The sequence below is a fragment of the Phaseolus vulgaris genome, chromosome 9, assembly GCF_051622355.1.
Source record: "Phaseolus vulgaris cultivar YP4 chromosome 9, ASM5162235v1, whole genome shotgun sequence".
Lineage (NCBI taxonomy): Eukaryota > Viridiplantae > Streptophyta > Magnoliopsida > Fabales > Fabaceae > Phaseolus > Phaseolus vulgaris.
Window position 1 is genome coordinate 12,230,566 of NC_143506.1, and position 55,781 is coordinate 12,286,346.

A 55,781-nucleotide genomic window follows, 5' to 3' on the forward strand; every position below is an offset into this window, starting at 1 on the left:
TTTAATCTAATTTCAATTTTAACTATTAAATTAAAAAAAATCAAAGATAAATATGAGAGTTGTCCCTGCAATGACTTGATGATTCTTGAAGGTTTTTTTATAGGATTAAATACTTTTAATAATGTGTCGTTCACTTTCTAATTTTTTTTTCTCCTTTTCTTTTTGCTAAATCTTTTAGGATGTGATGGATATGTACTGGAAAATCATACAACTATTGACACAACATTTTGTTGTGTATGATATTGACGTAAGCTAACAGTAAAAAGTTAAAGTAGATGCTTAATATTATTATTATCTCTATACAATAATAGGAAGAACATAAATAAGAAATAACTTAGCATCTTTCTGTTTGTAACGTATGGGTCCTACCTTTATTTTGTGTCGGTGAAATGAAAATGCTGTAGCAGACTACTGTAGCAACTCTGACCTGGAGCAGGGCGATGAAAAAAACAACCTAATATCACATTAAAGACTGTCTACATTCAACTTATATTCCTTATTATTATCATCATTGGGTTAAAAAAAATAAAAAACTATATTGTAGTTTAGTACAGTGACCAATAAAATATCTATAAAATTATATTGGTAAATTGGTTTGGTTTTAAACTATGAACCAATAATGGAAGGTGTCTACAGTGCAGTGGAACATTATTTTATGTTGATAACCCAGCAACGAATGAAACTCCGGTAGACGGCAACCACGACGAGCCCGATATGAATTGGCCCACAGTGAATCTAGAAGCTTCACCGGTGGAATTGATGGCCCGATACCCGGCCCAATTCACCCGTTGAGCCAGGGCCGCACCCGGCCCAGAATTCATGTATTCACCATAGTACAGCGTGTCTAAAGCAAACGACGACGTGTTCCATTCCAGCCACCCACGTGGGTGCACGTGATCCCCTATGTAGGATAGCATGTAGACGGTTCTAGCGAAAAGTTTCCAGGGACGACCCAGATAAGTGGGGTAGCCACCCTTGGATGCTTCTAGATCCGGTGTGGCAAGGATCCGACAGTTGTGGATCGAAATCCCCGTGTTCTGATTCGGGTCTTTGCGATTTTGGGCCGTGATTGTGTTCTTCTGTAGGGGCATGGGCTTGCGGGCCCAGAGACTGCAGTTCTGGAACACCACTGCAGCGTTGCCGAATATGAAGTCCACGGTTCCGTAAATGTCGCATTCGCGGTAAAATTGACGGTTGGAATGGACATACATTGTATCCTGGTATCCGATGACGTTGCAGCGGTACACCACCGCGTGATCCGCTCCAACACGGAGGGCCACCGCTTGGTGGTTCTGCGGTCCGGCGTAGTTCTCGAATGTCATGTCTCTGGCGATGAAACCAGAACCACTAGCAGCTGCACCATAGGATCAACATTTTACTATTATTATTAATAAAAATAAGGTGAAGACTTTAAGTTAGTGGTTGTATTGAATTAATATTGGTTGCGAACCAGTGGTCATGTCTTTAATCTTTTTGAATATTCTGTCCATGTTGGACACAATGCAACTTTGTTTATCAATTTTGCAAGCATTGCATGACCCACTAACAATAACTAGATTTCGCTACTTTAATCTTGTGCCTTTCGTTTGAGGATAAGATTATATTTAAGAATAATACATGCTATGAGGTCAAGATGAGCTAAGCCAGAAGATCCCATTTGTTATTTTAATTTCTTTTTCTCGTTACTTATGTCAGTATTACAAAACAAAGAAACAAAAAAAAAACGGTGTAAGTTTAATGCAATATTTTAAAAAGAAAAAAATAAATGTCAGTTTCAGAACTACTTATGGAAATGCAACGGAAACATGTCTTTCACTCTAGTGATTTGGAAAGTTGAAAGTTTATCTAAAGATAGGAATTGGACAAATGCATATATAGCGCATTATATAATGAGCAATATACCATGCAAGCAACCAAGCACTAATGGTGTGCTGACGTTGATCAAACTTCAAATACTATTTTGTTGCTTTATTTCAAAATCCGGAATGCTCATTCTGGACACGCCAAACTAATGATAATGTAAGTTTTGGATGTACTGTGTTACTGAGACTCAAAAAACACAAAAGAACAACAAAACTATACTATATTAGATCATAGAGACACATTTAGGGAAAAAAAGACATTTTAGATTAAGGAAAGGGAAATTTCCAGGTTTGAAAGTTCAAACCTCGACTAAAACTGTAATTCAACAGCAAATCGGCTGAAGAGCTTCTTTTCTCAGAATGTGAAAGAAATAAAGGTATCTTTTTTGTTTAGGCAGAAATTATGAGGGAAGTATGAGGAAAAACAGTGCACTTTCCGAATCGGGGTATATATGTAACTTCATTCTCTCAAACATTGACTTTGGATATCCAAACAAGTAAAAGAAAACAATATAATTTGGTGGTAGAGATTTAAAGCTCACTCGCGAGTAGACAGACTATTAAACAGGAAGGAATCTTTAACATGGCAACGACGACTAGCAGGGCTCGTGCAACTTGTACTGGTTTACCTTACATTCTCCATCTTTTTTTAACCTTTTCCTTTTCTCTATACTTTTTTACATTATAAACAAATATTGTTAATTTATACTTTTGCTATCTTTAAATAATTGATTAAATACCTGTATTCATACAATTTATAACTCTTTTATTTTTTATTTGAAATTTGAAAAATCATAAAATATAATAAATAATAATTAACTTGAGCATGGAAGAGGTCAAAGAGAAAGAATTTACCGAAAGATGCCGTGTGAAATGTGGTGAGGTTGTCCATATAATTTTTTCCCCCTGTGATCACGGTCTTGCCTTTACCATCCCCTATGAACATCAGATTTGTTTTCTTCCTTCCCACCTTTAAATTCTCCTCTTCGTAACTGAAATGAAATTTGTATCACCAAACTTGCTTTATTTATATATACATATTCTGCTAAAACCAATATCACATCACGTACATCACTAACAACTTAATATTTTTTTACTTAAAAGAAAAAAACTATTTAATCAGTTTTAATCTCCTCTCCTTAATCAAAACTATATTTTTAACGCACTTTTACCGTTAGCATGTCGAGATCAATTAATGAGGATGGTGGCATCGAGACATTAGTAAATACTACGTTGTCCTACACCACATGCAACTCATTATGATGACAAATATTACATATTTACACCAAACAATGTTGTCAGCACACTTTTTTCGTTAGTGAAAGAGAGGGAAGAAAATGAAGGAAAACAATTAATAAAAGGTGCGACGAAGTAAATGAAAAATAAAAACATTATATAGTATTATTGTTAAAATTGTGTTCACGTGACTACAGTGCCGGGTCCAAGCATGATGATTCAATACCAACAAGTCCACCACGCAATCACCCCACAATCCACAGTGCACGGTCCACACACTTTTTAACACTCACTTAGTACAAAACACGAAAACAACAATCATAAAAAACGTGGTAGTTAACTAGTTACGTGGTTAAAAAAAAATTAGGAGAGTGGAAAAAAAAAGAGTACGTATATTTTTTGTGTTTGGTATTAGGTATATTTACCTTCCTGCCCTGACGTAGATAATGAAGCGGCGTGAACTATATTCCGGGACCTTCTTAATGGCCTCGGCGATTGTCTTAACGGTTCCGTTACCGTCCTTGGAAACAACAATATCGGCTTGTATCGCCGACACGGGCAAGCTCAGCAATCTCCTATCTCGCCGATTCAACCATCTCGGGAAATTATCGGCTCGCATTGCCATCAGCCGTCTCCTGTTCTGAATGGGAACGCCAGCGAAGTCATCGCCGTCGGCCGCGGCTGAGAAAATGGCGAGGCAATTGCTGACGAGCTCCGACAAGTCCTTGAGGTTGTTGCTCATCTGATCCTTAACGGGACCGTCGGCGTCGGCGAAGCCCTCCGCGCAGGTGTCCTGGTTGGTGAGCGCGGCGCTGAGCCACGTGACCACGTCCTCGTTGGCGGAGCCAACGGCACCGAGGGAGACAGTGCTGAGGGAGCGCGCAAGCGCGTCGACGGAATCGTCGAGGAGCTCGAGGCAGTCGAGGTAGGCGGAGCGGACGCGGGGATCCATGGTGGCGGAGGAAATAGCGGCGGAAGTGTAGAGCGCCTTGGAGAAGTGCTGCAGCGTGACGTTGAAGGAAATGTGGACCAGGTCCTTCTCGGATGCCGCCTGGGATCCCGGATAGTCTAGCAGCGAATTGACGCACACAGTCTGAAATCGTGTTTTGCTGCACGTGCTTGAAATGGCTTGCGTAGGCTTGCCACGAAGCCTGGAGGTTTCCGGTCTTGTAGTGATACGAGAGAGGAGCGTAACGGCCGTAACTACCGATGCAGCGATTAATATGACTCCAAAGATGGAGAACAATGCAATGTTCTTCCTCCCGGAAGATCTTGGATTGATGGCGAGAGTGGGAGTGGGTGAGGAGGCACCTGGATGAGGGGGTCCCAGTCTTCCATAGTCCATTGTGATGTGTTTTTGTTTTTGAGAATGAGAGGGAAAAGAGAGGTAGATGGTGGTGAAGGGTGCGTGAGGAATGGTCCTTTATATAAATGGCGGTGGTGAGTAAGTACTAGTGAGAAAGTGAGTGTGTGTTTTTGTGGTGGTGTGTGAAGAGGGTTGGTTGGTGTGAAGTCGATGTCTGAGGGAATTAGCTGGCCGCTACTATGCCCACTCAACAATGTATAACCCTGCCTTCTACTTTCTATTCCTCCCTCTCTTTCTATTATTGCTTTCATAATTATTAACCTCAATTTCATAACTATGACATAAGGATCCACAGATTTCCATTACCTCGCTTCAAACTTTTGACCAGGGATTAAACTACATCACCGTTTGGGGATATACATGATGTAAGTAGAGGGAATAGAAACAACTGAAAGAGACATCATTTTCTAACCACACTCTTTTAAATCTTCCTCTCTACTCTTTTTCTAAGATTCAAACTCCCTATATCTTTCTGCTTATTTACTTCGATATTCAATCTCAACTTAATTCAATTGCTTCATGCCATGCTTCAAAATCAACATCGAAACTAGCCACGATGTTATCAATCTCTACATGTTAATCACAAGAAGAAATCTTGTTTATCAAGGGGGGTAAATTTATAGGACAAATAATCCTCTTAAAAAAGATAATAATTTACAAGACACTATGTTCTCACTTTACCTTAACTCACGCTACAAAAATAAATAATACTTTGGTACTCCTTTAAAAAAATTATATCTACTTTACCACATAATTTAATAATATCATAATGTATATTAAAATTTTAAATTAAAAATAAAATAAACATTCATTATTAAAAAATTATTAAATAAAAATTATTTTTAAAAACAAAAATAATTAGTTGTTATATTGATTAAATTGTATATTATTTTAAGAAATAAAAAAATATTAGTATTTAAATTAATTTTTGTTATTGATAAAATATATTAGTTATTAAATTTTAACTATCAATTATTTAATAATAAATGATCGAGACTAATTTAGATATAAATATATAATTTAATTAATATAATAATTTTTTATGTTTTTCTTGATTTTTATTTAATAATTTTTTATTAATTATTAAAATACTATTATTTTAAATTGTTGAATGAGTGTTTTTTTAATGACTGGCAAATATCATCACTCCACAAAAAATACCTTAACTCACCCTAAAAAAGACCCTAGCTTGGAATAACTTTAAATTTGTTTTCTTTCGTACGAAAATAGAGGAAAAACCATTCATAATTTATTAAAAGATATTTCAAAAATTAAATAAATTTAAAACAGTGATAATTTTATAAACAAAAATAGAAACAGACAAGCTCCAGATTTTTAAGTTCAATTTTAGATGAAGAGATATAAATTCCATTTAGAATTGATGACATACATTAATTAATTAACAGTAAACCTTTATCGAATACGATTTGATACAATAAAAGATGATGGTTCAAGACACTTTAATAATGTAATTAATAGAACTTCTTAATTTAAAGGAATTAATAGTATTGATTAAAGAAAGTAATTGAAAGATTTAGTATAAATTTCATTACATAGACGATTTTGTTGGTGAAGTATTTTATTATTAAGAAAGGTTTTACTTACTTATATATTATCAATAAATTTATTATAATAAAATTTGATATTATAATAAAAAGTAAATTTAAACATAACTCAACTTTATAAATTAATTTATAAAATAAAATTTACACTCATATATATAAATACAATAAAATATCATTAAATAAAATCAAATTTAAATTACTTATATATAATAAAATAATATTTACATCCACTTATACATAAAATAATATTAAATAGAATATTATTATACCTCGTCGGAATCTCTAATAACGTTTATATTGTAATATATGGGTGACTCAGTCGAATAAATCAATCATGGTCAGTCCCTGCATCCTTATATAGTGCATCATGACTCATGTGATCATCTTAACTGTTTCTTAACAATCTAATCCCTTCCTTTTCAACCTAATCTTTTTTTCGCCACTTTTCTACATAATTTAATAAGCTCTTTCTGCTTTCACCAAATATTTAATTTAATATTATCATAATTACTTTCTGTTTATAAATATTTATATTAAAAATTATTTAAAAGGATTGGAGTGTGGGTGACATATTGCACACGGTGGGGAGTTACTTTTGAGTTAGGGAAAATAGAATATCCATAGACAACTTTATCTCTTCGCGTTAAAATCCATGAATCAAAATTTGTTTTGCATGCCCAATTCTAATGGAACAAGTTGTATTTCACAAAATTAATTATAATAAAATAAATCAAATTTTGTAACTTAGTAATTATTTTTTTTATGAAATAATTTATTGAATTAAAAAATATTCTATACAATTAATTGTTGCATGTAGAAGTTTATACGACCGAAAAATGTCATGAAAAGTATAGGGTGAAATTGACGAAACTATGGATTTAACCAGCATAAACTATGGGTTTAAAATATTTTATACTATCAATTAATAATATCTTATCAAGATATTTATTATAAAATCTAATAATTTTATCAAACCTTAATATCACTAGTTTTCTTATTTTTTTTCTAGTTACTACCACTACTTTGCCTCCACTAGCTCTTGTAAAAATCTAGTAAATTATTTCTCTATCTAATCTGAAAAGTTAACATTGCAAATGTTGTCGTCTTCCTACACATTGTTTATAGAATATTACTTCTTTTAAAAAAAATGGGTCTTTGGAGTGGTAACAAAGAACATAAAGATTCAATATTTTTGCACATGATACCACACCACAAAGTAGTACATTGCTGTTTAATACTTTGTACTTAGGTATTATATAACTTTTTACTTTTTTAAGAGAAAGTTATTTTTAAGGAAAAGTTATTATTATGATAAAGTTATTATTATGTAAGACAAAGTTATCAACATAGAAAGTTATTTCTACTTTCTGACTATGTATTCTTACATCATGGTGACATCGGTAAAAATAACTAACATAATAATACAAAACCCCGTTCCATTCATACTTGTTTTTAAAAATGTGAACTCAGAGTGTACATGTATGATAAGGAGGACTCTAAATAATATAATAATATCTATAATTGATGGTATAATTGTTGATGTGTCGGTAATTTTTTGTTTTTTTTTTAAGTCTTCTTCTCCAAATGTTGATTTTCGGTATGAGGTGGCCTGAAAAAGGTACTCCAATGTTCAAGTAAGTACTCTGTATAAAGAGTGTATTTTGTAAAGCTGATTAAAGCGTACCTTCCACTTTTGCAAAGAGTTTTATTTATAGTGTTGACTATTACGAAGTGGACTTTAAGCCTAACTCAACCCCATAAAACCAGCTCATGAAGTTGAGGTTTGCACCCACTTATATACAAAGAAAGGCTCTAATCTCTAGTCGATGTGGGATCTCCAACTCACCCCCCTTACGCCGAGAGTGATAGATAGAAGCTCGTGCGTGGGACTATATATTTTGGGTGGTCTGATAGCAGGTGGCCTGATAAGCCCAACAATTACTGCATATTACGAAGTGGACTTTAAGCCTAACTCAACCCCATAAAACCGGCAAAAAAAAAATGGAGATCCCACATCGACTAGAGATAAGGACATTTCATAATATATAAGTGGGTGCAAACCTCAACCCTATGAGCCGGTTTTATGGGGTTGAGTTAGGCTTAAAGTCCACTTCGTAACATGGTATCAGAGCCATTTTCGAGCCTATCCTAGCGAGTATTTGTGTTGGGCCTATCGTGCCACCCGCTATCGGGCCGCTATCGGACCACCCAAAATATATAGTCCCACGCATTTATGGGGTTGAGTTAGGCTTAAAGTCCACTCTGTAACATTGACTATGGGCCATTGTCATGATGGGTCGGATATTAATTATTGATTGATATATTGAAATATGTGGAGAATATTTGTAACATTTTTTAGTTAATCAGTATTTAGCTTATTTGTAGAAAATATTTCCTACATATTTCAGAATATGAATGTGATTAAGTGCCTGAGTGACCGACCACCCGAGTCAAAAAAAATCTTAATAACGATAACAACAGTTACTGTAGTGTTGAATGAGTTAATCTATATCCCGAAATATACGAGAATATCTTTGACAAACCAGCTAAAATAAAATTAACTGAAAGATGCACATCCCTAGTAAAAAGGGATCACGATGCACATCAAATAATAACTGATGGACGAGCCCATAAACCAATACTATAAATAAAGTCCTTTGTGAAGGAGTAAGGTTCGTTTTTCCCATTTATTAGAACACATTCTTAAATTAGAATACTTACTTGAGCGTCAAAGTACCTTTTGCAGGTAATCCTCGATCGACCGAGCATCAACATTTGAGGAAGGAGACTTGAAACAATTAGGATATCACTGACACATCAGCAATTGTACGTCCAGTCACAGGTACTGCGTAGGCTCGTTTGTGAGACAAAGAATATTATATGAGTAATTTATATACTTTATGCATAACTAGGATATGCTTGTTTTCTTTTTCATAAATAATTTTAGGAAATAAAAATAATGAAATAATTTTTTTCATAAAATAAATTTGGTTTGTTCATAAAATAATAATTTATAGAAGTTTATTTATAATTTTTTAAAAATATGTCAATTAACATGTACATTAATTTTAACGTATAATCCTTTTTCTTATTTTTTTCACTGTTAAAAGTACTCATAAAAATAATGCAGGAAAAACACTATATTTTATTATAACATATTAATACCATTTATTTTTCCATAATTGGTGCAGGTAATTTTAAGAGTGAATAAAAAAGATCACTGAAACACTATAACGAAGAAAAACAAAGTTGTTCAACAACAACAAATATCGTTTATAAAAAGTATTCCAAAAAAATGTATGCATTTTATTTATATTTTTATTTTATGTGAGATTTTTTTATATTAATACGTATTAGTCTTTTTCTTTATTTTCTACTATTAGAAATGAAATAAAAATCAGATTAACAACCAAGCACTCTGTTAATTATTACATAAATATAGATAGTTTAAAATTATTTGAACTGAGTTTTCTCCACATTTTATATTTTTTAAAACTTTAACAGCTAAGATGCTTTGAACTTTCCTTTTATTTCAATTCATTTACTTGATTACCAACCTAGTAGTTAGAAGAAAAAGACAGAATAATGAAAAATTGATCCGAAAACTAAACCTAGTTTATATACAGAAATTGTCTGATAGTTTTTTTTATGTTTTTTAAAAATTTATACATAAATTGAACTTATAATTGTTTTAAAAAATATTTATAAATAGAGACAAACTAGAATGAGTGAGATTGAAGTATTTGATCTATACAGTAGAACCGTGACTCCTATGTTTTTTGCAATGAAGGAAAGTGAACATTTAATGTATGAAACATTTAAAATACTATAATGTTCACTCTAAGTATTTTATGAACATTATTGAATTCAAATGTAGTGAAGAAATAATTGCATATTGTGATTTTAAAGAAGATATGATTAGAGTGATAATAGCATTAATGGATAAGATACTGACTATTGATGTTATAGGTTGTTTGGTTAGGAGTCTCCATTAATAGCCGTGTCACTTTTTGCTTTTCAATTGTTTCTTGCTTGCTTCAAAGGTTTTTCAGATGTTCCTTCATAACTCAGCTTTGCACTTTCTAATTAAAGTAGTAATTCTGGAATGGTGCCTTCTTTTTCTTCTTATCTCTCACTTTTCTTACTAAGGGCCCAATTTTCACTATATATATTGTCTATCATCTTTCTTATCAAAATTATTGCACTTTCTTTCTTTAAATTTATATTAATTTTATGTTTTTTAAATAATTAAAAAAACTTATATTATTTTTTAAGTTTGCCGATAAAAAAAACATAACTATTAAGATTAATAATTATATATGTGTTATTATCCGTTTTAAAATTTAAAATTTTATAATGATTTTTTTAAAGAAGATTAAGAGAGTTATAGATGAAAATATATTTAAATGATACCTCATATGAACTAGGAAACATACTTAAACAGACCCACCACTCAAAGATGAAGAGAATTCTCTGAAATATTTTTTTACTTTCAGAAACAATGTTAATATTTCGACATCTGTTTGTTAAGATAATATCTTTAGAGTCAAAAACGAACTCTGGTTCCTTAGTCCTTAATTGAGAGATTTTTTGATAATTCCAATAGTCTCCCATTATTTAAAAATCAATATCAAAGATAATTTAAATACAAAATTTTCCTTAACCTTTTAATATACTTTTTAAAAATAAAATTATGAAAAAACTCATAACTTCAACTACCGATAATTTATTCTGATACGCTCGCTCGAATAATTTTACATTATTTAAGATTCAAAACAAAATACAATTTAAATATACTGGACTATATAGTGTGATTCTAAACAAAATTAAGTTTCCTCATTCTTACTAATAAGAAACGAAGTTATCCAAAATTTTCAGAGAATTTATTGCGTTTTGTTTTGTTATAGCTGATTAATGAATGTATGAACCGGGTCTCTTATTTAAGAGACAGCGAATTAATTTGTTTCATATAAGCTGCCTTTTTTGACATATAAGTAGTAATCCAGCTAATCCAACTTAAACCAACTTGAAATGATCTTTAACTCAATTATTTCGAATTTAAAGTTTAAACATGTAACCGTGTTAAATATTTATATATATTTTTTTATCTTTAGATAAATTTTAAATGCTAATTCGATTTAAAAAAATTCTCCGTAACTAAAGTAATGGTATGTTATCTCTACCATCTTCATTGTTTATCCAGAAGATAATTAAATAAAACAAAAAAAAGTCAATATTTTAATGGCATTTGTTTATAAATTTTAAATTATTTGCTAAAAAATATTATTGATGTTACTTTTCCAAATTGTTTAATACATATTTGGTGAGTTTTGTTCTTATCGATGATGAATTGTCATTCTTCTAATGTGTCTAATGTGTATGGGATATGACAAGAATTTTCAAGTTATAGGAGATGCACGTGTAGAAAATTCTCTTATGCTCAAGTGAGTAAGAATACAGATGATCTTGTGTACAAGTCAATGAATAATAGGATAAATGTATTTCATGAGAGAAATGAGGTATTTATAGACTCATGGGCTTAAGTAGAAACCCAATAAAGTGGCTACTTTGTAGTAACCTTTTAGGTCATCTTCTTACTTATGTGTGTCTTATTATTAAGTTGACTTGTCAATTACTTGGTCGTTAAGACTAAGCATAAGTAACGTGTGTAGTTATTGTCGAACTATAAGGTGGACTATTATAACTGCTTTATCAATCTACTAATATGTGATATTTTATAAATCCCTATTATTTAGGTACTGGGTAGCACATAAACCCCCCAAGCTTGGAAGCTGAGTATTCAGTTTTCGAGTTTGATTGTAGATTTATTTTCAAATTAACATGAAAGCATAAGCCCATCCATCATTGGAAGAGCTTCGTTCATCTTTGGGAGACCTTAACTTGTATATTTTTAGAAGTTCTAAACATATAAATGTAAATAAGAATAAAGAAAGTGACAATAAAAAAATAATAATAAATAGCAACGATGAGGTATTAATGAGGGGTTTTTGTTCTCTGTTGTAGCGATTATGAGAGAATCCCTTTTAGGTTAAAATGTACCTTTTAACAGGTCATCGTGAATGATGTCATCTCTATGAGATGCGACAAATTGATATTGAAAAAGTCATTTTCGCGCCTAAGGGTTTATAAAAAGCTTTGGCTTTTCTTCTTCCTCCACATCCTTCGTCTTTGCCTTTTCTTCAAAGTTTCGAACTCTCTGCTCTCTTTCTTCCTTATTTCGAGCTTTCTTCGTGTTCATCCCTCTTCGTCTTCTGTGATCATGTGTTTCATCCTTCATCTTCCATTAGTCCAATTCATCACTGAGGTAAGTATTTTATGGCTTCCTCTTTTTCTTCTACAAACTCGATTTTCGATGACAATCATGGTCATCCTCTAAGGAGGGGGATGTTAGCCCCATTTGGGGGTGATCCCTCCTCCAGCCATACTCCTTCGTTTTCTGTAGAAAACGATGTTGTGGAGTTGTTGGAGGTTGAAAACGTCTTCACACAGGGTGTTTCCACTATTGCTATTGTTTCGTAGGATGGTTCACGATCGATGGCACAAAATTTAAAGAAAAGGCTTCTTTGGATAAACGCTCTTGGCAACCCCTTTCTTCAAAAGTTTGCAAGATCAAAACTTTTTCCCATGACGTCTACATGCATATAACAAATAGGTTAATTATCAATTAAAAAATTAAGTTAAGAACTTAAACAAACATTTTATACCTATAAAATAGGTCTCAGGGTCCTCGACAAAGGGAACATTAAGGAGGTTCCTACAGTTAATATGTCTCGACAACCCCTTGATCAACTCTACATTCTTTCTTTCCTTGGGGGAGAGAAAATGCTCGACCCTCGATTTGAACTTATCGGATCATTGCCAATATAGATGGAATTGAGGACATTGGTTGGAATAGAAAAAAAATTTCATCTTCGGGTCTTTGACATTCCCTAATTTGAAAAAATCTATCTTTGAAGTTATTAAAAGAAGACGAATAGATAGTGAAAAGGGAGCCAAAATGCACGTCGTTAAGAGAAACCCAACCAACCTCGGTCTCGTGTTTTAATTGATAAAAGTACATGAAGACATTGATGGTTGGCTCAATATGGAGTTGATGACACAATATCTGGAAAGCTTTTAGAAAAGCCCAGCTATTCGAATGAAGTTGGCTTGGAGCCACATTCATCGTGGTTAGCATGCGACATTCAAAAGGAGAGAGAGGGAAAGTGATATCGAACTCTTTGTAAAAATATTCATATACATAGGTGAAGTCTAAGCCATCTTGAGGTGGTTTCATATACACTCAGTCACAACTCGAACAATGTCTGGACAACACAAAGTCGACCAGTGATTCTAAGCATATTTGGAAAGAGGAGAGAAGGTCATCCACCTGTCTCTTTGAAGAATAAAGAGACACATACTCGAGATTAGAAATAGGAAGGTACTTACCCTTCCTACTGTTTTTACCAATGGTGACGACAAAAGCCTCCATGATGGCTGAAGAAGAAGTCTTTTTCTTTAAATATTATGCCATCAGTCGTGAACCGCCGTGTGGAACAATAGCAACCACAAAAACACCCGTGTGGAGGCATTTTCAACCTCCAACAACTCCACAACATCTTTTTCTACAGAAAACAAAGGATTATGGCTAGAGGAGGGATCACCCCCAACGGGGCTAACATCCCCACTCCTTTGAGGGTGACCATGATCGTCATCAAAAATCAAGTTTGTAGAATAAAAAGAGGAAGCCATAAAGTACTTACCTTAGTGATAAACTTGATTAATGGAAGAAGAAGGGTGAAACACACAAGTGTAAAACACGAAAAGGGATGAACACAAAGAAAGCTCGAAATAAGGAAGAAAGAGAATAGAGAGTTTGAAAGTTTGAAAAAAAGGTAAAGACGAAGGATGTCGAGGAAAAAAAAAGCCAAAACCTCTTATAAACTCTTAGATCCAAAAATGTGTGAGAATAAATCGTGATTTCATATTTAAAATAACAATAATTATTTTAAATCTTTTATAATAAAAATTAGTATATTTTAAAATAAGCATATTATATTTAGTCGATAAAATATTAATAATGTCTATCAATTAAAATAAATATTAAAAAATGTAATTAATTCAAAAATGGTTTTTTATATATATTTAGTTTATCATAATTTTAATCGTTAGTTTTAATTAATGATTATTAAAGTATAAAATTCTGCCAAAAAAAGAAGTGTTTGTTGAGGTAGTTAGTCCGTTAATGCCTAATGATGAAGCAATTGTGATGAAATAAATAATGTATGAAATAAGTAAGTGGAACTTCACCAACAATAGATTTATAATTTAAATGAAAACAGGAAAAACACAAAACGCGTGAGGAGCCGACGACAAAGGCTGCATGGGCCACAGGAAAAGAAGGTAAAATATTTTAATAAATGGCCAAAACAAGCGGTTTCAACTTTACTTCTAATAGAAAAGGGAGTGTGTTAAACCATTATATAAAAAATTAGGAACAAAAACTCAACAGTTTTTTTTTTACTAGAGATCAAATTTAAATTGTAATTTTTTATGAATAAAAATATTTTAACCCCTTCAATTGAACCTCAAATAAATGATGTATGAAAGATAGTTTTATGAAATTGATGATCTTAGAAGGTAGTTTTAGTAATAATGTGTTTTCTTGTTAAACTGAAAGTGGAAGAGTTGTGCAGCTTTTATATAAAATCTTTAGTTATAGATATGGATGATAGATTTTTTTTTATCGGTAATAAAAAATAAATAAATTGGAAACATTTCAAAGGTGATTCAACCCTTATACACGATATCCAAACATCGATTCCAGTTTAAAGTCTCTGAAACTAGCTAAAATTAACAAAATAGACCTTGTCCATAAAACTTTAAGAGACTGACCTCATACACACCAAACGAACGATACTAATAGAAAATTTGAGGAAGAGGAAGCCCAGTATGGATGATAGATAACTAGAAGAAAAACGAAGCGTGATAGCAGAAGATATGAAGAAAAATCATAAAGCCTTTTTAACTTAACAGAATGGATAAATAGATGTTGTACTTTATAGTAAACAGTTTGAAGTTTAGGTGGTATTGTTCGGTGTCTGGTCCTTGCTTGTGGAAGTTGTCGTCGTACTTATTCATACTTCACACCAAGGACACCGCTTTATACGATACCCTCTTCTGTACTTATGTCCTTTCATATTTCTGTCGGTGTTTCACAAATCTCTTAATTCTATCAAAACTCTTTTTTAACCCAAACCTTAAATAACATCTTATTCTTTAACTTTAAACATATTTAAAGAAAATAATAAAAAGATACCAAATGTATCCCTATTTATTATTTTCAAAAATTAAAATATAGTAGAAATAAGAAGAAAGTTATGCAGCTGCGTAATTTCTTTCTGTTCAATTTTATTTCGGATCTCATATGGTCTCAACGTACTGTATATCAAGATAGTTTTTAAGGAATTAAATATCTTTTTAATGTAATAAAATTACTATATTTTTTTATTTTGCTTTTAATATTTTATATATAAAAAATTAAATTATTTATTTTGATCTTTGTAAAATAATAAATTTTGATTTTGATTCCTGTAAATTATTTTATATTTTACTAAAATCAGTGATTTTTATTACATAATTCATGTAAAGATAAATAAATAATGTTTATTTTAGAAATTTATAATTTTTTACATGTCACATTATACATACATTATACCCTTCATTTTTTTTTATAAAAGCTTTCGTATTAGATATTATTATGCAACTTGGGATATCAACTATGCTGACACTTCAAGTAACAATCATCATTTACCATTACATGAAAAAAAATATTACTACAAAAAATAAAAATTACAAAAATATGGGAGGATTAGACCAAAACTCATATGTTAACAAAAACGATATATATGGAGATTATATATATTCATAAAGAATTCTAATGAAATGATTATCTATTATACCAATGAAATGATTCTCTATGAATAAATTATAAATTAGTTAATTTATCAGCATATGAGTAACCTTAAACATGATTTTTTTCATAGTAATTAATATAAGTATTCTATTCATTATGAAACATCCAGGAACATTAGGCCTAACAATAAACGCAACACAAACCAATACACAATCACGTTCAAGTCAGACATTAGTAAGACTATTTTTTGAGTTCGTTTTAGCATGTATAACTATTTTATTCTTAACACTTTTTATTAATGAATGTTTAAATAAGTTACTTATTATAATTTTTACTATAACCAAACAGTTTTCAATGCACGGTAAAAGTAGAAAGAAGAGTACAATTGAAAAAAGATGTTATTTTAAACTTTTAAAAATGAAAATAAAATACAGTTTTTATTAAAATATCAAGTAAACGTTACTTTAGTTTATACATTAACATTCTTTTCAACATTAAAAGTAAAATGTTAAGGTTTTAAGAGATAAAATCAATATCATTGCCAAACTAAAATCACAATTCATCAATTATACCGTAACTGAAAATATATTTAAGATATTTTAAAAATGTATGTAACAAAATCACGATTTGAGTCTCTAAAATTATAATTGTTTTACCGAAGTGTTTAAATATACTACTTATAAGTTATTCAGGCTCTAAATATATAATCTTACTATTACTTAAGCTAGATACTTTTAATAATTTGAATTAATGATATTAAAATTTGCATATAAAGATTAAAATGGCCGAGTAAAATGATAGACCTCGTTCTCAAATATTTAGAAATAAGTAATCTTTGTTGTTGTTAATGTAACACTATGTGTAACTATAAGCACCAACATATAATATTGTCAGATAGAATTTTATAAAATTGAGAGTCACTAAAAAAAATAGTATTATCTACGAATTTTTATCCACGAATCTGAGTCCGTAGGTAAATTCAGCATTATCTACGAATATTACCTACGAACAACATTACCTACGGACATTACCCACAGATTCTGAATCCATAGGTAAATTCAACATTATCTACCAACTATTACCTACGGATCTTATTACCTACCAACTTTTACCCACAAATCTCTATTACCTACCACCTATTATTATAATAATTATATACATAATATTAAAAATATTAATATAATATGAAGAATTATAAAATCATAATTCATAATATTTAATAATGTTAATAATATTTAATAATGTCAATAATATTTAATAATGTCAATAATATTTAATAATGTTAATAATATTTAATTATATTAATAATATTTAATAATATTTAATAATGTTAATAATATTAATTATATTTTATAATATTAATAATATTTTATAATATTAATAATATTTAATATTAATAATATTAAGAATATTTGATAATATTAAGAATATTTGATAATATTAAGAATATTTAATAATATTAAGAATATTTAACAATATTAAGAATATTTAACTATATTAATAATAATAATGATATTAAATATATGAAGAATGTTATTAATTTTTATTTTATTAATTATATTAATATTGATAATTATACTCATAAGTATAATAATAATCATAACATGATAACAAAATTTGACTGGTGTAATGGGTAGAGCTCCTTAGTGAGCAGTTGGAGAATGAGATAGTTTTATTTGAATGTTTTGTTTTGTTGTAAAAACTTTTGATGTATATATTAAATCCCTATGAAGAGGGATATTTCTTTTGAGATACACATATGAGAAAGTAGTATATGTTATTTGTAATTAGATATTGCTTGTTTTACTTTTATTACATTATATATGGCTAAAATTAAGGATGTTACAATTTACGAGTGACAAGAGTTTCTTTTCTTTTTCGTTGTTGTTTGGGTTTCTAATCAAAGTTCTCATCTTTGATCATTTTCGAAGAACAAGGTCATTATTTTAGCATATCTTTTGATCTCTTGGTGCATCCATATCATATCTCTTCACATTCTTAGTATTTCATCCCAATAAAAGTCCAGAAAACGTAAATAAATTTTTTCCAATGAAACGCAAATATACAACGGAGCAAGGCGGCAACAACGACGAGGAAGACACAATAGAAAGCAAACAAAAACCTTCTCAATGAAATAGTAACCTTAGCAATGACATAAAACAAAACATAAGAGAAACGAAAAACATACAAACATAAGAGAAACGGAAAACATAGAAAAATCAATGGTGAAGAAGAAGAGAGGAAAACAATGCTTACCAATAGCACGGCGACAATGCAAAGAAGAAAGGAAGAAAAGAAGAAGCACAGTTAATGGAGGAAGCACGGAAGAGAAACGAAGCGCAAGAGAAATGAGAGTATGAAAACGTAAGTGACGCGCTTCTGAATTAGGTAAACAAGAATGTAAGAAGGCGGCTATTTGTAATAACCGCATTCTTAAATCAATTACAACCGCATTCTTAAATCAAACGCTTTAATTTAAAAATGTAGCTATTACAAATAGTCGCCTTTTTAAATCAAGTTAATTTAAATAAAATGTCACCGCGTTTTGAAAAGCAACGTCTAGCCGTAAAAGCACATTAAATTAATGAATCGTTGTTTTAAACTTGTACTAGTGAATATTTTAGATTATATATTAATTACTTTAAAAAAATACTAATTTAGAATATAATATATTTTATATTCTGATAATTTACAAGAGATATAACTAATCTGCGAGACATATAATTCATAATTATACTTTTGCATGAACACTAGTACATTAACACATGGATTCATTTTGGACAAGTTACAAGTTAATCTCTTCCATTTGTTGGGAATCCGATGTGTTGGGAATCCGATCTTGTGATCAACTTGGTGACTTATTGATCACTAAGTCCCTGGAACATACTCCTTTTCAAACTATTATCTAAACTTGCAATAATGAGGCTATGTTATCCAACTTGAGGAGGGTGTTAAGAGTTTAAGTTTAACTTTTTTTGGTTTTTGTATTTTAGAGTTTTGTCAGTTAGCAGTTTGTTCATTAGGAGTTTGTCTGTTATGTTACTCTCGTTTTGTTAGCTTTTGTTTTTGTTGACGGAGACTTCCTATATACAAGTCTTTTGCTTTTCGTGAATAGATGAATCATGTTTTGTTATCTTTCCCTTTCCTTTTTTCCGTGCTTCTTTATTTTCTATGATCATAAATACACATTTTTAATCACCGCTTTCAAGATCTCTATCAAGATCACTTCACCATAAAAATACCATAAACAATAATATCAGAAAAATTTAGTATATATATGAACAATCAACACACATATAAAAATATTATAACATTACTTTCAATAAATAAAAAATTAAAACACTAGATTTGTGATATTTTCTCTTCATATCTCGTTTTTTTATCCAAGGTAAAACTTTGAATTGATACTTGACTCCATGGATAAAGCATATTTTTTTATTTTATTTTAAAAAAAACTGTTTTTTTTTATCAGCAATAAAAATAAATAAATAAATAGGAATCACTTCAGGGTGGTCCAACCCTTATACAGAAATACCTGACACCAATCTCCTATTAGAACGCCTACCAAAATAGCAAAGGATAACCATACCAACACTAACCAACATTAATGAATCAACCTCATACAAGTCAGAGGATTTAAAACCCAACTAGAATAAGGGAAATAAGCAAAACGAGACTTTGCATAAATCCAAGACCATACATTTACTTGCACCGAAGCGAACACTTCAAACACATCTGCCACACCTCTATTGAAGATGACCGAGTTCCTATGTTTCCAGATTTCGCTCACTATGCCAACCCAAATTGTACCCCAAACTTCGTTAACCGAAACAGAAGCCTGACTCATCCTGAATTGTGAAAATTTTGACTTAGGGTCCTTGTGAATTACATACGACACACCAAGCCACTTAAAGCACAGACACCAGACACGCCAAGCAAACCTGCAAACAAAAAACAAGTGACAAGACGACTCTTCCTCCTCCCCACACAAACAACACAAGAGATTTTCTACCGCCACTCCACGCCTTACCAAGTTAACCCTAGAGGCAATCCTATTCTCCAACAACCTCCAAGCAGTGAACAAAGCAGTAGGCAAGGCTTTGCACCTCCACAACTTACTATACACAGGAGAATACTTTCCTCCTCTAACCCCCTTACCTGAACATAGGCAGAGTTGACTGAGAAAGTTTGACTCTCCCCATCTTCCAGACCCAACTGTCCGCCTCCTCAAAAACCAACTTCACCTCTTGCAGACTCTGAAACAGTTGTTCCACCAAAGATTTCTCCCAGTCGAAAAAGGATCTACGCCAGTCCAAATTCCACACCCATTCACCATTAAGCTGTTTGTCAAACGAATTCAAGAATGAACGTATATTAATCTATTGAACGTTAGGTATTGGCTTAATTTTTTCCGTGTTTTTCTTTTCATTTTCTTCTCTCAACCAAACAAAACTAAGTGACTTTACATGAACTTACAAGTTATAACGTGATTTCATCAAATAAGCCTTCAATAATGTTTCACTAAAATTGAAAAGTTATTATTTACGAATTAGAATTCGATTCGATCGCTTTCATACGTAGGGATCAACACAACGCAACCATTTGAATACATGAATAGGTCTGAAACGCGTTGAAATCTTGTGAAGCAGATCCAGCAAAATTCTTAATTTTTGAAAACGAAAGAAAACGATTTTCAATTGTTTGAAAAAATAGTTCAACAAAGTCCTGTCAAATTAATTGATGAAAAATAGTTTAACCATACATTTATTTAAAAAAAAATACACCAAAGAATATTAAAGAGCAGAGTTTGATTATTGAAGAAAGAAATTAAAAAATGGGATACTCTCTTAAGAAATTAGTTTTATTCACATAAACTTAAATTTACAAATATATTATGATGGAAACACCCCAGATTGATTTGCCTAATAGGCAAGAATAAAAATGAAATGATAGGGTTTGATAGAATCTAAAAACTATTATTGTAACATAAAACTTCATATACAACATTGCATCAACCAAAAATCTATATTAATCAATGGAAAATAAATAAGAATTGGTGTATAATATAACACGTTCGTATTAAATTATAACAACCATAAATGGATAAGAGAATTTATATTTGGAGATCCACCTAAGATATGAAATCTATCTATTGTATTAATTGAGTCACCAACATAAAACAAAGCATATAATCTTTTTTGTCTACGGATAGATTTTCTATAAGCTGGGTCATATGAAATTATTTAATTAGTGATAGTTTTATGATCACCAACACCAAATGGAGGTTCAACTAACAAACAAACATAAAGTAAAATATCATATATTTTATTTTCATAATCGATATTAATAATCTAAAAGTTATTTCAATAATTAAAGAATACTTACCCACTAAATTCCAACAATATTATACTTAAATGTTACTTTAATTATTGGAGAGAACAAAATATTGATTATATCCAAAACAAATTATAAATTATTAGTACGTACAGAAAATTAAATCTAATAAAAGCAAACATCATACATGTCAATAATTTACATTTCATAAAAAATAAAAGATGGGTATGGCTCACATTTCAAAAACATGTTTATACATTACGAGAAAATCATGAAATAGAAACCAATTTTTAGATACCAAAATAATTACTTGCAATAGTAACTAAATTAGAGACCATTTTAGAAATTAAATAAAGAATTAGTTTCTAAATTAGTTTCTATCATTGTTAAATAGTTTCTAAATTGGTATCTAATTAGCAACCAAGGTTTTAACTACCAATTATTTAGTTTCTAAATTTGGTTTCTAAAACATTGGTTGCTAATTAGATACCAATTTAGAAACTATTTAACAATAATAGAAACTAATTTAGAAACGAAAATATTTTGTAGTTTCTAAAATGGTTTCTAATTTAATTACTATTACAATTAATTATTTTGGTCTCTAAAATTGGGTTTCTATTTTATGATTTTTTTTAGTGATATGATTATACGTATATGCGTTTAGTTTTTGTAAAGAAAAAATATATTATGGAGAAATTGTGCTTTAAGTTCTTTTAACTAATTTCATGTTCTTATATTTTTTAAATCAAAATGTTAATTTATTAAAAATCACAAGTAATTTGTGTATAATAATTTAAATAAATAGTGTGTTATAAAAGATTAAAAAAAATTTATAATAGTCATATAAGTGTATGGTATTATATCTACCTTTTCTTTCCTAATAGTCACTTAAAGTTTTTTTACTCAAATAAAAGACAATATATATTTTTTAATACAATTTTAAGTGAGTTATCTATTATATATTTTTTATTTTTCTTATTTCAATACATATATCTATGTTTCATTACATGTGTTTTTTTTTTATGTAATCATAATTATTTTTTCTCTCCCTCTAAACAACTATAAACCAGGATATAAAAAAAAAAAATTATCTTGAAATTTAAATAATGATAGATAAAAAAATAACATTTTTTTGTTAAAAAACCAACCACTAAAAATGAAGAAGTTATAATTAAAATGAGTTGTTGAATACAGTATATATTATATATCCTTTTCATGGAATAGGGTATAAGTTTCCTTTTTGAATTATGGGAACATGCACATGCAGATAGCTACCAAATTTAATAGTTTTGTTGCATGAATTTGATGCTTCCCACATTTATAGAGTATTGGTCTTTATCAAGATTCACAGTTCACTTATAAGAACGTTTTTGGAACTTCACATGGATCCCAGGTGTAATACAACTTTCTTTAAATTGATTGTGTATTTCAGTGTCAACCTAAGTTTTATTTTTACAAAATCTCACGCTTTATTCATTAATTGCATTAATTATGTTTTTGAAAATTTTATCCGATTGCATGGAAAATTGGTTGGTTAGTATGTGCCAATTAATTATGCAACAGTATGCCATATCAAATTCATATTATGTCACTTTTATTTTATAAGATAAATGGATTTCGATCGTGTAAAGAAAAATAGATGGTCCATTGTCAAAAGAGGGGAATTGATATTTTAAAATTTTGGTATATGATTAATATATCTTAGAAAATTATTAAGAAAACAAAAATACAAGAATAAAGTGATATAACAAATTTAAAAATAAAATAAAGAGTTAAGGACTAATATTAATATTTTTATAGTGGTTTAATTGTATTTTGCCTCAATCGTTATAGTTTTAGTGAAATTGTTATATTCAATACAAGAAAATCATGAAATAGAAATTAATTTTTAGATACCAAAATAATTAGTTGTAATAGTAACTAAATTAGATAACATTTTAGAAATTAAATAAAAAATTGGTTTCTAGTTTTTATTATTGTTAAATAGTTTCTAAATTAGTATCTGATTAGCAACCAAGGTTTTTGCTACCAAATTTAGAAACTAAATAATTGGTAATTAAACCTTTGGTGGCTAAATAGATGTCAATTTAGAAAAATATTTAAAAATAATATAAACTAATTTAGAAACCATTTTTTTTAGTTTATAAAATAGTCTCTAATTTAGTTATTATTGTAACTAATTATTTTGGTTTCTAAAAATTGGTTTCTATTTCATGATTTTCTTGTAGTGATTATCTTAAATATTTAATTATACTAAAAAAATTATTAAATAAAAACTAATTTTAGATAAATAAATATTTAATTATTAAATTAAATATTATTTTAAAAGAAATATTGATATTTAAAGTAGTTGATATTATTAATAAATAATATTTAAATTGACACTTAATTAATATCAATTTATAGACTATTTATTATTAACAGAAAGAAACTATTGTTAATAATTTTTTTTTAATTTCTAGAATAATATTTAATTAAATTAATATAATAATTAATTATATTTTTTATTTAATAATTTTTTATAGTTTTATCCTCACATTTTATATGTAATTATTGTAAAAAAAACTCTTTGAAAAGTTATAAAAAGTATTATAACACTACGCAAAAATCTACTAAACCAAATTATATAAATATCAAGGAAAGATAAGTGATGAATATTTGAAATTATGCATTATTTTCACCAATTGAGTTCAAAACAAAACTCTTATAAAATATTCTTTAAAATTATTATGCATTATTTTAGGTGTTTTCCCTGACTCTTTATTCAATCTTTCATTCTTTGTAAGGTTGATAATTAAACATTTTTTTTTTTGTATTTCATATCACAATCTTATCTACTTTTCTCTCATTCTATCTTCATCAACTACCCCTTTACATTGTATGAGATCAACCTAGGTCCACCTCTATTCCTTCTTGTTCCTACGAATACTTCTCATACTTTTTTTCATTTGAAAAATCCTCTTCTTTGCATGCTTCTAGGAATTTTAAGAACAATAAAAGTTGAAACCTTGCTCCCGTTTCTCCAATCATCTCGTTTCCCTTTTCTCTCCATGGCTTTTACTCTGATTTAATTTATACATCTCACACTACAAGAAAATCATGAAATAGAAACTAATTTTTAGAAACCAAAATAATTAGTTGCAATAGTAACTAAATTAGAGACCATTTTATAAACTAAAAAAAATTGATTTCTAAATTAGTTTTTATTATTGTTAAATAGTTTCTAAATTGGTATCTAATTAGCAACCAAGGTTTTAGAGACCAAATTTATAAACTAAATAATTGGTAGTTAAAACCTTGGTCACTAATTAAATATCAATTTAGAAACTATTTAAGAATAATATAAACTAATTTAGAAACCAAATTTTTTTTTAGTTTCTAAAATGGTCTATAATTTAGTTACTATTACAACTAATTATTTTGATCTCTAAAAATTGATTTCTATTTTATGATTTTCTTGTAGTATCATATATGTACAAGACAATTACTCATGACTATTTACTAAAGTTTAATTACGTATACATCTCATATATGTATATAAGGGAATTGTTATTTACACTCTCCATCCATTTTCATTTTTTGTTTGTTATAATTTTCTTAAAAACATATCTTAGATTTCATAGATTAACCTATCAACATTAAAGTGAACAACATATTGGGTACCAAATTTAGTCAACCTCTATATAGGTGGTTAATGAAGATATAACTTACAAAAAGTAGTAAACTAATAAACATCATTGAAAAGTTATTGCAACAGTGAATTGTTGATCACATTTCTCTTCCTCTACGTCTAAAATATTCTAAGTTTAGGTATTCAAAATATAAATGATAAAGAGACCATTTTTATAATGTCACCCATACTATAAATAGTTTAGAATACCTTCAGCTGTTGATCATTATAATTGTCCTTAACTGATGTGATCAAAGTGATTCTCAAGACTTAATAAACATTCATCGACACAACATAATTAACATAATTATGATACGAAATATTACTCTAATATCAAGATTAATCTAATAATTTACCCTAATTTAGGTCTAGATCATTGAAGGCTCACTATAATATTATAATTATGCACTCTACTCAATATTACAATAATTAATACTCCAACCATCAAATATCGAACTCTGACTTGAACGTCAGAATATTTTAACAGGTGTTCCAAAGATACTCCACCTCAGCTTGAGATTGAAAATCACAACCAAAAATCGAAACCACAACAATTATTTGAGAAACGATTCCTTTCCAACCCATATACAAACAATATAAATTATTTGATTGAATTTTTCATTCCTTTGAACAATTAAAATTTCATATTCAATAAACTCTAAACCCTCAACTTCCCTAAACCCTCAACTTCAAGCTCTAGAGATAAAGATAATAGTTTACAATATTATCTCATACCAAATGATAATAAATAAAAGAACTCCATTCCCAGATTTTTTTTCCCATGATCATGAAGTAAATAGATTCATACGCTTTGTTTGTGCAAGTAATTGACAAAGATTAGGAGTGTTAATTGAAGTGACTAGTATAAAAATTATAAGTTAATTCAATTAAAGTAATTTATACTTTTAATCTAATTGAAATCTACTTCGACAGTTGATTTCAACAATAATAAATTCAATAAACTCGAATCAAATTATTAATTTAATTTTTATATCATTAATTATTATGCTTCAGATCTTATGAAACAATAGTTTATTTTTATGTTATGTTTATAACAATGTGTTGTTTACATTTAATAATAATAATAATAATAATAATAATAATAATAATAGAATTACGAATAAATTTTGATAAAATAAATTTTTAAAAATAGAATTTTAATCACTTGCATAGTAGAAATTCTAATTGATCTAGTTGTTTTTGTTCGGATTGTGTAAAAAGTTTAAAGAAATCAGAAAGTAATAAAAAAAATAGTTAAACTTTCATTTTATTCCAGATACACGTGTAAAGATGACTAAAAAAAAAACATTTAAGAGACTGGTTGAAGAATAAGGGTGCAGATTAGCCAGGGAATGAGCAATTAAACAAAGGAGTGTGTTATCATGTGGGTAGTTCCAAGGTGGTAGGAGACATAGTCTTATTCCTAAAGCCCAAATCCACATGATTTGTTGCATAATTTATCATCATTTTTTGTTTTTGTGCACCTTCGTTTCTCACCATGGCCACACAGACTCTCGAAATGGGTCATACTTTCCCATCTTCTTTACAGCTATATTTTTAAGTTCAGGAATATTATTATGAACAATATTTTCCCCCCCAAATATTTAACGTAATTTATACATCCAAAGATTAAGCTCTAGATTATGATAATAATTTTTTGATTTGATACTAAAATCGTGTTTTCACTGTATACATGTAAGAAGAGTGTAACTTGGACCCGACTTGAGTATATTATATGCCATATTAATACAAGAGCTTAATAGTGGTAGTCGAGCTAATCAGATCCAATACTTTGAAAGTCCAACTCCACTTTATAAATAGGTTGACCATATCCAGACAAATATACGTATTTAATAATATTTATTACCCTTAATTTCTGAATACCAAATACTAACTTGAGGTGTTAGATGATATTTTACAAATATTCTATCACACATACCGAGACCTAGTCAAGATTGAAGATCAAAAACCTCTCAACCAATTCGACCTTACTTGTCGAGATTTCTGGTCCACACAAGAACCAGTGACCAAAATTTCTTATATGACCGTTGAATACATGAAATGCAAATAACCACTAAATGTCTAACATAAGAAATTGTATTGAGAGCTAACTTAGGATTTTTTTTTTATCGGCGATAACTTAAGGATTTAAATATGGTGTGTTTGGATTGGAAAGGGGATTTGAGTGGATTTGGAGGAGTGAATGTGTGAGTTTTTTAGAGGATGTATGAGATTGTTTGGTTTGAGGGATATTAGAGTATATTTGTGAGGATGATTTATTGAAGTTTGTGAATGATGTGATGATTTGAAGAGAATTTAGAATTTATTTTAAAAGTGTAAAATGTAAATTTACAATTTTACTTTTATTATTAAAAAATATTTAAATAATGAAGTATGATATATTTTGTATAGATTTGAGTTAATTAAATATTTTGTAAATTATTTGTGTAGATTTGAATAATTATTTTTTTAAAAATACAAGAAGTTGTGAGAAGTATGTTGTGGGATGTTTTTTAAAAATTATGTGATCTTATATGTGTTTGTTTATAGTATTATTGAAGGTCTTGTCGCGTGTTTCCTTCGGCATAAACTTAGAATCCCATGTTAGGCGATAATGAAAGAGAAGGAGAAATGACAATGACAAGGAATAGGAATGAATGATTTTCTTTCGTGCTCGGAAGCCATTAACTTAGTGGATCGTGTTAGGTAACGTGTGTGCGCTTCATCCTATCCTACAAACTCATTAAAATATAAAAGTCGGAAGAAAATGGGATCAAAAGCTTAGAACATTTCGCCTACGTGTTAAAAATCATGCAAACAATAAACACAACGTCACATTCACTTTTCACTAACATCATTTGGTACGTTTTACAAATCACCACTTATTCAACAAAATAATATACTCATACTTTCATCATTGGGTTTCCGTAACGGTTTTCGCATTATTGAAAATCATCTGCATGATTTTCATGGCATGCTCTATATGTTATTGGATGGACAAATTATTATTAAATACCATAGTTTTTAATTTTAAAAGAATAGTCAAATTTTGATTATATATTACTTAGAAGAATTGAGACTAATAATATCAGAAAATGTAATAATAATATGCGTTTTTAACAGACTAATTTTTCTTTTTTTCTTGTCAAAGCCATGACGACTAATAGAAGAAATTTATCCCGACATTAAGAAGTTCTCTGGAGCAATTCAAGACACAAGAATTGTACAACAGTGAAGCAATCACAGGAGTTTGATTTGGCTATACCGTTGTTAACATTGCTTAAGCTTGTTTACTCATCAATACATTTCATACTCATATTGGTATTGATAAAATATGAAAATATTTTATGGACCGAACGGTTAACACCAGGCTCGATTGGCTCCCATCACCGAGTCAACCGAATGATACACGTCCGTGTAGGACGACCGGCATCTTTGGTCCACCTCACTAACGTTCAATTAAGGTCAGCAAAGTTAAACCATCATTATGAATTAGGTAATATACATCTAAGTACGATTCACCTCACTAATTCGGCCTAATAAGATAAGCTCATTAAAATAATATAAATAGCGTATATTTCAAGAACAAGGTACGTAATTAATTACTGTACTCTGACAACCGAGTGTCGAACACTCTTTGCTGACTTCAGCGTCAGAGTGCATTCTACAGGTACCCTCATTTGGCATTCCTCAGGAGACAGAGTGATCAAGTACCCGAGATTAGAAGGAGTAAGCTGAAGTGTAGATCAATCGCCCAATAAAAAGGAGGAAGACAAAGTCAATCAATAGTTCTTTAGGTCTCATCTTCATAGTAAAAATAAATGGAAAAGAAAAGCTAAAGAGATTGATTGATTTTACATCATGTATAATCATTTCTCTTTTCTACATCATGTATCAATGCTTTCACTATCCAATAGTATAAAATGGTAGAAGAAGAAAGAGAAAAAAAGAAACACTCTTTAGTTAGGACATTGGAATTTTAGTAATTATTTTCGAAAAAGTAAATCATGAAGCAGATGAAGCTAACAGATAAATTAGATATCAGCCTAACTGAGGTGATGCCTAACATGAAAATTTTTATATAAAAAAAAGTTAACAGATAAATTTGAAAAAGTTGACATGCTATATTAGGAAATTTAGTTTAATAAGTATAATTGAGTTTTATAAATGTTTGAGTATGATATGATAGTTGAGCATTAGTTGAGGCGAATCTGGTCCAAGCCACTTTTATCATCTAGTCGTGATTTCTGCTGAAATTGGAAGTAGTCTTTGTATTTGATGGTTTTGAACAATGGCTTTTCATTCTCCAATAGCTCCGCCAGAGGCCCAACTTCCTTATCTAGCGCAGGCCCATTCGCCAACACAACACTAATCCTAGTGCCAACGTTGTTCAGGATTGCTCGGTGCAACACCCTCTCGTACCTCCCGTTACTCACAACCTATATTCCAAGTCAAATGCTATGTTATATAAAACATTTCTACCACTTTTTTCTTTACTACAGTTCATTTATTCAGTGAAAGTATATGGTTTTTTTGAAGCTTTTTAACATGGCATACCTGGAGATGATCTGCAAGTAAGACGGTTAGACAGTTAGGAAGGGGATTAACGTTGACCCATTTGGCATGGTGCTTAACCTGAAGCCCTCCGATTCCATTCTGCGTTAGCAAGGTCAATAAGCCTGTGTCGGAATGTGAAGGCATACCTAGAGCAAGGTGTGGTTGTGGACATGGTGGATACAGGTTAACAACGAAGAGCTGATGGCTAGAGTCAAACTCAGTGGACTCAATTATGGAATTCGATGCTAGTCCCAAACTCTCTGATATTCCTTCAAGCAACTTCCTAGCCAAACCTCTGATTTTCTCGCTATACTCATAAGCAACCTCCCTGCAGTAGTACCACGCAAAAAGAAAACTTAATGCATTCAATTTGGCTTATGGAATCTCTTTCATTATGTTTGTTTCTAACAGAAGGTATAGTCCATTATGGTGTGAAAGATTAACTTGTATTTTTAAGACATAGACTAATCAATTATGTTTATAGTTTTTTTTTTCAAATTTTAATGGCATTTGTTTATAAAGTATAAATAAAATTTGCTAAAAAATATTATTGATATTATTTTTCCAAATTGTTTAATACATATTTAGTGAGTTTTGTTCTTATCGAGTATGAGTTGTCATTCTTTCGATGTGTGTGGATAATGGCAAGAATTTTCAAGTTAAAGGAGATGCACCTGCAAAAAATTCTCCCTATGCTTAATTCAGTAAGAATACAAATGATCTTGTGTACAAGTCAATGAATAATAGGATAAATGTATTTCATAAGAGAATTGAGGTATTCATAGACTCATGGACTTAAGTAGAAACCCAATAAAGTGGCTACTTTGTAGTAACCATTTAGGTCACCTTTTTCCTTACGTGTATCTTATTATTAAGGTGACTTGTTAGTTACTTGATCGTTAAGGCTGAACATAAGTAACGTGGGTGGTTCCTATCCAACTATAAGATGAACTGTTATAACTGTTTTAGCAATTTTCATCTACTAATATGTGATATTTTATAAATTCCTACTGGGTAGCACATAATTCCTATTAGTTATAGTCTATTATGGTGTGAAAACTGTGGCTAGATTAACTTGTATTTTTAAGGCATAGACTAATCAATTATGTTTATAGTTTTTTTTTTTCAAATTTTTCACTTTGTGTTTTTTCGTGATTTTTGCTTTATTTTATAATAAAATTTGGGTGTTTTGTTGATGAAAATTGTTTAAGCAGATGTTATTCTTCTTACTAACTGTGTTCTTGTTATGCTCTTATCTGAGTATGTAATTTTTTATTTTTTTCAAATTTATGTTTTTTTTTTAAATTTCTGGTTTAAATTTATATTGTGTTTGAATGTTTTTGTTATAAATTTAATATGTGTAATTTATGTTACATTATTTATGTGAATAAGTTTATACTTCAGTTGAATATATGTTGAATATATTTATAGTTTAAGTTGAATGTGTTTTTAATTAAGATGTTTTAGAAATTATTAGTTGATATGTATTTAAATTTAAAATTATATTTATGCATAGAAGTTAGTAATAATTTATATTTTCATTTCTCATACACATCACTATAACATATCCTATTCTAAATATTCTTAACTTTTTTTTTAATTTTTTTTCAAATTCTCACAAAGTTTCCAATTTTGAATTCAAACAAATCATTAAAGTGGGTAGTAGTAAAGGAGGTGAGTCTTGCATACATAAAAGTTACGGACTTATTTTGCCTTTTATAGGATTCAGTTGAAATCTTATCTATTTCCTCTTCAGTATTGGTCTTATTTTGTCTTTTATGTGATTCAGTTCAAATCTTATCGATTTCCTCTTCAGTATGGGTCCTATTTTGTCTTTTATGTGATTCAGTTCAAATCTTATCAATTTCCCCTTCAAACTTGCAATAAGGAAGTTTAGTTTATAGGATTACCATTTATTTTATTTATTTTTTAATTTGGTTAATATAAACTCTTAAGTCTTCTCTTATATTCTCTTCTTCTGGGTTCTTGGCTCCCAGAGCTTGCTAGTTCTATTATTTTCCGGTACCAGCAAAAAAATCATATTATACCTCGAAGGACTTTCACATACATAGAGATAAATCCTTAATAATAGTGCCCATCAATCATTTCTGTGTTCAAGAGTTAGAACAAATTAATTGATTGAAGGTACTACTAGTAGTTAATTAAATTACCTGAAACCTGGTGGTTTGTGGGGGAAGTTAAATTGAGGAAACGTGGTGGCCTTCAGATAATCTCTCCAATAATGAACCTTCTCTACTTCAGGACAAAAGCTGGTGCCATGCCTGATGGGTTCAAAAGGGCCCTTGTCACCAAACTCCTTCTTTTCCTCCACCGCCAAATCATGAAACTCACCAGATTTTTTCATCAACTTCTCCACCAGGTTCTCGGGAATTCCATGATTTGTGAGCTGAGAAGCAAGTGAGTGTTCAATAACATTATTGACTTGGGACTTTCTGTAACAAGATTTAGAAACAGAAAGTTTCCAAAATTCTTACCATGAAAACACCCCACTCAGCACAGGCCTTGCCGATTAGGTGCACCGCTTTGGCGTGAATCTGAGGGTGGTGTGAAGTGAGATGAGAAAAATCAATGACTGGGATGGAAGCTGCAAGTTCCTCTGCAACATCATCCTCCTCATGGAGTCCTGAGATGGAGTGGTAGGTGGAAGGGATGGGAGAAGAATCTCCTTTTGATTCTGCAAAATCTTTGATGCTTAAAATCGATGCATGAACCTTTGGTGGTTCTGGTTGTGATGATGAGGGAATGGAAGCAGAAGAGGCCATGGATGTTGTGAATCAGGTAGTATCACAAATCATCGGATTATCATTCTTATCTGCTAATAGAATACACATAAAAAAAAATAACAAATAAAATCAGTGATATGATTAAAAAATAAATTTCAGAGTACAAAAAGTATAGAAGGATAGGTTCAAGTATACATTTATAAACAAAATCAGTAGTGTAAGTGTTGGGAACAATATAAGATCTATTTTCGTTTAAAAGAATCTTATTATATTATCATTTTAATTTAGTTTTCTAAATTATGTTATATTTATTTAGTTTTAAAGTTAATTTACTTATATAATTTTAAAAAACCAGATTTTTAAAGGTTTCACCAATAAAACGTAAAAATGGAGTTGCGGGGAATCGAACCCCGTGCCTCTCGCATGCGAAGCGAGCGCTCTACCATATGAGCTACAACCCCATTTGTTAATTATTACTAATTTATATTATGTAAATATTATATTAAACTAATGTTAGACAGACTAAACTAAACTATTATTAGACAGACTAAGCAAAACTATTATATTTCAGTTAAAAACTAAACTCTAATTTTAAGATACTGAAATTCTTAAAATAATTGACTCTTCTCAACAAAGTTTTTTTGTACAAAACAATTAAAACCAACGTGCTTACGTAATTTTTTTCTCTGGAGTTTATGCTAGTTTTTATTTTAATTTTAAAACTTAATATATTTATTTAATTTTAAAATACTTATTACACTTAACAAAAATATATTTCTTATATCAATTAGTTATTATAAGATACTGCAATAAATTTAATTTCATAAATATGTATTTATTATTTCATATTTTATATAATTAATGTATAAATTTAATTATATTACACTCAAATTATTAGTTTAAATTAATATTAATATTTTTAATTTTTGTATTAAAATCATTTAATACTTTTCAACAAAATCTTAATATTAATTATTTTATTATAATATTTCTATTTTTTCCTTTTATTTTAAAATTTGAAAAAAAAATGGAAAGTAGTTCAAAATTCAATTCCCTTCACTTTGGCATATTGTTGTAAAAATGTCGGTTCTCGACAATCAGAAAAAACAAGGTTATTTAGACAAATATTATGAATAGTATATTTTTAAAAGATTTTTTTAAAGATTTGTGGTAACGGGCCCAAAGGCCCATATTTAAAAATTGTATAAATACTCGGGGAACTGGAATGTTCCAGTTCAAAAGTTCAAGAATCAAGAGTGGATCCATTCCGACAGCGGCAAACACTCTCCTTCTCTCAAGTCACCAATGGCCATCATCTCCGATTTCAACGATGAGGAGCAGAAACCCTCCCACTCCTCACAATCTCAATCCCAACCCTCTTCTTCTTCTCCCTTCACTGCCACTTTCGACCGATCGAACCCCCTCGCTTTCCTCAAGAGAGTCTTTGAATTTGTCTCCGAAAAGAGCGACTTTCTTGCCACGGAGGCCGCCGAGAAGCAGGTAGTGTCGCTTGTGCGCGCCGCTGGGAAGAAGAGGAGAGACCAGCTCAAGGCCTCCGAAGAGAGGGAGAAGGCCGAGAAGAAGAAGAGGGAGGAACTCAAAGCCTCGGAGGAGAGAATAAAGGCCGAGAAGAGATTGAAGGAGGAGAAAGAACACAAAGCGGAAGAAGAAGGCGGCGCCTCCAAAGGTAAACTAACAGAAGTTATTATGTCTGCACTAACAGTTTTGTAATTGACCGTGCTGGATGGTGAGAGTAAGCGTTTGATTCGTTGTGAGTTATGAGGGAATATCCCTATTTAAACAATAATTCTTTTTGCTTGTAGATCGTTTATTTTTCTTCTGTTTAATTTATGTATACAGTGGCAACACAGTGTCAGGTAGTGTGTCAATTTACGGCAAGCTTTAATTTGGGGATGAAATTGGGGGTTGATACCAAAAGGCACAATTTCTTGCAATAGTAGATGGATCTTGCTTGTTGAGCCAAGAACATGACACTATGGGGCTTCCACTCACACTTCAACTACAACACCCCTCACCAATGTCTTTAAGGGGCAATCAACGGATATAAATTTTTTATTCCGATAGTTCATTTGAAATCATGGTAGAGTACACTATTGCACCTCCCAAAATAAATTTTTTTACTTTTGATTTCTTAAGCAGTGTCCCAAGGGCACTTAGGTTACCTAAGGTCATTGTTTTAGTAACCAATACTTAGACAGTTTTTGTTCGGACTGTGCATTTCATGGAAGAGTGTACTATTGCACTTTCCAATAAAAAGTTTCTACTTTTGGTTTCTTAATAGAAGGGTTTTATTGGGAGAGAGTATTATTTCACTTCCCAATAAAAAAAATTGCTTTTTATTTCTTAAGCATTCTGCCCTAAGGGCACTGATTGGCATTTTAAACAAGGGTCCTGCTAACCAGATCCCTTAGGGATTGGTTAAATCATCATTGAATATATATTTTTTTTTTTGGGAGAGTATATTGTCATTCAATTTGCTAGGAAGAGAAGGGGCTAGCACAAAAATACTTGTTTCATGCATTCTATCATACTATTGCATTGACAGAGTACTTATGAATTTGAAGAAATGGTTGTATTGTGATTCAACTGCTTGTATAATGCATACACAAGCTGACCTTCCATGTTCATTAAACACACATACCTGTTTTCGCTGCTGATATTTTCTTGATTTTGTTTTCTTTCAATACCTAATCAGTTCCAAACAAGGGTAATGGCCTGGATCTAGAGCAATACTCTTGGACTCAGAGTCTTCAAGAGGTTAATGTGAATGTTCCAGTGCCTAATGGAACCAAATCAAGGTTTGTCGTCTGTGAGATAAAGAAGAACCATCTAAAAGTTGGACTCAAAGGCCAACCTCCAATTATTGAGGTCAGTTTGTCCTTCTATAGCATTCATTATTGATGGTATGATTACTTCGTTGATAATTATTGTCTATATGTTAATTTTAGTGATGGCTATGCTTATAAATGAATTTAAAAATTTCAGGGGGAGTTGTATCGGTCTGTCAAGCCTGATGATTGTTATTGGAGTATAGGTAATGTACTACTTACAGCAATAGATGGACCTTTGAAGTTACATTACATGCATTGTGTGCATTCATGAGCTAATAATGTTGGGGGTGTGGTTTTGGATTGTTTTTTTATTGGTATTGGAATCATGACCATTTCATATCTTATACTTTACATCAAAACCTATTTTTGCAGAGGATCAATGTGCACTTTCTATTCTTTTGACCAAGCATGATCAAATGGAATGGTGGAAATGTATAGTGAAAGGTGATCCTGAAATTGATACCCAAAAGGTTGAACCCGAGAACAGCAAACTTTCTGACCTAGATCCAGAGACTCGTCAGACTGTTGAAAAAATGATGGTAATCATTGGTGATACTTACACTAATTGATCATAGTAGTTGCGGTTGTTTAGTCTCTGTTATCATCATCATTTCCTAATATCCTTGGTATTAATAGAAATCACCTAGTCATTTGTTAACATACTGTTAAAATATAAGCCATATAAATTATCTGATGTGTTTGCGTGTGGTTATGTATCTTGTAATTTGAGGAAGATATCTGAGTTTATTGATGTTGGTGAAACCATAATTTGTTCAGCCTCGGATCACAAGGCTGAGGAATTTATCTTTCTAGTATAGCTGTAAGATATATACATCTCCGCATTGCTTAGATCTGAAAGACGTATATTTGTTAATTGGATTACAATTCTCTTGTACTGTTTTTTCAGTTTGACCAGAGGCAGAAGTCTATGGGCCTCCCAACTAGTGAAGAGCTCCAGAAAGAGGAACTCATGAAGAAATTTATGGCTCAGGTGATTCTTTACTCTCGTTGACTTGTCCTCTTTGATTGTCATTTCATCAGTTGCTTTAATGATCTATCTGTTTATGTATTGGCTATGTTTTGCAGCATCCGGAGATGGACTTCTCAAGAGCTAAGATATCATAAACGGTGCATTACTCTTGATATGCTTTTTTGGGTCTGACTTCATTGCATACAAGCTGGTCCTACTCTCTTATACTATACTGGTTGTACCTTTGGTCGATGCTTAGTATCTCGTTACCTATATTTGGGCTATGAACGATGAACTTTGTTCGTGGTGGTTGTTTTCTGGACGGAGAATTTGTTGCTAGGTATTTTATTTAACGTCTTCTCAAGTATCTGTTCAATTTAGGGTCTGGTGCTAGAATTGTTTTTTTACTCTTAGATATTATCAATATGTGTTCTTGTTTAATTTCAATAGGATATTTACATTGAAACGTGTCTTTGTTAAGTGTGAGAATTGTCTTTCTAACGTTAGAACAAACAGGGTTTAGTGTATCAATTTTCATCATATAATCTCTTTTATAATTTTTTGTCAGTTTAGAACGCATTGAAAACTAGAAATAAAAAGGGACGTCAACAATATATGAAAACCGTAATAGTAAAGAATTATGGTTTATTCTAGTCAATATTTTAATAGCTATTGCTTACTCCGAGGTTTACAATCTTAGATAATTTAGATGGTGAAAAAGAAAATTAGTAACTTGACATATTTAAAAATATTATGATAACGGACCAAATAAGGGTGGGGAAAAAATCTAAATTGGCAAATCTAATCCATAATGATTCAAATCTGTATTACTTTTAATCCATATTTTTGGATCTAATCTATTTAATGGATATGGATTAGATATTTAAATCCATATTTTTTGGATTTTAAATTTAATTCATTTAAATGGATATGGATTAGATATAGATTGAATATATTTTTCGATTATCCTGTTCAATTTTGACTTGCTCCAAGTCTAAGTCGATCTGAAGTCATGTCTAGTCGAGTCGGCCTGAATCAAAGTCGACTGATGTCCAATATCGAGTCGGTTTGAGTCCCTGTCGAGCTAACTCCACCTGGGATGATCGAATCAAGCAAGGTCGATGTCGAGCTATGTCAGTCTGGGTTGATTAGGCTAAGTTAGCTGATCTGATGTTGATTCGGGTAAGCTAGGGACAATGTTGAGTCGAGTCGGCCAGGGTCGGTTTTGAGTCGAGTCGGCCAGGGCTGTGTTGAGCTGAATCGGCCATGGTCGGTGTTGAGTCGAGTCTGCCAGGGTCGGTGTCGCGTCGAGGCGGCTAGGGTAGGTGTCGAGTAGAATCGATTCGAGCCATGTCGAGTCGAATAGACCATGACCAATGTTGAGCCGAGTCAGATTGGATCGAGCCAAGTTAGTCTGGGTTGATATCAAGCCGAATTAACCTAGAATGATGTCGAGTTGCGTTGGTCGGGTCCATATCAAGTCGCTTCGGTCAGGGCCCATGTCAAGCATATCGACCCAAGCCAACACGACTCGACGGCCTGGGACGATGTAGAGCATCGTCAACCCGGATCGATGTCGAGCAAAGTCTGTTCGGGTCAATGTCGAGTAGAGTCGGCCCAAGTCGAGATCGAGCAGAGTCAGGTCAGGCCGATGTCGAGCAGAGTCAGCCCATGTCAGCCCATGTCGATATTGAGTAGAATGGCCCAGGTTAATGTTTTCTATGTCGAGCGAATGTAGAGCAGAGTCGGCTCGGACCGATTGTTGTCAAACGGAATCGACCAGGGTCGATGTTGAACGTAGTCCACCTAGGCTGATGTCCGAGCCAATATCAAGAGGAGTCAGCATGGGCATTTGTCACCCTGAGTCAACCTGGGCCAATGTCGATCGAGAGTTTGCCAGAGTCGATGTCGAGCGAAGTTGGTTTGGGTTTATGGCGAGGGAGTCGGCCTGGGTCGGTGTGGAGCGTAGTGGGCTGGGGTCGGTTTGGAGCGGAGTCGGCCCGTGGCCATGTCGAGGGGAGTCAACTTGGGTCGTTGTCGAGCAGAGTCGGCTGGGGCTAATGCCATGCAAAGTCAGCTCGGTTCGATGTTGATCCGAGTAAGCTAGGGACAAAGCCGATCGACTAGGGTCGATGTTGAGCTGAGTCGGCCAGGGTCAGTGTTGGGCCCAATCAACCTGGCCATGTCGAGTCGTGTCGGTCGAACTGGATCGATATCGAGCCAAGTTAGTCCGACGATATCGATTCAAATTCATGTAGAATGATGTCAAGCCGTGTTGGCCCGGGTCTATATCGAGTCGCGTCGATCATGGCGTATATCAAACCATGTTGCCTTGGGCTGACTCATTTTGACTTTGGCCCGGGACGATGTCGAGCATCGTTGACTAGCGGAGTCGGCCTTGGTCGACGTCGAGCGTAGTCTGCCCGGACCGATGTCAAGCGGAGTCGACTTAGGCTTATGTCGAGCAAAGACAACCTCGACCGGTATCGAGGGAGTCGACTCGGGCAGATGTTCGTCGGAGTCAACCTGGGCCATTGTCGATCAGAGTCTGCCTGAGTCGATGTCGAGCAGAGTTGGCCCAGACGATGTCGAGCGTTGTTTGTCGAAGTCGGCCCGGGTTAGTGTGGGCCCTGCTCGATGTGGAGTGGAGTCGGCTTGGGTTAGTGTTGAGCGGAGTCCGCTCGTGTCGATGTGGAGTGGAGTTTGTTCGGGTCTGTGGAGCGGGGTCGGCTTGGGACGGGGTGTTGACTTGAGTCGATGTCGAGGGGAGTTGGGTCGAGTGAGGGGAGTTGGCCCGTGGAGATCTTGATCAGAGTTGGCCCGGATGTTGAGTTGCTTCCAGCCAAGGTTGATCCGCCACCAAGTTCATGTAGAGTTAAGTCAATCCAGGATGAGTCGATCTGGGCCTAGGTCAAGTTGAACTTTGACCTGGACTGATGTATAGCTGAGTCAGTTAGTTTCGATGTCAAGTCAAGTGAGTCATATGTAAAGACGATTGAGGCTGAAACTTTTCGAACTAAGTCTGTCAGGACCGAAGACGATTGAGGCTGAAACTTTTCGAACTAAGTCTCTCAGGACCCAAGACTCAGGACCCAAGACGATTCAATTTAATGGACAAAGTAAATTTAAAATTTATTTTAATAGATTTGAAAAAATCTATATAAATTTGATGTTAGTTAATATGGATGGGGATTTTAAATCTAATCCATTTTATTGGATTTAAATTGGATTTTGAAAAATTCAATTCACAACCATCTCGTACAAAACAGGTGAAAATTAATGTTTTGGCTATTTTCTTATTCATTTCCATATAATTTTCTTATGCATTAATATAAATTTTTAAGCACTGGATGACATTTATTGTGTTGGTATTGTACTGTTGGGGCATTGAGTGTTTGTATAAATTAAAACAAAACAAAAATTAAATTTTTTTAATTTTACATGAATTAAAATTTATTTAAGTCTTAAACAGTTAAATATTTATGGAGTGCGTAATTGGCCTGAAACAAACCAAAAATATCCGTTCGTAATCTTAACATTTGTAACGAATGGTTTTTAGAATAAGATGATGGTTGTTTATTTCCATATCAGGTGACATTCTAACTCTTTTAGAAGCAAAACCAAAAGCATTATTCTGCACCTCATGTGTCAACTTAATATTCAATCTCATTTATCAAGATAAACCAACATCTTCTCCTCTACCTCTTTTTACACCTTACTTAGTTCACTCATCTTTTTATTCTTTATAAATTTCTATACATGTATTGTCTTACAATTTTAAATAAAAAAACAGTGTTATAATATAATATATATATATATATATATATATATGTTTAAATTAATTTATAACTTATTGTTATTGATTTTTTTCTCATTAGAGACGAATTATTGTTTTTTTAGCCTGTAAAGCACGAGAAATTGAAATGTATATTTTAAAAAATAAAGGAAAAGAAATAGTTTGTAATGTTATTTTTAAGATTTTTTTCTTTTATAAAAAAATTATAAAAATGTGTCATCATATTTAACATTATGTTTGTTTGAGAATGAATCATACTCACGAGTAAAGAGATGAGAATGATTGGTATTTAAATTAATTTTTATTATTGATAAATATTTTTTAAATTAATATTTAGTTATCAATATCTTAGTTATCAATTATAAAATCTAATATCTTAGTTATCAATTATAAAATCTAAATAATTGATAGTGTTTTTATTTGTAAAATATGAATAAAAAATTATTAATAGAAGTTCATTTTACTTACAACCGTAACATGCATGGTGCTCTGAAATTGATTTTGGGAATAATTTCCAGAAAAAGAAAAAAAAAATCTCAAGAAGATAATTGGCAACGGACCAAAACTTTATCATACTGCTTTCAAGCAACGTAGGAATATACGAAAATACATCTTCCATAAACTGCAATTAGGTCTCTTTGTTAATACACTGATCCAATGATTTGTTAATACTTACGACAATAAAAAATAATAATGATAATAAGAATAAGAATTTTTGTATACCAAAAATTAAAATTAATTTTTTTCTTATCTATTTTCTAATACAAATATCTGCACATCTTTGTGAGCATGGAGACAAAAATAGAGACAAAGAACTTTTCCACTTCAGTACAAAACGCATAGAGACAATAATTTGCTCCTTTATTTATTGGGCCCACAAATATTTGGTAAATGCTCTCTGCACCCAACACTTTTGAACCTGCACCCAACATAATTTTAAAAATTCCGCAAATATCCTTTATTCTGGAAATGAAAATCCAGAATTAAAAATAATGCATTCTGGAAAAATAAATCTTAAAAATAAATCCAAAAGAGATTTTTGTGTTTTGGATATAAAAATTCAGAAAAAAAAATCAAAATCTCATTCCGGATAAAATACTTCAGAACTGAAAATTATACATTTCAGAAAAATTTCTGGAAGAGATTTTTGTGTTATAGAAAAGAAGTTCGAAATGTAATTTTATATGTATTTATTTTTTAAGGATATTTTCTATTTTTCCCCAGTAATTGGGTGCGGTGATGTGATACAGGAAGCAATTGCCCATCTTATTTTTGTAGATGAAAACGGAGGGTTCATGGGCCTTCTAGCCCCATAGCCCAGCATGCATGTTTCCTTGTAGGTACTTCAAAAATGAATAATGAAAAATGGCACTGTTGAGAAAAATGTGCAAGTAGAAGTAAAACCATAATACTCTCTGCATCATCATGATGATGATCATCTTCTAGGGCAGGCACCAACAAGATGGAGATACGTGCCACTATTCTGCCCCCACGTCCCTTTCCATATAAAGGTAGATGATAGCAAATGACACCTTCACTTCATTGTCGTGTCACACTGTAAAGCTCATTAACCTTGTTTGTGGTCTTTATATCTTCATACACACACCTCACAATGCTTCAGAAAGTGATGTGCTTTCTGGATTTTCTGATATATTCAGTTTTCGACCAAGACACCAAAACCCTAGTGACAATCAAAATTATGTTTAAGGAATTTTATTATCTTTTGTTTTGACTATGATACCAATCAAATATCTTTGCCTCAGGACCCCAACTATTTTAAATTCGTAAAATGTTAATTCACTTTTCCTATCTTTTTCCACTCTACTTCTTTTAGATTTCCCTTTTACTTTCTCTTCTCTTTTTGTAGACACTAACTCTAATAAGGTGAATAATTAATTCCTTCGCTCACTTTATACTTTCAAATTCGTTTTCTAAAGGGATTCGGACATTATACTTTCAAATAGTTTTTTTTATAATTATTTTTTAATATTACAAAATAGATTTTAAATCTAACTCAACTCCATAAAGTCGAAGTGAGATTTGTCATCATTTATGTACAATGAAATGTCTTACTCTCTGGTCTCCAACATTTAAAAAAAATAATTCCAATAAAGTAAACGGATTATTTTTTTTCAATTGCGCTTTACTTCTTTCTTCAAACTTCATTCCTATTTTTCGGATTTTGACTTTAGTTGTTATTATGTAGTTTTGTTGTATCATCGTTAAATAATGTTCTTACTTTACACTAAACAATGAAAATGACAATAAAGATAGCGACATGAAAATTTATTCGATCAAATTTTTGTTGAGAACTAAAAACACAAACTAGAAAAAATGGTAAAAATTAGTAAGTTTATATTAAATTAAGCCTCGTCCTCGCATCTATATCCAAAATCATTTTTGTTGACGTAATTTTTATTTATAAATAATTACTTGTAATTTTTCAAATCATACTATAGAATAAAAAAAATTGTAGTCTGACAAGTTCTTTAAATCTAGGACATTCTCATGCAATTAGACTCGGACTTAAGGGTGTGTATAAATTTAAAATAACCCGTAAGTCTAAAAAATAAATTATGCGACTAAATTAAATTTATGATATTTTTTTATGTAGTTTATGAATTTAACAAACAATAAACTACTTCTATTAGATATTTAGAATTTTGGTATTTTCTTTATAAAAATATAATAACAAGGCTCTAAAATGGGTTTCAAAGATATTAGAAAGTGACACGTGGTAGCAACGTGGTAGCAATTTGATAGATTGGATTGGAGTAAACATTTATAATGGAAAGAAAAATAAATAATAGAAAAGACAGTAAATTAAACTGTTTTGTGATATAGGTGGTTCAACTTTTAAAAGTTATTTCGTTTGTTTTTGGAATAGGTTAAAGTGGATAAATTAATTTAAAATTGAAAAATAGTTTATTTTCATTTGTTTTTGTTTTATGAATGTTTGTTAAGAACTTTGGTATATTTTGATATTGCATTGGTTGAGAAAGAATGATGTAGAAAAATTATGAGTGAAGTTGTTTTAAATTGAAAAGAAGGTCCAAAGAGGTATAATTAGACGGTGGAAAGTGTATAAATGTGAGGTGATATGTGTTTATGTGTCGCTACTACATTTTAGGATGCAAGCCATAGAAAACAACTTCCCTTAATGGAGGATAAGAAAAAAACAACAAAAACATGACTTAATAAAAAAGTATATATATGTAAAAAAATAATTATACAAAACTAATATTTTCATGAAATATAAATAATGATATTAAATAAAAAATAATATATGAAAAGTATAGTAGGGATTTTACTTAAATACGATGGTGATATAAATTATTTTAGGTTATTATTAAATTATAAATTATCAGGTATTATATTAATGATGCAATAATGAGGGCAAATATGATGTGTACAGATTTTTGTATCTTCAATTAATTAATCTAATGGTAAATAAACAACATGAAACTCACGCATACATTACATGTGTCTTCTATACTTAAAAGTATAGTTTTTAAGTATAATTAATTAGTATGTCATTCTGTAAAGTTTTACTAATTATTTTTATAGACATTTATTTGTGATATTTGTAATTGATAACATTTTTGTGTGTTCTTTTGATTGACATATTTCAAACAACTAGTAAACATTTAATTACATTAAAAATTTATCATTCTATATTACATAAATTTCTCCTTACAAGTTTTTTTATTTGTAATTGATAACATTTTTATTTTATGTTTTTCTTGTAGTGAATACAATGAAATTGTTTTTTGTCTCTAAAACTAATTTTTATTTTATGTTTTTCTTGTAGTGAATACAATGAACTTGGGAGAATAAGTTTTTTCATTTGTTTTTGGAATAGGTTAAAGTGGATAAATTGATTTAAAATTGAAAAAGTAGTTTATTTTCATTTGTTTTTGTTTTATGAATGTTTGATAAGAACTTTGGTATATTTTGATATTGCATTGGTTGAGAAAGAATGATGTAGAAAAATTATGAGTGAAGTTGTTTTGAATTGAAAAGAAGGTCCAAAGAGGTATAATTAGACGGTGGAAAGTGTATAAATGTGAGGTGATATGTGTTTATGTGTCGCTACTACATTTTAGGATGCAAGCCAGAGAAAACACCTCCCCTTGATGGAAGATATTAAGAAAAAAACAAACAAACATGACTTAACAAAAAATGGTATATATATGTAAAAAATAATTATATAAAACTAATATTTTTTTATATTAGTATATATATATAATTTATAAAAGTTATAAATGACTTAAGTAAAAGAATTTTACACACTTTTATATAATAATTTAAATAAAATATGATATCACTTTAAAATCATTAAATAACAACTAATTATAATTAAAGATAAGATAATTAATAATTAAAATTTTGATAACTAATATTATATATCAATTTAAAAATTATTTTATAAATTTTATTAATATAGTATTTTTTTCAGTTTATAAAATAATATTAACTTAATTAATATAGTATTAGTTATTTTTTAAAATTAATATTTATTTAGTTGTTTTCTTATAATATTAAGATAAAATACTCACATAATTAGAGTTGTTATGTTTTGCATGTGTTTTTTACTATTTTTATTTTTTTTAACTTTGTATGAAATTTATGGAAATGAATAAAATTTTAAAATGTCATCCGTATTGTAAGGTAGATTTTGAAACACGACTTTGATTTCGATTTTTATAAATTTTCTCAAGAATTCATACTCTGTGACATAAGTTTGTTTTTAGAATTAAGAGTAAATTGTACTTATATGGATAACTTTCATTCTTGGTACCATTGTGTCTGCATACTACGCACATATAATTAATAGAATTTATAAATAATAAAAGAGATTTGTGCAATATGAGATCCATTATCATAAATAATAATTATTATTATATTCAAGTAAGCATTACAAATGTAACTACATCATTAATGTTATAAAAATAATTCATAATGAAATTAAATAATGTTTTCTTTAATTAAATATTCGTTAAATGAATAAATCCATGAAATTTGACATGAAGTACATGAGAAGTACTATAAAAACATATTCAATATTGTAGTAATAATTAATGTATAACAGTGATAAAAGATATGATAAATCAATTCTATTAGTTGATATTTTTTTTTGTTAATGAGTATTAAAATGTATTATTAAGAAGTAAACTTTAACTCTAATTTAATTTTATAAAATCAATTTATAAGATAAGATTTATATATACCTATATACTATAAAATGTTTTAATTTTTTGTTGATTGAGATCTTCAACACATCTCTCTCATGTCAGAGATTGATAATTCGTTTGTGAGATTATATTATGGATAGTTCGATCGATATCGAATGACCTAGTAAGGTCAATTCAAAATGACTTTAATACCATATTAAGAAATAAATTTTAAATATAATTTAATTTTATAAAACTGACTTTTATATCTAATTATATATTATAAAATATCATAATTTTTAATTAATGTTGGATTTTCAATATAATATGTTAGCTGAACTTCATATCATTTAGATCATTAGATAGTTGTTGTTGGGAAGTAAATTTCAATAAAAATAGTTTAATTGAAATTTTGTTAACAAGTAGAAACAAGTTAAGTAAAAGTTTGCACAATCACATCCATCAGTTAGAAGACAAAATTACAAACTTCATGTTAAGCAATCTAAGTTTTATTTTTAACCTTCTTATACGATAATGATACGTGAGAATCAATTTAAAAATAAAATAAAAAATATTCTTTTCATCAAAATAAATGTAATAATTAAAAAAATATTTATGAAAAACATATATGATAATATTTATATTCCTCACTAATTTATTTATTTTAGTTAAATAATTTTTTTATAAAGTCATACAATAAATCACAACTTTAATTTAAAAAAAAACTGACGAAATAAAAGTCGCATATGCAACTTATGAACGCAGTACATATAGGGACTGATTATCTGTCAGTTAATTTTTTTTTTTAAATGCTGACAATTTTTGAAGTTATATAATTTTTTATGTGATGAATTTAGAAATATATATATATATATAAAATAGAAGATAAATTTAAAATTAAATAATATAAAAAAATATTAAAATAATAATATTTAGAGTTGTAATTATATAAAAAAAATATGAATTATGAATATTTATTACCAATCTTCTTTTTGTAACAACACTTTCTTTTAAAAAAAAAATCTCGCTTAAGCACCATTATTTTTCTTTCTTCCTTATCTCTCTTTCTCTTTCTAAATTTTTTCCCTTCTTTCTTAATTTTCTCTTCAAATCTTCATCTATTTTAGAATTTGATCGGATCACGTTATAGTTGACAAGTTTCTTTTTTTTTTATAAAAAAAAAAACAGAATCCCTGCACGCGCCATTATTTTTCTTTCTTCCTTATCTCTCTTTCTCTCTTTAAATCTCTCCATTTTCTCTTCCAATCTTCATCTATTTTAGAATTTGATTGGACCACATTGTAACTGGCGAGTTAAGGAACATTTCTACCTGATCAAATTTTCAATCAGAGTAAGTTCATTTTTGCTCTAAAGATAATTTGTTCTCTATTTTTCCTTAAGATTAAACTTCTCAACTTACTCTAATATATATTGATTTTTTGTTATATTTGGATAACTTGCATTATGCTCGTAAATCTTGAAGCTTATCCACTGTGGGGAATAAAATTATAGAAGTTGTTTGGAAAACAAGCAATTAAGGTAAGGGAAACTAAATTTAATTTTTAATAGCACCCTAGGATAGAAGATCTAACTGTGGAAGGGACATGGTCCCAATATTCAATTTATCTTGTAGCGATGTTGTGTGTTTATATATTGTGTTGTTTGTTTATATATTATTTAAACTTGTAAAAATATTAGATTTTGATGGTTTAGTATTTAAGGGTTTTTTTTTATGTTAAATAGAATTTTGAATGTTGTGGATAGTGTTTTGAATGAGTACTGTATGAAATTGAATTCATACATTTGGAATAATGTATGGATTGATGGTTGTATGTGTATTAAGTATTGATGCTTATGCGGTAACAGAGATCTCCTAACTTCACTGATAATGTAAGTCATATAGACTAAGATATCAGGTGGTGAGAAGCTGATGAAGGAGTTCAAGCACACAATGACATATGAGATGCACGACTTGGATTGTATTGAACTTACCCTGACCCTTTCCATTGGATTCGCTAGTAATCTTTGGATCAGGTGTTAGTCTATGGTCGGACTTACTTAATACGAGTCTTTCGGAAGACGTTATTTGTTGAATTCTGGATCTGTAGATCCATGTGAGATCTATGTGATTGTTTTATTGTTGAGATTTGAAAAAAAATTGAATAATTTGAGAAATTGATAATGTAAATTGATTTTCTCTTTTGATTTAATTGTGTATATTATAAAATTTTATTTTCACTAGCTTACCTTGTTTTTCTTGTTGTGTTTGAACTGCAATTACTGTATTACATACACGAGCAGATGATCTTACAGGTGTTGGAGGGTCGAAAGAGCTTTATGGTGTTGATTTTAAAACTTATATTGTAAATATTTGTATTTCTACATGTCTTAATCATGCATTAGGAATTTTTGAAATACTTTAAACTTATACAAAAATATGTAAAACTTGTATTGTAATAATTAGATGTTATTTTTTAGAGTGTTAGATTCTTCTCCATCATCGTTACAACAAAGACAACTTTTTCTGTCTTTCATAATTATTTCACCTAATTCTTCCCAACACCTCCTCATCATTTTCGACTTTAGTTCTATTTCTTTTATTACTTAATCCTTACATTCCTTCAACCTCATTTAAATTTTTAACTTCTTAATCGTATATGATATTCACCTCTTACTCTTTCTATTTTTCCACTTAAAATTTATGAAAAATCATTCTTCAAATATAATTCAATCTTACAAATAATATAATAATAATAAAAATAAATAAATATTTTAAATTATTTTAATAACATATTAAAAGATAAATAAATTTAATTTAATCTTACAAAATCAACTTATAAAATAAAATTAAGTTTACACGTTATATACTATAAATGAAATTTATCTCTAATTAATATTTTTTTTTGAATAAAAATATAATTAAATTATAATATATAATTGAAGAAAAGAATTGACCTTCCGAATTAGATTTAAATTAAGTTTAAACTTACTAAAAATGAGTTTATAGTCTTTTTAACCCAGTTTATCTGAGTAGCACAGGGAGAAGTTATACCAAAAGACTCTGATAGCAAGGTTAGAGTTAGAAGTAACAAAAAGCATCACTACTCTTATAATGTCCAAGTTCTCACATCCACGTGTGGCCAAGTGCCGCTCTAGAAAATCTCCACTAATGTTTCGTGGACGGTCAGGATCATGTGTATTGCAACTTCTTTTTTCGATTTATGCTCATAAAAAAAAGGTCGTGAATTGATTGAAAAGAAAAACATTGTGAGTAGTAATGTGATATAATGTTATTATATAACACTTGAAAAATTGTAATATTTTTAAAATAATCTTTTATATATTTCAGAATAAACATTAGAAACTCAAAACAATAATTTAAAACTTTGGACAGATATTTTATAACTATTCGAATAAGGGAATTAAATTTTTACATGAAATATTTCCCGATAAACAACATCATTACATTATTAAAAAATTATTAAATAAAAAATAATTTTAAAAACTAAAAAAAATTATTTTTTATATTAAATAAATTAGATATTATTTTAAAGACTAAAATAATTATTGATGTCTAAATTAATTTATATTATTAATAAATAATTTATAGATTACATTTATTTACTACCAAGATATTAGCTACTAATTATTTAGATTGTAAAGTTGATAGTTAAAACCTTGATAGATTGTAAAATTGATTGTTAATACCTTGATAGCAAGATACAAATTTAGAAATTATTTATACATTAATTTAGATACCAATAATTTTTTTAGTCTTTAAAATAATATATAATTTAGTTAATATAATAACTAATTATTTTTGTTTCTAAAATTAGTTTATATTTAATAATTTTTTTAGTGCTATTTTTTCAGGAATTAATAATATATTTAAATTATAAAAATATTATATTTTAAAAGTAAAATTGTGTTTAAACTACATACTTTTTATTATGGATATTGACATTTGTATTTGTGTAACATAGTATCTATACAACACAAACACAGATACAGACATTGATAACGAACATAGAGATATGTATAATTTCTAAAATGTAGAACAAGAGGACACAAATCTATATGTTATATAATTATGAATTATGTAAATTGACAATAAAGATTTATGTGTACAAATATGTTTCAAAATTGTTTTTGGAGAAAAAAATGTTTTTCTAGTTCAAAAGATTTTGTTTCTTATCTTTATAATCATAATAAAAATTTAAACAATAAATTTGAGTTTTAGAAAGTTACTGTATTTATTCTTTTTAAAATTGTGTTAGACCGTGCTAGAATTGTCATAAATCAAACAAATATTTTTTGAATTAGACCTTTCACCGATACGAGTCCTACAAATATAATACGAGTGTTGGTGTCCAATACGTGTGTCTGGTACCGACACAATATTTAAGACCGGTCTTCGAACCTGATAGCATAGTATACATTATATTTTTAATTTAATATTTAATTATAGTATATTTGTATTCACTAGTTTATATATCTATACGGGATTGTGATATTAATATTTAATCTTTGAAAACTCTATGTAATTTTTAGAGTGTGTATTATACAGTTATTTGATTCTCGAGTTAATTTTTAAAGGAGTATCAGAGAGATCTGATACGGCCATGAGTAACTTTATATAAAACATTAATATGCTATATTCAACAAAATTTTAAAATAATAAATTTATAGGTCTTATTTTTATACCATACAAAAATTCACAATTGACTCCTCCAAAAGTTAGTTAAAGTATAATGACAAAAGACAACTTGCGTTAGACAAGAACAAGTGGTGGTTAGAGTGAGACTAAGTGAGTGATACAAGAAGAAGAGAATACATCGATTTTGTTACAATTGATGAATAATAATAAAAATTACATTTAAAATATTTTTTTAATTGATGTTGTACTTTATTTGCTTGCTATAGCTCAATATCTGCTACTTCTTACCAATTGTTTCCTTTCAATTTCAATAAAAGAGAGAGAAAAAAGGTAACAAATAAAGAACAAAAATGGAATAAAAAAAATTAAAAAGTGACGTATAACCACAATTTATTTATGTAAAGGATATATAATAAAATCATGTTAATTTAGGTTATTTTTAGTTTTTTATTATCGGTTATTAACTAATATTATTATTAGTGGATGATGTTATGTTATGTCGTAGGTAGATTGCTGGTTAATCAGTAGCTCTATTAATATGTTTTGATTTTTTACAACATAAATAATTATTCATTCTTTTTTCAACTTCACTTATAAGAAAGATATTTGTGTCCCTATTAATCTTTCTTTATTCTTTTTTTAATATTTATCCATAAGATATTGATATAAATTGAAAACATAATAACATTTAGAGACTTTTCCAAATAAAAATGGCAAAACACAACCAACCAAAATATAATAAAAGGTTGAAACAGAGCAATTTTTCATTTTTCATAAATAAACATAAGGTAAAAAAATTATATAACTTTTTTCTCGTAAAAAAAAATAATATAAATTTTGAATACACTTTGAACAATAACATTAGTATTGAAACACAACACTTAACCTGGTTGAAAGTCATATTTCAATCAATACTATATTACTAAAAATTAAACCTCGAACTAAATTCAATCTCATAATCGACATGAGGTTTGCACTCACTTATAAAAAGGAAATATTTTAATTTTTAGTTGATGTGAGATCTCCAACACATTCCTCACGCCAAGGTTACTAACTCATACGTGAAAATATATATGTTATGGGTGTTCCGATAACAGCCTGATAGCATATGGTATGATAGGCCCAACAAATTTTCGTTAGGATAGACTTTAGATGACTCTGATACCATATTAAGAAATGAACTTTAAATTTAACTCAATCTTATAAAATCGACTTATAATGTGAGGTTTGCACTCCAGTTACAAAGAATAAATTATCCTAATATGATATATGATCTCCAATACTAATCAACTGCTTCAAACACCAATACCAGGAACTGTTACCAGGTAAAACAGAACTATAATGGATTTCTCTAATACTCATTTCAATTCTTACTAAACTCCACACTCATCTTTAGTTTTCACAACATGCTTTTTAATATTTTCATTTTATTTAATTACATTTTTTTTATCTATACACTTTATTAAATGAAGGATGATGTTTGGTGAAATTGAAATTTTATAAATAAGATTTTTTTAATATATATATTATATATTTGACAAAAACTTTGATAGCTAATTAGATACAAATTTAGAAACTATTTATCAATAAATGAAATTAGTTTAGAAATCAATAATTTTTTTAGTCTCTAAAAAGTATCTAATTTAGTCACTATAGCAACTCTTTATTTGTTGTCTTTAAAATTGATTTCTATTCAATGATTTTCTTATAGTGTTATTTTCTTCATTTTTAATATCTTTCTTGTTTTCATGTTGAAGAATTTTCAAGGAGTAAGTAATAATAACTTAGAAAGTTAATTATATTCATATTTGCAAGTTGAGAGGAGTTGAAAACCTACATTGAATATTTATTTATGTGAAATTTATTACATTTTACCATTTAGGTGGGTTAAAATGACATATTAAAATCATTGAGTTTGATAAGCAAGTTAAATTTGATATATTATAGTTACGTTGATGAGATGAATATTTATATATGATTGTATTTTTTTATATGAATTATATATTACTAGTATTAGGAAGGTTGTTTTCTGTAGATTTTTATAATGATGATTAAATAGATTTGTATAATCCAATTTATATTGTAATTGAGTGTATATAATGAGTGAAAACTATATAAAATGTTGCAATTTTGTTTGTTGAATATTTATTTTCACTTCAGATTGGGGTATTTTGAGTTGTGTTAATGAAGAAATGTTTTGAGATAAGAGTGAATACATTTAATAATATGACAAAACATATTATCAGTCTATTATGTCTTTGATAGATCAAGTTATAGGATTTTTCGACTTAAGCCATGATTGATAGCTTGAGTGAAAAAAAAAATATTTAATTGATTCATTTTTTTTTTAGAGTTGAGTGTTCAAATATTTGTTTAGATGTTCCAACAAAGAAGAGATTGAATTGATTTTCTCTCCTTTAAAAATTTAGGCGTTCAAATGAGAAAAAGATCAAATAATTTGTATCTCCTCCAAAAATATATCTCTTAAGCATTGGTTCAAAATTTAACTTAAAAGATAAATAATTAATGTTGATTAAGAAGTCAATCAAGAAAATATGTTTTGGTCAAGTGATAATTCTTTCTCTCTATCTCTAGAAGCTTATATTTAAATGTTTATATATTATATTGGATGACAATGAATAAATTATGTCTTGTTTATATAATTTGGAGATAAAGAGCACTTAATAATTGTGACCTTTAATAATTGTGACTTGAATGATGTGATGATTTATATGGATAAGAAATGACTAAATTTGGGATGATAATTGTGATTGGATGTGTTTTTGCTTAATGAAAACGAGTGACTTTGAAACTTGACCTTTGTAAATTTTTAAAATTTTGTCAATTTAAAATAAAAAATTAAAACGAAACTAAAATTAAAATTTGTTAATTTTACATGAATTAAAATTTTACTTAAATCTTAAAAAGTTAAATATTTATGGAGTGCGTAATTGCCTAAAACAAATAAAATAAATCTGTTCGTAATCTAAAGATTTGTAATGAATGGTTTTAGAATAAGATGATGGTTGTTTATTTCCATATCAGGTGACATTCTAACTTTATAGAAGGAAAACCAAAAGCATTTGTCTCCACTTCAACATCCTTTCACTAACTACAAACTAAAACTGCAACAAAAAAACCAAAGTGAAAAAATGAAGCTTACCATATAAAAGGTAACCATAGGCCATGTGTCAACTTAATATTCAATCTTCATTTATCAAGATAAACCACCATCTTCTCCTCTTTTATCCCATTCATAATGATATTTCGTACTGCTAGTTTTATACAGAAAAAACTTTGGGTAGTTTTATTCACATTTAAATAACAATTTAACCATTATATATACTATACTATAAATATACAATTGCCACACGATTAATTAATTAAAATTACTACTAATGTAACTTTATAAGTAATTAATATACACGATAATATATAATTAATAAGTGATATAATTTTTATAATATTAAAATATATATTTATTAATAAAAAAAATTAAAAATTAAAATAGCAAGGAAGTTAAGGAAAATATAAGAAATAAGACTATACATGTATTCTATTAAAATTTTAAATAAAAAATAGTATTATAATATATTATATAAATTTGATTTATAACTTATTTATATTGAATTTTTTTCAGATATTTTTTCTCTCACAAAAATTGTTAGTGTTTTCTAGCCTATAAAGCATGAGAACCTGAAATCTATATTTTAAAAAAATGAAAAAAAAGTGTTATTTTTAAGATTATTTCTTTTATGGAGATTTCTCAAGATATTTAACAAAATTGTGTGTTTCAAGATCAGTCAAACTCTCGAAAAAAAAATATATGCTATTGTTGAATGAAATGTAATGTTTTCACTCACTTAATTACTCAAATATTTTATTATTATTATTATTATTATTCATCACAAAAAAATTTAAGATAGAGTCACATCCTATAAATAGAGTCACCTTGTACAAACCTAATAGATTGTGGAAGCCACAAGTAATCGATTATGATTTCAAAAGAACAAACATAATCGATTATATGATTTAACATAGTTGATTATATTGTTTCTTTACAAGTATAATCGATTATTTGTTTTTTCCATAATCGATTAGGCCCTTAAATTATATCTGTTGCATGTTTTTATTTTTATTTTTCTTTTTATGAATTGAGTTCGTTGGATCGTGCAATGTATGGTTGTTGTTTTAAGACATTGACCTCTTTGATGTGGATCAAATTTTGATAGTGAGTGTTGTAGTTTTGGTGGTAGTTGTTGGGATTGTGCTGTGATCATCTTTAACATATAAAGTTACAATGACTTGCATTTATGTGTTAGTAATGTGTTTGATTCATGGCTGGATGAAGTTTACATGTTGTTGTTGTGTTGTATGAAAGCTTGTTTGAACATTGTTTGAAATCATTTACAATATGATATTATGTGTGCGCTCATTGAAAGCAGGTGAAGGAGAAGTTAGATGTTGAAAAGCTTTAATTTATGCATGAATTGGTATAGTTAGATCACACATGTTGCTCTATGATTCTTTGATTTCACCAGTGCCTTGGTTTTTTTATTATTATTGTGTTAGAGGATTTTGTGTTGCTATATTGTCTAAAGAAAGATCTTTATGTCATATTTGTATTAAAAAATTAAATAACAATAGTAATAAAATAATAATATTTAAAATTAACTTATAAAATAATATAATAATAAAATCATAAATAATAATTATAATAACAATTATCAAAATAAATTTATAAAGCAACAATAATATATAAAATAATAATAAAATCATAAGTAATAATTATAATAATAAAATTATGAAATAATAGTAAAAAGTAATAATAAAAATAATAACCAAATCAAATATATTAATTAATAATATTATTATTAACAAGGTAATTTTATTGTAATTTCAATTTTATTTTATAAAAATATATTTTATATATTTTTAGATTTATTGATAGTATTATATTGCTTTCATGATAGGATGGTTGTTTCTTTTTACTTTTATCTGTAATTTAACTATTTTTTACCATTTTATTTTGTTATATTGCTCTATATTTAATATTTATTACATACTTTTTACAACAATTACTGTTTATTGATTTTTATGAAATTTATAATTTTGGTTAAATCTTACAATTATTTTTATTCAAATTTTATTTAATTTGATCAAAATTCATTTTCAAATATTTTGTATGATTTATAATATCAAATAATTCTTATTTTTTTAATTGAGTTCAGATAAATCGTAAATAATATTTTTATCACATATAAATTTAATATACAGAGAACTAATTATATTTCTTTTTAAAATGATTTTAATCACCAAAAACAAAACTCCAATCTTATAATTTTATCAATTTTTTTTTATAAATTACACTCATCACATCAATTATAAATTTTTATAATTTTTTCCTAATTTTTCTTTACCCTCCATTCTCTTTTCTTTTTATCTTACTGCTTTTGAGCTACGTAGAATAAACGAGTATACATTCATCCATAAACTTTCACATGTCTCAGTCTTTATTGTTGGGCTGATTGATGTCAATATTCTCATTAATAGGTTGATTGACAATGTGCAGTTACGCTTAAGCAAAATTAGTTAAGTTAATCTATGATTAAAAATAAGGTAATGTATTCCTAAACATGGTCTAACTCTCTAATCTGGCTAATAAGAAAGATCCACTAAAATAATATAAATAACACAAATTTCAAGATCCAGATATCTCATCATATACAGTGCTCTGACTACCGAGTGTAGAATATAATTATTGAGTTAAGCGTCCAAATGTTTTCTGCAGGTACCATCAAAGTCTGGGTTATGAGAAGACCAAAAGGTAAATCAAGTAGAAATATCTGAATTACGAGAAGACGGAAAGATAAAACAAGTAGAAAGATATGACTTACGAGAAGACCAATGAAACAAATAAAAAGAAAAAAAAGAACTTATAAGAAGAAAAGTTGAAGTACGATACTACCGAACGAACAAGTGATCTCAATATTTATCTTAACCTCGACCGTTGGAAAGAGAACGAAGTCTCTATGTTAATACAATAATGCAATGATGTGTTGATACTTGCGTCAACCCTCTT

The 55,781-nt window shown here is 29.3% G+C and overlaps 3 protein-coding genes and 1 non-coding gene across 5 annotated transcripts; 1 reads left to right on the plus strand and 3 right to left on the minus strand.

Moving 5' to 3' along the window:
• Positions 1 to 477: 477 nt before the first annotated feature.
• Positions 478 to 4,722, minus strand: LOC137821293 (putative pectinesterase/pectinesterase inhibitor 34). Its single transcript, XM_068625808.1, has 3 exons — positions 3,524 to 4,722; positions 2,718 to 2,854; positions 478 to 1,354 (listed from the first exon to the last, which is right to left on the minus strand). Exons 1-3 carry the CDS (start codon positions 4,441 to 4,443, stop codon positions 654 to 656), a joined length of 1,758 nt encoding a protein of 585 aa, XP_068481909.1. The 5' UTR covers positions 4,444 to 4,722; the 3' UTR covers positions 478 to 653.
• A 24,324-nt stretch (positions 4,723 to 29,046) lies between these two features.
• LOC137820736 (2-oxoglutarate-dependent dioxygenase 19) lies at positions 29,047 to 32,536 on the minus strand. Of its 2 annotated transcripts, none has more exons than XM_090295289.1 (5): positions 32,446 to 32,536; positions 32,002 to 32,342; positions 31,678 to 31,913; positions 29,507 to 29,834; positions 29,047 to 29,388 (listed from the first exon to the last, which is right to left on the minus strand). In XM_090295289.1, exons 2-5 carry the CDS (start codon positions 32,287 to 32,289, stop codon positions 29,146 to 29,148), a joined length of 1,095 nt encoding a protein of 364 aa, XP_090151415.1. In that variant the 5' UTR covers positions 32,290 to 32,342; positions 32,446 to 32,536; the 3' UTR covers positions 29,047 to 29,145. The 2 variants fall into 2 exon arrangements, with proteins under 2 accessions (XP_090151415.1, XP_068481068.1); XM_068624967.2 differs by having other exon boundaries at positions 32,002 to 32,339; positions 32,446 to 32,493.
• A 102-nt stretch (positions 32,537 to 32,638) lies between these two features.
• TRNAA-CGC (transfer RNA alanine (anticodon CGC)) lies at positions 32,639 to 32,711 on the minus strand. The gene has a single exon. It is a non-coding gene; the product is annotated as a tRNA-Ala (tRNA).
• A 773-nt stretch (positions 32,712 to 33,484) lies between these two features.
• BOB1 (HSP20-like chaperones superfamily protein) lies at positions 33,485 to 36,552 on the plus strand. Its single transcript, XM_068624968.2, has 6 exons — positions 33,485 to 33,937; positions 34,967 to 35,139; positions 35,257 to 35,305; positions 35,475 to 35,641; positions 36,010 to 36,093; positions 36,189 to 36,552. Exons 1-6 carry the CDS (start codon positions 33,556 to 33,558, stop codon positions 36,225 to 36,227), a joined length of 894 nt encoding a protein of 297 aa, XP_068481069.1. The 5' UTR covers positions 33,485 to 33,555; the 3' UTR covers positions 36,228 to 36,552.
• Positions 36,553 to 55,781: the final 19,229 nt, after the last annotated feature.

What these genes read in the sequence shown, in the direction of transcription:
- LOC137821293 (XM_068625808.1), bottom strand. Translation starts at nt 4,443, where the DNA reads ATGGACTATGGAAGACTGGGACCCCCTCATCCAGGTGCCTCCTCACCC. An exon ending in ATCTACGTCAGGGCAGGAAG is followed by an intron (nt 2,855 to 3,523) that starts GTAAATATACCT and finishes ATTTCATTTCAG; the next exon opens with TTACGAAGAGGAGAATTTAA. An exon ending in ATTTCACACGGCATCTTTCG is followed by an intron (nt 1,355 to 2,717) that starts GTAAATTCTTTC and finishes CCTATGGTGCAG; the next exon opens with CTGCTAGTGGTTCTGGTTTC.
- LOC137820736 (XM_090295289.1), bottom strand. Translation starts at nt 32,289, where the DNA reads ATGGCCTCTTCTGCTTCCATTCCCTCATCATCACAACCAGAACCACCA. An exon ending in CTGAGTGGGGTGTTTTCATG is followed by an intron (nt 31,914 to 32,001) that starts GTAAGAATTTTG and finishes CTTGCTTCTCAG; the next exon opens with CTCACAAATCATGGAATTCC. An exon ending in CACAAACCACCAGGTTTCAG is followed by an intron (nt 29,835 to 31,677) that starts GTAATTTAATTA and finishes GTACTACTGCAG; the next exon opens with GGAGGTTGCTTATGAGTATA.
- BOB1 (XM_068624968.2), top strand. Translation starts at nt 33,556, where the DNA reads ATGGCCATCATCTCCGATTTCAACGATGAGGAGCAGAAACCCTCCCAC. An exon ending in GCCAACCTCCAATTATTGAG is followed by an intron (nt 35,140 to 35,256) that starts GTCAGTTTGTCC and finishes TAAAAATTTCAG; the next exon opens with GGGGAGTTGTATCGGTCTGT. An exon ending in TGATTGTTATTGGAGTATAG is followed by an intron (nt 35,306 to 35,474) that starts GTAATGTACTAC and finishes CTATTTTTGCAG; the next exon opens with AGGATCAATGTGCACTTTCT.